The sequence below is a fragment of the Rissa tridactyla genome, chromosome Z, assembly GCF_028500815.1.
Source record: "Rissa tridactyla isolate bRisTri1 chromosome Z, bRisTri1.patW.cur.20221130, whole genome shotgun sequence".
Lineage (NCBI taxonomy): Eukaryota > Metazoa > Chordata > Aves > Charadriiformes > Laridae > Rissa > Rissa tridactyla.
In genome coordinates this window covers 66,961,260-67,025,689 of record NC_071497.1, presented here as the reverse complement: position 1 = coordinate 67,025,689, position 64,430 = coordinate 66,961,260, and the positions used below count along the sequence as shown (strand labels likewise).

The 64,430-nt window shown below is 41.9% G+C and overlaps 1 protein-coding gene across 11 annotated transcripts; it reads left to right on the top strand.

The window, feature by feature from the left end:
• Positions 1-3,684: 3,684 nt before the first annotated feature.
• GPBP1 (GC-rich promoter binding protein 1) lies at positions 3,685-40,262 on the top strand. 11 transcript variants are annotated; one of them, XM_054184821.1, is made up of 14 exons: positions 3,685-3,804; positions 4,596-5,719; positions 6,476-6,543; positions 21,072-21,191; positions 26,422-26,578; positions 27,066-27,289; positions 27,951-28,017; positions 31,561-31,745; positions 32,574-32,714; positions 33,186-33,350; positions 36,608-36,792; positions 38,642-38,744; positions 39,471-39,571; positions 39,784-40,262. In XM_054184821.1, the coding sequence occupies exons 4-14, from the start codon at positions 21,129-21,131 to the stop codon at positions 39,818-39,820; spliced, it is 1,428 nt and encodes a 475-aa protein (XP_054040796.1). In that variant the 5' UTR covers positions 3,685-3,804; positions 4,596-5,719; positions 6,476-6,543; positions 21,072-21,128; the 3' UTR covers positions 39,821-40,262. The 11 variants fall into 11 exon arrangements, with proteins under 11 accessions (XP_054040796.1, XP_054040795.1, XP_054040799.1 ...); XM_054184820.1 differs by lacking the exon at positions 39,471-39,571 and adding an exon at positions 12,327-12,490; XM_054184824.1 differs by having other exon boundaries at positions 39,466-39,571; positions 39,784-39,908.
• The last annotated feature ends 24,168 nt before the right edge of the window (positions 40,263-64,430 follow it).

The window sequence follows — 64,430 nt, the reverse complement described above, 5'->3', positions numbered from 1 at the left end:
CAGATCCTCGGTAAGTGGCTAATGGCATGCTAAACTTTGAAGTCTTAGCTAAGTGATATAAAGGATTCATTGCGCAGGTATAATCCTTTAGGCATAAACCGTTGACCAAGTCTATGACTAGGATTGGATCCAGCTGCACACAGACTCCTCTCTGAGAAGGAGTTTAGAAAGCAAGGGGGTCCTTTCTGAACCTCATGACTCAACGGGAGGGTCTCCCTGACAGCTCTGTCTGACCCTGTCCTCTGGGCAGTAAATAACCAAGTGTGCCTTGCCATCGAATCTCATAAAACGCTGTCACATTTACTGTCAAACTTTGTTAAATTGTGTTTTTATATCAATAAATATTTCACTGCTTCTCTCTCACGAGTGAAGTTAATCACTGCGTCTGCGACAAAGACTTACATTTAAGTATGGACTGTTTGTGTTTGGTGGGAGCTGAAATGTTTCTGGTTTCATTTCTCACATCTCAGCATTTTCCACACATTTTTGTTTCATTGTATTTATTAATTACTTCCATATACTGATGAAGACAGTCCCTGAATAGGGAATGAGCGCTCTCTCCAGTTACCTCAGTCTGCAGTCTGATCTACACCAAACAGTACCTTAAATTGGATAGAGTATTCTGAATACTAAATCTGTATGAAAGTGCTAAGTGTGTTTTTTTTCTCTATTCATCAGACTACTCTGAGGTGCCTAGGTCATGCAAAACCAGTAATTCTTAGCTTGTTACTGAATTTCAACTGTTGTCTAAATTCCACATGAGTTACCCTTTTCTCGTATCATGGTTTGTTGAAAGGACTTTAAAAAACGCATGAGCATCTGTGGCAAAAGTCTTGGCCTACTTTTCCAAGTTTGCTTAACAAGAGAACTGTTCATATGGACGTATCTTCCCCCCATATTAGTTTCCAGCATAAAGATCATAGCCTCCCATAGCAGTTTTCCAAAACAGACGTGTTCTGCTCAGCCTACCTAGTTTCAGAAGCTGTTCCTCTTAAATGTCAACCACTTAAGTGCTCCCACCCTCTTCTGTGCTCTGTATACTTCTGAAGATCCTGATACAGTCTGGGTTCAGAAGATCAAATAACATGCCTTACAGCCAACAAATGCTGTAAATATTGCTTTTGACATTCTTCTGTCTTTCCTCTTGTTCTTCATGACAGACAATGACTGCGTTTATGCTAGGATTTCTTCATCAGTAATGGAATATGTATGGTTTTATCAGTGTAGCTTAATTATTCCCCACACGAGCAAAACAACCTGCATTAGTAGAAGCATTGTTTTGGTGGTATAAACTCTGTGTGTAGCAGGAGAACCAGCTGGTATAGTTACGCTGTGCGTGGCAGGAACCTCTTCACAATCCAAATTCACATGCCAGCAGACTTGCAAATTAATTCCTTTAAACTAACCCTTGCATGCCAAGAATGTGCTGTTGACTTTGCTGGAACTGCTTGAATGCTCGTGACGTGTAAATGAAAGCGTGTAAGAAGCGGGGAGCTCTTGCTTTGGGCTCAGTGTGGGGTTTGCCAGTGGTCTTGGTAAGGTAAGGACATCACCTCAGCTGTTTGCTGGGTCAAAGCCTTGCTTTTCGTGAAGTGGCGACCGCATTATCTGTACAATTTTATGAAGCAATTAGAGATATAAATCAAAGCCATTCGCCATTACTACTTTTAAAGTAATTTCCCCAATGACTATAGCAGCCTTTCCTGTGGTTACTAGAACTGATGTGGTTATTGTCACTGGAAGGAAATGGAAGGATCATATATGAAGCAACACGAACAGAAACTTACTAGGAGGATTGATATGGATAAATTTACAATCTCCTGCTACTTAGTGTGTTTCCCTTTTGATACCCATGGTATATAACGTATTGCAAAACCGGAAGATGCTCAGAATAGCTGTAGCTTTAGCTGTAACTCAAATGAATTGAAAGGTCATTTTAGATCATTAATATAGCCGTTAAGTGTACGTTGTTAAGGTGGCCTGGAGATGTGTTATTGACTCTACACACTTTGCTTTCACTTTCCTTTGGGTTCACCTCTTCTCATGGTTTTCCTAGATACTGTTACCCGTCATATTTTAGGATTGTATATGTATCATATTTTAGGATTGTGTATGTGGCTTTGGGACTTCTATGTGATCCCTTTGGTCAGAGGTCTCATGATATTATGTGTGTTTGAATCATGCAGCATAGCGAGTCCTTGAGTCCTGAGATGGTTTTGGTGACTTTTCTGGGTTGAACAAACCCATTACCTTCTAGCTACCACTGCAGCATATGTCTGATACAGGCTAAACTGATCAATATGTAGGTTATAAGCTACTATTTTGAAAAAGATTTCAATAGTGAAACTTGAGAGCGTGGGCAGTTTTGGTGCCCTGGGCCTGGTGACCGCAGGTAGACATGTGAGACTTGGGCTGCTGGGCTGGGCTGTCCCCTGCTCCTCTTCCTGGCTCCGGGCTTGGTGGTGACAGGGCTGAGAAGACAATGGAGGTGCGCGGGGGGGGCCTCGCGTCTGCAGCGTGGGTCAGGGCGAGGAGAAGGACAAACCATTTCAAGGACGAGGCACAGCAAGGAGGTGGCAGCACGGCCACCGGGATTGTGATGGGAACCTGGAAAAACACCTTTGCTGCTCTTCAAAATTGGAACGACGCAGAGCTGGGCTGGAGGTAAACGCGACCACTGCCGTTCAAGAGCTTCTGTCAGGGTTTTTTTTTTTTTAAAGATGAAACTCATGTATTTTTCTGCTTGCTAATTTTCTCAGTTGTTCGTTTTCAGTAATTTTTCTAGTAATTGTTGCTCTCTAGTAATTTCTAGTAATTTTGTCCGATGATGAAAATGGGCTATTCTGATAGCGTATCTATGCCTGCAGAATGCATTAAAAAATCCTCCTGTTTGTCAGGACTTCGAGACATTTTTGTAAAAAATAGGTGCATAATTTCGGTTCCTACAATTAATTTAATTAAGTCTCACAGGGGAACCTGCCGTTGAAAGAAAATCCAAAATCGAACGCAAGCTCTAAAAACACTCGCCGGTGCCCTTTCTTAATGACGGGGAAACGTAATTTCGTATATTTAATTATTCACCTAATTACTTGCAAAATGATCCCATTTGCGTTGGAAACAAGATTTTGGGATGGCACGGCGTGAATTCGGACGTCTCCTCCCCAGGCTGCGCAAACCCCCGCCCCGCCCCGCCCCGGCCGCGGGAGGGGTGCCGGCCTGCGCCTCAGCTCCGTCGGCGCCCGCCAACGGAAGCGGATCCTGGCGATTCGATGAAGACGCGGACTTTTTTTTATTTTTTTTTTGCCGTTTGTTTCGATGGCGGTTATCGGCTCTTTTACCGGCCCCGGGCCCCACCGTGCGGTCGGGACCCCCCCCGCCCCGGGCCGGTTGTACCCACCGGCGGCCCCATCCCTCCCCTTCCCCGCCGTTTTGGGTGGCCGTTTCGGTACGGCGGCCGTTCCGTTCCGGTCGTGGTGGCGCCGCGCGAGCTGCGCCGCTGCACGGTTAATTACGGCGGCGCCGGGGACTCCCGCCGGCGGGGGGAGGGGGGGCGGGGCGCGCGCGCTGGGGATTCCCCCGCCGCCCCGCGGGCGCGGAACGTTCGGGATTGTTCCGTGACGTCACGTCAGGGGGCTCCCCGCCGGCGGGGGGCGGGGCCGGCGGGCGGGAAGCCCCGCCCCCGGGCTCCCGCTCGGGGGCGGCGGGGCGGGCGCGTTGTTGCGCGGCGGCTCTCGCGAGGCTCGTCGCGCGCAGGGCGCACACTGCGGCGGGGAGCGGCGCCATTTTGGGAGCGAGGCGAGCGGGGTGTGTGTGTGCGTGTGTGTGTGGGGTGTGTGTGCGCGCGCGCGGGGCGGGGGGGGCGGGTGTGCGCGTGCGGCGCTCTCGCGCCCGCTGCTCCCGCGCCTCACGGGGGCCCGGGGTGGGGTGGCCGCCGCCACCGGGCCCGGGACACACACACACACCCCCCCCGTCCCCGATGCGGTGTGTGGCGGCGGCCGGGGGAGGCGCGGAGAGGCCAGGGCGGGTTCTGCCGTACGGGGCGCCGGGCCGCCCCCTTCCGTCCCTCCCTCCCTCCCGGGCCCGCCCTCAGGGAGGGCAGGGGGAGCCGCCCCCGGGCCCGCGGCGGGGCCCCCGTGCGTGGCAAGCAGGGCGAACGCCCAGCGCCGGCCGGCGGAGACCTGGTCGCTGCCCGCCGCGACCCCGCGACAAAAGGCCGGTGGGGGCTGGGGGTCTGCCCGACCGCTGGGCGGCGGGCGGGAGGCCCCGGGGTGGCCGGGCTTTCCCCGTGCCGGCGGGGCTTCCCCCCGGCGGCTCCCGCCGCTCCTTCGGGCTCCGGCTGTGGTTCCGCGCCCTGGCCCAGGTCAGCGCCTCCCTCCCGGGTGCTGTCTGCGGCGTCTTTCCCAATAAAATAAGAAATGCCCTCTGCTTTCCTTTCTTTTTTCATTTTTTTTCTCTTTTTGTTTTCTGGGGAATGAGCGGCAGGAGGACGTCTCGCTGGTGGCTGCATTCTCCAGTAGGGCTGCCTGCTGCCCGCCCCGGGGTGTGCTGGGGTCCGGCTGCCTGTGATTGCCTGTGTCGTGTGTTTGCTCCCTCAGGTTCACGTCTGTGAGTCTGTCTGACGCCCGTCCAGGCTCCAAAAAGGGGAAACCGACTGTTCTGCTGCTTTTTACCGCCGGCGGTTGGGATTACAGAGAGCCCTGGATATTTGCAGCCTTTGGCTTCGGCTGCTAGGGAGGAAAAAACGTGGAAAGCGACCGGTGGCAGCTGCTTCTTGTGAAAGGGGAGAAATACCAGACACTGCTCTGGGATTATCTGGGTGCTTCGTCCTGAAAAGGCTTCTGAAACAGTGGGCATCCGGGAAGCGAGTTGGAAGTTGGCAGTTGTGAGCTTTTTCGTTCTAGCAGTGCCGAGCACCTCACCCTTGGACGTTTTTGTCAGCATGGCATGGATACATGGCTAAATTTATCAAGTTCTGAATACTTCATCTGCAAAAATAAAGTGCTTTCTTCCTTCTAAATACTTTTTTCTTCTAGGCAGCGTTCTGTCTGAGTCATAGGCATAACCAGTTTTGTTAACTGGCTCCAGGTTAAATGCAGCCTGACTCACTGTGTAGACATCGCTGAAAAGTTTCATGGCAGATATTTTTCCCTTTGTCTTATTTTTTAGATTTTCTGACATAACCTTCTGTCACTTTGCAATGAGACCTATTTTGTAAATGAAGAACCTAATAGATGTTTGTTTATCATTTTTTCTTTTATATTTTATTTAATATTTTTGTAGAAAAATGTTGGGGCCAATAAGCAATATGGAGGTATCCAGATAGCTGTTGTTTACAAATGCCTCTGTTACCTGAATCTAGGAAATGTTCCACAGTTCAGATGTGAAATCTGGATTTTCAGCTTCACAGTTGTTGGTGTAAAAAGTGTATTTATTTCACCTGGAGCTGATGTTTCATATAGTGATACGTACATGGAATAGACAAGAGAAGCCATCAGAGAAATAAAGCACTTCTTAAGCCAGAGAGTCGGCAAATTTTCGAGATAGCCCTGTGGAATCTGTAAGCAAGAAAGATGGGTAGCTGATTTTTGTGAGGTCAAATCTATGTCAAACAGCTACGAATGTAGTATCAACAAGAACTCGGGATATTATCTCAAGGAAAACAAACTGGAAAAATATAAATCACGCAGTACTAACACCTTGTGTGGTCCACTTGGATTTGGTAAGTGTTATAGCGGTCATAAATCAATTTACACTTGCATAAACATTTTATCAGTAGAATGGTTAAACCAGTAACATATACTGCCTAGAGGCTGTTGGGTTTTTTGAGACTGTTGAAATGAGCTTGCAGAATCTAATTTTTCTTTGCTGTTTTTATTAATGGAATAATTCTTTAAGAATTTGAAGAATACATGTACAAGGAGAAACGTGTAGGTAGGAGTGTGATTTTTCGAGGAGATAAAACATAGGTACACCTAGACTGAATCTGTAGGTAATTTAGCCTTTATGTTAATATTGTAATTTCAGCAATAAGCTTATTGAACAAGTCTGCTGGATGGCTTGCACATCTCAGTCTTTCCATTTGTATTAGGTGTTTTTGCAACATGAAGGTAGTGATAATTTTTTATTTCCTTCCACTGTTCTTTGTCACTTATAGAAGCCAGATACTTTTTAGCAAAAATCAGTTTGCTGTCTATGCAAACTAGCTTTTTAATGTGTTGATATTTTAAGGTTGGGTTCAGAGTAATTTCCTGTTCTGTGATGGGAATGAATGAGTCTGTCTGTTCTGCGAGTACAACATTAAAAAATCCCTCCACCTCTTTGGAAGGATTCAAAACAAAATGTAGTGGTGAACTAACTAGTTTTACATGTTATTTTTATGTGTATTGCTGCTCCCTTCCTCCCACAGTGGTTAAATGTTTCTGAAGATAGATATAGTTTAAATGTTGAAATTAACATGTTTACAATTTTTTTATAGGTTTGCATTCAGCTGAATTGCTACTGCATCAAAGAAAATTAAGATGGACTGAACAACTTAACTCAAAAGTCAGTGGTAATTTCACTAAAGTTCTCTCCCCCCGACTCCACCTTGATTATTCATAAAGCTTTAAATAATTAAAGCATTATTGGGTAGACTGTAAACTGAGTGTCTGGTAAAGGTGACACATTTGCCTTCACCACCACCTTTTAAAAAAGTTTTCAGAGCTTCTGCAATACTGAAATATTAGTAGCAGTGAGCTAATGAAAAAAAATAATGGTTTTCTCTAAGGGCAACACAAAGATGTTTGGGAACATCGCTTGTGTTAAAGTCTTGTAGAAAATGTAAAGTTAAGCATGTGAAACTGTATCTAAAGATTACTACAGTGTTTTTTCCTCTCGTAATGTTATTTTTACCATAAATGAAAGACTTGCATCTAAGTAAGTTTTTTAAACTCTCAGGCTCACTGAAGCAGTTCTGTTCTCCATGTTGTCTTGTCAGTACCTAAAAATTGATCTGGCTTCAGTATTTTGCATTCTTTGGATGGCCTTGCTGTTTTGTTATTTTAGCTTAAACTTAATTTCAGTTTTGTTGTTTTGAAAACGTGGAAACTGTGGAATGTGAATAGGAGGCTGTTTCTGTGATCTCTTGTGGTTGTGGCTTGTGGCTGTTCTGTGTCCAGTGTCAGTTTGTCTGGGGGTTGACTGAATGAACTGAACCACATGTGAAGGAACCAAACCAACAGAGAATAATGGTGTTCCTTACTCCTTTAGTTGGATTAATCTGTATTTCATTTGAAAGCATTTGGTAAATGGAAAGAGTTCAGGCGTGAGTGGCCATTTCATTTGATTTTCGTCTATTGTATGGTCATAAACAATAGTAATACAAGTACTTGCTTATTAATTTACAGAAAAAGTGATGTCTCTTTGTTTCAACTTTTAGTGCTGTGAGATACTCCTATCTCTTGAGAAGAGACTCTCACTGGAATCAGGGAGCTGCATCCCCCACTTACTATTTTGGGTGATGTCTTTATTTGGACTCTTTCCCTGCTGGGTGTTTTGAAGAATTTGCTTCTTAGCTTCATTAAAATAACTCTGTCTTTACATCTCTCTGTTTGCTTGTAGGATAATTGTTTTTTTCCTCTTCACCGAATTTGCACTTGGCAGGTGCAGTTGTTCTTATTATGTATATGGGTTCAGGCTGTGCCTCTGTACCCTGAGCAAAATTCATACTTGGGTGAGGCCCATTGAGGAGAAAATGCCTAGCATGCTGGTCCATTTTAATTTCGTCTTTAGGTTTTTATTTGTAGGGTGTTGACAGTCTGTTAAGTCGTTTGCAGACAACTACAAAGATAAGATCCTTGCCCCGAAGAGCTTATACTTTAAGCCTTGATGTAAACATAGCTTTTGTACTGGAATAACTGTCAACAGCTTGGCTCTTTTACTGATGCGTTTATTCTGGTAGAATCCTAAAATGGCTACTTCTGTATTGAAAAATTGTCTTGATTGGTGTAGGCTGCTCTGCTGAGTAAAAACACTGTTGGTGGAAGCTTTTAGGAGTAAGTGGAATTTAAACTTGCAGCAAAGCTTAAGTGGAATTACATCTCTAAACTGATATAGGGAAATTGTGTAGATATTTGGCTTTGTTAGGGCTTCACAAGTTAATGTATTTTACGCTTCTTTCTTTACCTCTATTCTAATGAGATTCTTCTGTTTAAAATGTGTGGATAAAACAGTGTGACAATGATAGTTCATCAATAACTTGTGGGGAAGTTGCTCTTGTTTATTTTTCAGTACTAGGAATAAGTTCTGTCCTGTGAGGAGAACTATTTGCAGACCTATTGTAAACAAACCTGCATGAGATTTGGCAGGCTTTTTTTTGTTTGTTTTTGTTTTGTTCTGTTTTTTTTTTGTTTGTTACAGTGTGTGTTTGAGCAGTAGTATTACACAGTAACTGGTGATAATGCCCTGTGTGGTGCTACAACTCTTCCACAATCTCTTCCTTTACCCAAAACACTCATATTTTGGGTAAACATAGTCAGGGAAGCGGTTGAAATAACTTACAATTGTTCTGCTTTATATGCTTAGGATATGTCAAAACTGCTACCTTTTTCAACTGCTTTTTCTTCAGATCCTTATGAAGACTCCAAAATGCAAAAGAATTCCTGGTGATTTTGTAACATAGTGGTGGTGTTAGTGCACTAACACTTCAGGTTTAGGACTTTGAACCTTGCAAAGGGCAAGAGATTAGCATTTATCTAGCTTTCTGCTAAATGGGACTGCAAGTGTGTAGGGTTTCAAGCAGAATGAAGCTGGTTGTAGTTTACCTTCAGATATGAAGTTATGCTGTATTATGAAATAGTTTGCTTTTTTTTTAATTTACATTCTAGTACAGTGCAAGAAGGAAAAACTCTTTGATTACAGTAGTGATTAAGTTATTCGAAGCACTCTCATTAACTTTGGCTGTTTCTAAAACATTTCGTAAAAGATGTTTTGATTGTTGTGATATTAATATTTGATTCACCAAAGTGATGTAAACCCTGTTGCTTGTGAACCATATCTATATGTAGAAAGGGGACCATACGATAAAGAACAGTGGTTGCGATTTTTAGAACACCAGTGTCCCTGCAAGTCGGCCAAAATTCTAGATTCTTATATAGAACAAAATGCACTTTAGTTGATTATCATAGTTCCTCACATAAGGAATTTGAACCCTAAGTAGAAATTAAGGTGGATTTTCTTTCTTTTTTTTTATTTGTTTGTTTTTTGCTAAGTCACTGTAAAACTAGGTATTAGGGCTGTGGCTGTACTAGAGAATGTGTTGGCTTTAAATGGTTAAAAAATTGAGTGTTACAGTTTGACTCAATGCACTTCTCATACCTAAGCATGTCATAAGACTTTTGGAGGTGTACAGATTTGACAGAGGACCTCGCTCCTTCCTCAGTGTTCTGCAGGAAGCCTTAGTTCTCATACTTCTTTTTAAAAGATGAGGCAAGAAGGTAAATTAAAAAAAAAAAAAGACATTTTCTTTTATTCTTTCTTACTGTCCACTGATAGAATACTCATCAGAACAGTTCTGTATTGGATGGTAGGGACAGAGAAACTGAAAACAGAGGTTTTTTACTTGCATTGCCAGTAGCACAGTTGAAAAGGAAGAGGCTTCAGCTGAATTGTTCAGAACATTTTAATGTCTGTTGAAACAGTGGGAGAAAAGACCTTAAAAGTTCAGCTCCCTTGCCTTTTATGGAGGTGTGAATCTTTGACAATAAATTGTGGAGAACCGAAGAACTTGAGAGAATTACCATAAACAACCTTATTTGTAGATTACATGTCTGTGAACTGTCTTCTATGTTAAAATTTAGGGGGGGGCGAGGGGGGGGGGGCGACATGCACACTTTCCCTTCAGAGTGTTAAGAGGTTGCTTGTAAAGATGTAAGCTTATTCTGTTGTTGTGGCTGTGCATTTACATGGAGAGAAAAGAAAGGAAATAAATAATCTTCAGTTCAGGTAGTTGTCATGCATTTGCAGCAATTTGTGATCAGTAGAAGTGCTTTCATTTTCCCAAACTCTGTAAAGCTTGTGTTAGTCTTGAATATTATTTTCTGTTTTACTAACATGCAAATTTTGTCTAGCAAAATAACTTGAAATTAGCAAAGTAAGATCTCTGATAAGTTGTGTCTTTAAAAAAGGAGTGAAAATTGAGATGTATAGGGTTTAAACAAAAGTATTGTTTAAAGCTTACATTTAACAACTTTCCTTCAAATTGATGTTACTCTTGACTAGAGATAAGAGGGAAGGATCTGTTATCACAAGAAATTTTTTGCTTGAAAGAAAATGTGCTTTGCGGCAGAAGGAAAAATTCTTGATAGAGTGGGTTATTTTAAAAGCCTGCTTAGTTTAAGAAAAATCCAGAACTTTTCTGTTTATGAAGAAGAGAGACAGTGTAGTCTGATGGCATATAGTTTCTTGGGCTAATTCAGAGCAAAACTTTGTAGGTTTTCTATGGCTGATGCTAAATAGGTGAAATAAACATTTGAAGCTGGCCCAAGATGGGGAAACTGAAGGGTCAGTTTATTCCGTAGCTTGGTTATTCCAGAGTTGTTCTGTTTTAGTGTTGCTGCTTCAGAAAAAAATATAAATAATTAATCTTGGCAAATAGCTTTTCTTTGTGTTGTCATGAAATGCAGTACAGTTGGTGTTTGGCATATCTCTAATGGTAAACATTTAGTTTTAATTCCCTCCTAGAAAATGCTGTGCCTTCTTTCCCTTCTTGTTAGTCACTCTTTTCTAGGATGACATACAGACTTGCTTATTGGACCCCTCTGAAATTCATATATACGCTTCATTTGTCTTCCTGACTTAATAAGAACTTGATATACTTGCTCATTAGCATGGAAGCAAAGCAGCAGGAGTAGCAACAAACTTGAGACGCTGAATAACATATTACCTTTTCTTTTTTTCTACTGTCATAACAACACTAGAGCATGTTTTAATTCTGAGGGCTTACAATCTTCTTTTACCCCATTTATAAATATTATACTAAAAATGATGGTGACAAGGTGGGAGTGGGTTGTCAAACAAGTGTGTAGTTGTGGGGTGGAGTTAAGGTTCCCACCTGTAGCTTGTGGTGTGCTGTACTTACGGTAATAATAATCTGTGAGGCATTAGGTAAAAGATCACAGGTACGAGCCGCTTTAAGTATGCATACATGTTAATTTTAGACTTTCCTAAAAGCTATGAATGTGCGTATAACCATGTGCTTTTAACATTTCTACTGTTCATGTGTTTCTCTATGCAAATCAATATACTGAATTTCTGAAATGGTCTTCAGGAGGGACTGTCAGGAAATTTGAATTTGTATCTCCCTTCTAACTTTGGGAATTCATGGCTTGAAGCTTCCTTATTTTTTTTTCTGTGTTAATAATTTTGCTACTCCATTTACAAGCTTCAAGTATTCCTAGTTATTGGAGTTTATATTGCCTTTTAATTTAATTGTCTCGTGACAATCTTTGAAGTACCCAGTGTCGCAGAAACTGCTTACTGTTAAATAATATGGCTATCCACAGAGCATGAGAAGTATAGAAGCTGAAAATGCAGAACTGTTTTTCCTTGTCTCTAGACTCTGGTGAGATGGGTTCAACTGTCAATATTTTTTTTTCCTAATTTTTAGCATTATTTTAAAATTGTTTTTTGCTCTAAAATTTTAATCATCTACATTTAAATTGCATGTATTTATTAATATGGTAAATCGATAAGATGGCCAAAAGCATACACTTCTAGTAAATTACATTTTTTAGATGGTAGATGTTGTGGCTATTTTACTATTATACTGATCAGCCTTTTCCTTACCATAGTGATGTCACCATTTTTATCTGTTTCTTCATGCTAAGACACTATGAAAAAGCAAAGCAGTCTTTATTTATTCTGGTAGTTCTGACAAATAGTGTTACCGAATATATCTTGCCAACAGTAATGAAACCTGTCTTAAATATTGAATATTTCTCTGGGCTGGAGAAATATTTTTATTTTATACGCTTGAAGAGACCTCCCTGAAGTCGGATCTTTTCAATACCAGTGAGTCTTTACTCTGCCAGCTAAATACTGGTTAGACAAGTTGAACAACATGCCCTTAAAATTGGGTGCGGACAGTCTTTGGTCTCATGTCGTTGTCATCTGCTGTGCTTTTTTCTCCACCCTCAGTGGGGAAAGCATCAGGTTAGGGAACACTTAAATGAGATATACGTAAATCCATGGGGCTTGACAGGATGCTCCCATGAGTGCAGAGGGAGCCAGATGATGTCATTGCAAGGCCATTCCTAATTATCTTTGAGAGGTCTCATGGTCATTGACAGAGGCTCTTGAGTACCAGAAGAGTGCAAATGTCAATCCTGTCATCAAGAAGGGTAAGAAGGAAGATCCACGAAACTACAGGCCAGTCAGACTCACTTCAGTACCTGGGAAGGTGGTACAGCAACTAATCCTGGAAATCATTTCCAAACACATGGAGGACAGAAAGGTGAGTGGGAGCAGTCAGAACGGCTTTATGAAGGGGAAGTCATGTTTAGCCAAGCTAATAGCCCCGCAGTAGCTTGGTAGATCAATGGAGAGCAATGGATGGTGTTTATCATGAGTTCAGTAAAGCTTTTGACATTGTCTTCCATGGCATGCTCATAGAGAAGCTGACGAAGTATGTGTAGAGAAGTGAAGGATAAGGTGTATCAAAAACTGGCTGAATGGCCGGGCCCAGCTCGTCAGATCAGTGGCACAAAGGCCATTTGGAGAAAGCTGTTATTATTGTTCCCCAGGGTTCAGTACTGGAGCCTGTACTATTTAACCTCTTCGTCAAAGTCCTAGACAATGGGACAGAGTTTACCCTCAGCAAGTTTGCAGATGATACAAAATGGGGAGGAGTGGCTGATACACTGTGTGTTTGTGCTGCCATTCAGAGGAATCTGGACAGGACAGTGAACTGGACAGAGGATTCTCATGAAGTTCAGCAAAGGGAAAATGCTAAATCCTGCCTCTGGGGAGTAGTAGCTGCATATGCCAGTACGTGCTGGGGGCTGACTATCTGGTAAGCAGCTCTTCAGAGTGGGACCTGGAGGTCCTGTTGGACAACAAGCCAACCATGAGCCAGCAATGCATCTTCAAAACAAATAAGGCCAACATTTCGCTGGGCTACCTTAGGAAGAGTGTTGCCAGCAGTTTGATGGGGAGTTCATCCGTCTCCTCTGCTCAGCCCTGGTGAGGCCACGTGTGGAGTGGTGTGTCCCGTTATAGGCTCCCTGGTACAAGACAGATAGGGAACTAATCTCTTTATCTCTCTCCTTCCTCTCCTGGAGTGAGAGGTGAGGGAGAGCATCTGCCATCTGTCATTGCCCAATCCGGCCCAAACTGTGACACAGACTTCATGGAGTGAGTTCAGCAAAGAACCACAAAGATGACTAAGGGACTGGAGAATCTTTCCTGCTGGGAAAGACTGATACTCATTTTTTTGTCTTCTGAGGAAGTACAGGTTGGTCCTCAGTCTTTCAGAACACTCTCTGGATGTTACAGTTTATTTTTTTGGAAGATACTTTCTAGATTTAAAATTAGTAAGCCATCAAACTCATTTTTCTCATGTAAAATTCTGTGAAGGTGAAAATGATGAGGGAGGCTTTATCTTTATTAATGCTGTTGATGGGCCAACAGGCTGTTGGGAGAAGAGTGGACAGTATGCCCTCAGGAGGATGTTACAAGGTAGCAATGTCTCATTACAAAGTGATGCTTAAAGTTCATAACCCTGTCTGTGATAAATTGAAGAGTAGTGCTGAGACATTCCTCCTATCATTTGCAATGGGTGTTAACCTGGGAAAATAAAAGGTAGGATTACATGTTTTTACACTTGATTCCTATGAGTTGCAAAATTGTTATTGTGTTTCTAGTTAAATATATTAAAAATGCCATACTAAATGCATTTCCTCTAGTTAGAGCTACTTAACCCAAATAATGAAAATAGTCTCAAAAAAATCACAGCAGTTAAATGTGAATGCATATTATCTTATATGCCATAGTCCTTTCAGGATTCTGTACTTTAATAGTCAGGCTCATTTTTTCTTATTTGACCTGTTTATAGAAAACAGAACATGGAACTAAAATTCAGAATGCTTTGATTACATCTGCTTGCTCTGCTGTCTGGCCTTGCAATATCCCAGATCATTTCCCGCCCTCCTCCCCCTTCACCTCCGTCTGTGGGCTCTCATGTCCACTTACACAGCCAGTGCAGAGATCCCCTGAGGTGAATTCTCATGGGAGTCACTTTTCCAACTCCTGAAGAGTATTACGCGCTTACAGAGGTGGTGTATGGCTGTTTTTAGTGTTGTGTGAGTAGACAGAGAGAGAGGGTTTTGAATGCTGGAAAGATTTGGTGAATGGTAGTGAAGCTGGAAGAAATTCTGGATAAAGGATCATCTTTATAAGGCAACAGGAGCGATCACTTAAATTATTTTTTGTGTAACCAGTTTATTCCAGACCTCAGTAACTTTTGCTTTTTTTTGATGGTATGTTTAAGGCCAAGTTGAAGACATTTCTAAAGGAAATTACTGTTGCTCCACTGTGTTAGCAGGAGCAGCATAGGAGACGTTATATGAAGGATGGTAGGTTAGATCATAAATGTTGCAATGTTTGAGCTAGAGACTGTTTTTTTTAGTTGTTACTATTTTAAAGCTTTGTTAGGTCTAATTGTTTCCAACATTTTATAGATGCCTGACATGAAAAAAAAAAAAAAGTCTAGGTCTATCGGTCTATCTTCTTCCCTTGCCCTTTTGCTCCATAACTTTTGGCTGCACAGCTGCTTCCTGGTTTAGCACTGCAGCTAAGTGAGTTAATAAATGCACCCCAAATCTGTCTGTAGTGACTCTATAGTTCCCCTGTCTGTAATGAGTCTGATATGTGCCTGCACTGTATTCACATTTTTGATGTGCTACGCAGAGGTACAAGATGGACTAACAGACGCTTGCTAGGATTTGGCACTGTGCCTAGCCTGTGATGCTCTTGGGCTTCACTAGTGGTTAGAAACTACTGCCACGTGCTGCCAGTCTGGAGAAATCTATTTGGGGAAATCATTCAGGAGTGAGGGAGGGTAAAATCTGTAACTGACATAGTTGTGATGGCAGGAGTCCCTAATTTTGGACAAATAGTATGAGAATGAGCAAGCATCCCTCCTTTTTTTTTACATTTTTTTTCCTCCTTCTTTCCCCTCTCCCTCCTGGTGAGCATGGGAGGAGGGAAAAGAAATTAAAAAAAAAAAACATTTTTACTGCGAAAAATTACATAAATTTCATTAAAATATGAGAAATCATGTTTGCTTAACCAAGGATATATTCCATAACACTGTTTTGGATAGTTTGTTCAACTTGATCTATGTATTTCATGCCCCTGTTTTATGTGCTAACTGCATGGAGGTTTTTAGCTTACAAACAAGGTTTGCAAACAAAACTTAAATGTTAATTATTTCGCCCGTTCCATATTTTGTCCCAATAATAGTGAATTTAAGGTTGCAGATAATGTGAAAATTGTATTATAAGATGAAGCTTGAAGAAACTTTCCTGCGGTAATCTGGAAGTATATTAATCCGAAAGTTCATGAATACAAGGTGTTTTCTGTTTTTGTACTGTATTAAATCCTGTCTGTGTTATCGCAGGAAAAAAAAATTGATTTATACTTTGGTTGTAGTGGGTGCTCTTCATGCTTAAAAAGCTTTGTTTATTAAACCCTATATTGATTTCAAGTAGCAGGGGAGAGAGGGGAAAAAACTTGTTAAGGATGTGGAAACAGTATTCTCATATGGTTACCACCTAAGATGGGAAAAAGTGGGTTGGTTATTACAGTGTCATCTTTGTGTACATGCATTATGCATGTAACTAATTCTCGCATGAAACTCTCCAGTTACAATTACTAGTTTCTGATTTAGGAATATAATAGGAATTGACAGCTTCAAATATTTGTCCTAAATTTTAAAGTTGTTTCAGAATCTTGTTCTTCTGATGTTCAGGACTGTGTCCAGCCTAAATCTACTGTGGTTGATATCTTGTGATTCTTAACCATATTTTGGATTAAGATCTTCCACCAAGATTTTTCTTGGTGGAATTTACCCCTTCAGATATTTATAACCACTGCTTAAATATATCTTAGGTCCTCATTTTGTGAGATGAAGCAAGCCAAGTAGTTTTCTTATACTTTTCTTGTCCCTGATCACTGAAATAGTTCGTTATTGCACCAAATAAAATTTTAAATTTTTGTGCTGTTATTCTAAATGTGATTTTACTTGTTTTTTTCTGTGATGATTTAAAAAAGAAAAATGTTGTAGTGCAGGGAAAATTGACTATACTGTTTAATATTTGATTTCTTCATTTAATTTGGTAAGCGTAAGCTAAACTAATGATAGTCTTTTAGTTCTATTTTTTTTGTTGGTTTTTTTGCAGAGTTTCTGGAGTTGACTCTAGGTGTTTTTTCTTAGCCTTTTCACATAAGTCTTGACTTCAGTGGCTTTCTGCTTCCCTTTTCTCAGCATATTACTTCTTTTTTCTAAACCAGAGGCAATATATTAGATTTTCCCAAACATTCTTCAAATGGCACAAACAGTTTGTATAAAAAGGAATGTTTCCAGCCACTTTAAAACTGATCAAAAATAGTTTCTGTCACAAAAGGACCTTACCAACTCAACCATAAAAAAAAACCCCAAACAAAACACTAGCCCAACGGTTTTTGGATGTTGGTTAAGCATACTGGGTTCACTGTCCTTATTTCAGCTGCTAATGTGGCTCAAAGTGGATAACTGAGTTATATTTATGACAAATCTATTTGCTGTACATCATTTGGAACCAGCTGTTCTTTGTTACTTGGCATTCACTGCCTTATTATTGAAGATCATGTTTCACAAAACTATATAATTAAATTTTCATAGAATTGACTATTGGAACAATTTTCACGTGTTACCTGAAACAAAAAACCCCAACTTTACAAACTTCTTTCAGATCCCCCGCAAGAATTGAAATTTAAGAACAGGATGCTTTTCTTTGGTGTAAACTATTCTACTATCCACAACACAGGAAAATGTAAATTTTATCTAAATTTATGGTCTGTGGAAGGCTTCCTTTTCTAAAGTCACTGTGCAGTACTTGAATCAGACACCAGAGGCTATTGTTGAGAAGAGACTGGATATTTTGACTAGGCTGGTTAAAGAAATTTAAATGCATTTGAGTGTTACTAGTGTGAGGGTAGCAGTATTTCAGAATCTTTTTCTTACCTTTCTAGAATCGTGCAGCTCTGCTTCAGTAATAAACAACCTGAGCCAAGTTAGCTTTTATGACACTTCGGTTAAAGAATGGGAGATATATTTTGAGTTTGCACTGCTAGGGAATGGTAGCTTAAACATTCAGTGCTAAATTTTGGGCCTACTCTTTTGTTACCGAGAGAGTTTCTGAAAGCAGTAGAATCATGTTCGGATCTGTGGTGTTTACCTCAATAAGCTTATTTCTGATAGCTGTATTAATGCTGGGAGTACAACAGCTGTTTTTTCAGTGTTAATGAACAGCAGTTGATCTGTTGTGTGGTGTGTACATAAGAGAAGGCTTGCTGGCAGACAAATGGGTTCTTCGTGTCTGTCACTAGAATTAAAGCAGTTTATTGTAAATGCTCATATGGGTGCATACTGCTGACTTTCATTTTATTCAAATACTTTACATTTTGGGGTTTTTTATTATGTATGTATGTATTTATTTTAAAAGTAGTCCTATGTTTCTCAAAGGCAGAAGTGCTATTCTAAAGTAAACTGCTGATCAGTGTTACCTATTTGCCTCAGTGGCTCCCCAGTCTTTGTAACAGTGGCTCTTGTTTGGTGTCAAGCTGTAAGGATGTATCAAGTAAATTTCTAAAGAAGTCTCCTCAGTATTTTTATTAATAATGTCAATCATGACATTAGAACGTAGGCTTATTAAATTTGTAGATAGTACGAATGTGAATGGAGGTTTTAAGTGCTTTGGGGGACACAAAATGCAGAAATGTCTCAGACTGCTGGGGCTAGCTTAGGTAATGGACGTAAATAGCAGGAAAAAAGACTTAGGTCAGAGCTGGTAGAAGGAGCCTTTCTAGTGATGGGACATGTTGCAGAATAATGTGGTAGTCTCAGTTGTTGGTGTAACTCAAGCTGGAAAGGAAGCAAGGAACAAACTGGTATTTGGCAACCAAGCTGATCAAGGATGGTTTAAGTATAGTAAATCCTGCCTGTGGCAGCAGAGTGGTCTTCCTGACATCCTCTTCTCACTTCTTGTGATCTGTTTTCAATTTGCCAAAAATACCTTCCTGAGAATAGTGAGTAAGCTAAAGCAGTTGAATATTTGCCAGATCATCAAAACAGAGCTCATGCTTGTAATGAAAATGTTTTTATATTAAAATACATTCTAGGACAAACTTGTTGGCAATATTGGAAAGTTAGTATCTGTAAGAGTATTTATGGAGCCTTGTAAAACATGGCATTGGCAACTTGAAGCTGGGTAGTCTATGTACTCTAAAAGTTTTATAAAAAGGTGTTAATATTTGTCCTTTCCTGATCTGCTGTTTGTTTTAACTATGGCTACGGTGTTTGTGCTATTAGAAGTTACTAAGGTTTAATAATGAAAATACTAGATTTTCCCATGACTAATTGTCAGACCATTAATATGTACAATCAGATAAGGGAAAGTGTTTTCTTGACTTTGATGGTGTGGGGGTTAGTGTCCTCAATAGCTGCTCATCTTGGTAGTCTTTAACTGTAAACCTGTGAAATTGGTCAGGTAGTGTTCTAAAAATACATCTGTGCTTTTGTTACTGGTGTTCTTTTATCAAAACTAGTGGAAGAATTAGGCCTAAAAGAGTTTTTCTTTTATGGACTTACTGAAATTTGCAGATAGTCTCCTGCTGACTTTGCACTGTTAAGTATTGTGTAGTTTTGGCCTAGGCCTCTGTCTTTACCACTTTGACTCATCTGACAGAGCAGCGCTATCAAAAACCTTCTTAGAGCTTTTAGTTGAAGAACTGAGAACATAAGGAAGACTTGAATCTGTTTCTAGAATAATTTTTGTGGGAAGAAATATATACCCAGTATCAGTGAGCTGTGGACAAAGCTCTGTTAAAAACACCTTTCCAGTCCTTGGTGCTTCGTGATCACCAAATCTCGCCAGAGCCCTTGATTTATGTGCAAAAGATACATTAGTGAGTTAAAAATAAACTCTTTTCATGGCAGTTGGATAAATAGTAGTATTAGGAAGCTTAACTAGTTTTCTAAAAACAGTAAGTTGAATTTATGAAGAAATCACATTGTTAGTGCCTTTGTTGTCTTGTACCTAATAGGTGATTCACCAATGACTTTGCAATACTTCTTGGATCCTTTGTTATGTTCTTATTTTGTATAAACCTGTCACCCAGTTTTTGAGACTGTAAGTGCCTTGGTCTGAAGACTTTGTTGTTGTGCTGATATTCCAGTGTTGATACCTGTCCTGATCCTTTCTAAAGATTTCATGATTCTCCTGTTGGAGATGAAAACTGTATCTGAAGGAAGGAGAAAAAAGAATTTTCTTGCTGCAGTCTGCTCACATTTAGTTTGCTGTTTCTTAATTTAGCATCTCTTATATTGGTTCATCTGTAAACATATATCCTTTTCTGTTTCTATACCATTGCTGAACGTGATTAATCAGTAAAAGTGAACTTGGTTCCTGTTAGAAAGAGAAGCCATTTTTGTGATGATTCTGTGACTCTAGAACTTCCTTCACTTGTTTTTTACTGGTCTGACACAACTGGATTCATTAGAAAATGTCACTGCAATTTTTGTTGAGATTAATTTAGGAGAGTGTGGATGACTTCAACAGAGTAATTTATAATAAGTTATTTGGGTGAGATGTACCTTTAAACTTATTTCTGTTCAATGATAGTAGATATCTTACAGTTTAACTCTGATTTTGGAGATACCTAAAACCCTAAATATGAGCTCATGACATCAAAAAGAATTTGCAGCTCAACTAAATGCAGTTTCTTACAAATCCTTTTAGAAGCTGGAAAATTCTTGTATGTCACTGTAAATCTGAAATAGCCTGGTTCAGGCCAGAATACAACAATAATTATCAGTTATCAGGTTCAGATTCCACAGCTCTTACTAATACTTACTGACATTACAGCAGTTTTAGATTAAGGTGAACTACGTGTTTGCTCGCTGACTAACAGATCTGCATGCACTCTGTGTGCAGAGGTGTGGAATACATGTTTATTTGGGTCTCCATATGAAATGCATGTGGATGTTTATTATGTTTTCACTAGCTGAATTTCTAATGGTGCGTATATCATACTTAAAATATTTTTTTAATCATTGACGATGATTATGACAATGTCTAGCTGCACAGCATGATGCAGATACCCCGGTACAGGTAGTGTTTCATGCACTTCTTTCATTTCTGTGCTCTAGTTCAGCTTCAGGTAATACAGTTCACATTATCTTTCATTCTCTTTCTTATTGAGTGATGTTTTTCTACCTGTGGGGAGAGCGTGGGGTAGAAAAAGTATTCTTGGGTTTTAATCTTAATCTGGATTTTGACACTGTTTCTGGACACGTAGACTCTGTTTCCCTTGAATCTAGAGATAATATGGGGTTTGTGGTGTCCCTGGGCATCTAATTCTTTCATGAGGAACTTTAGTATGGCCTCTGAGACTAACTGTTAGTTGCTAATTAAAAAAGTCAGCTTCTAGGAAGCTAATGAAATAGCTCCCAAACCCCATTCTAAATAGTACCAAAAAGTATTTAAAAAAGCTAATTTTGCAACATCTTTCTGGATTAGACTTTACACAAGATGCTTCATCCCACGTATAAGAGGAAATAAAGGAAGGAATGTTACAGTTGTATTTTCATGATACCTGCAATATCACAAATGTGATGCTATAAATGAGATGAGGGTAGTTAGATTCTAAACCAGTTCTGTGTGAGAGAATAATACTGGAAAACAGAAGGGAAATAATGACCAAAACACCACAAGTATAATCTCTTGTAACATAAGCATCTGAAAAGTACTAATTTCTTGTATTTCCAACTACAGGGACTTGCCATGAGGTGCTGAAGCCTTGTTTCATTGATTCGGAGAGACTGGACCTAAATGGCGCAGCATGACTTTGCTCCAGCCTGGCTTAATTTTCCTACTCCACCGTCATCAACAAAGGTATGTTCTTTCTTGTTCTTTTGAACAGGCACTCTCATTATTAGAGAAGTCTAAATATCATAATATCAGTCATAGTAAAAATGCAAATCCATTTATGAATAGGGTGATAAAAGATCATATCTAGCAAGTCTTATTGTCGTGATCTAAGTAGTTGTACTGTGGTTGTCAAACTCATACCTCCAGTAGAGTTTTTTGCTTGAGCAGCTGAGTTCATGGAAGGAAGCATGTGCCTGCCCACATTATCAGGGCTGTTGTTGGGTTCGTCAGGAGTTTAAAATGAGTTACTATATTCTGTGCTAGAAGTACCAAGCCAGAGGCATATACTTCATATTCTTGCTTCTGATTTTTGCTCAGTGTCCTATAAATTTTACAGAAGTTTTATTGTTCTCCAAGTGATGTAAAATAATGCTTTTGAAATAGACCTTCTGAAATGGGTCTTCAGTTGCTGGTGGGATGCTTGTTGCTGCTGGTGGAGTGTGGTGCTTTCAAGTAGCTGTGCATCTTCACCCTGGTTGTTTCATCTAGACTACTGTTGCATTATGCAATAGGACAGTTAGCTTGGAAACAGGAAATAGCAATCTCTGAATCGTTAAGATTTGTGAATATTCTAGGAAGTCATGAGTGTGTCTATCTCATAAATGTTTCTTTTTTTCTGGCCTGTCCTCCTAGTATTTTTTAATTTGTGCAAATGCAGAAGCAGAGACAGCACTGGATATTCAAACTCCTGTCATCTATTTCCCTATTTGTAGACCTGTGTTCTTCATTATAATCTTTTGAATGCAATATCCATATCTGCAGCTATGAGAATGGCATTGCCTTACTTTAATGTATTTATGTAAGTTTCTTGCTGTCTTTCATCTCCATGTTTAGCCTTTATAAACTTAATGGAAATAGGCTTGCGCTATTGTTAAATGCACAGTTAACCATCAGTATTAGTTGTGTTCCCATTGCTTTGTTTGTATATGTCTACACACACATGCATGCATTTTTTAGTCAGGTCGTTAAATGTCCGTATTCATATTGCTCTATTTATTATCTCTCTTCTCCACCAACCTAGCAAGTCTATTAGCAATTCTCAGTTGCTGTTCTGGGAACATCAGGCCTATCTGTTCCAGGATCGTTCCTGCAATCTATTAGTTTTCATTCTGCCTGATTTCTGATATATTCAACTCTTTTGATCTGCTTTTTCTAATTCAATACATTTTTCAATTGAAAAAGTAATCAGAGCTTAGTTTAGTATGGTGTCACAAATTATAAAACAATCTTCAGCACATATTTCAAGAATCTGCTGGAAGAACTTTACCTGCATGCTCAGAGTGTCAATATAGCAGGATAAAAATAAGTTCCAGAACTACTGTAGTACCACTCAAAGATATCTGAGGTATTGATTGTAGTAGTCACCTCATTCCTGAGTTGTGGGAGACTTCACTGCAAGCATATATTGTGGATCACAGAATCACAGAAGGATAGGGGTTGGAAGGGACTTCTGGAGATCATCTAGTCCAACCCCCCATGGAAGAGGATCCTGTCTTCTTCCATGATTCTTTGTCTTAAGGAGTTTAGATAGACTTTTTTTCATCTCTTCCAAAAACTCAGTAGGTGTATGCTTTCTGCATGATAGCCTTTGTGCTTCATTGTTTGAAATGCAGTTTATTTCTTTGTGTTATCTCCTCCGTTAATGATCAGCATTCTGTGATATACAAGACAGGTCTCAAATATTGTGGCCCCCTCTCCCCTCTATTTCCTAGAACAGATTTTTATTTCTGCTTCCCATATATCAACAAAGCAGCTGAAAAGAAGAGCAGGTAAGAGAGATGGAGATGAAGAGGAAGGTTGGGATGAGGAAGGCAGGGTGTTTCCTGTTTCATGCAGAGTGGAGCTGGGTTGAGGCTATGGTATCAACAGCATTTAGACTTGAAAAGGAGAAACTTAACTCCACCTGGTCAATCTTTATTTCCCTGAAGAGGCACTTTTAGGAATTGCATCTTTAGGAGCTTGGTTTCCTTCCTCAATCGTGGGTAGCTGAGGCTTTCCCTTACGTAGGTAAAGGAGAAAAACCTGATGCCAGGAAGCTGGAATTGTGAACGATCTTTCTTAATGTGACTGATACAGATTACAGCTTGACTGAAATCAGTCAAACCTGTTGCTGATGATTTCCTCTTGAGGATAAGATTTTATATCATCTCCCTATCATTTATATAGCAAAGTTCACTTAAATAGCTGGGTATCCATTTTTTGGTAGCTTTTGTTCAGGTCTGGAATTACTATATTTGCATCACTGCAGTATTGCAGTTGGGCAGATGGAAATGGGCAAGTGTCGTGAATAGTGAAACCATCTTCAGGTATGTGTTGAGAGATATTAGTTGTTTAACTTAAATAAGTAAGTTTTAATTTGAATAAATTGCTTAGGGTTATAATACAGTGTGATTTATGCTGTTTGCGTAGCTTTACTTAGCGTGAATAGCTAGACTTGCTGAAGACTTAGGCTGCAATAGAGTTAATTTTCTTACTAATTTTCCTGTCACCTGATACAGTGCTGTGTTTAGTCTTCTAGTATGACAAAAAAATTGATGACACTTCGATGACTTTGGAGGTTGGACTAGATGATCTCTGAAGGTCCCTTCCAACCCCTACAATTCTGTGATGTTTTGGTAGCATTTTTCCATAAGTTTGGTTTCCTATGTTCTGCCAGCAAGCACTGGCGCACAAGAAGTGTAAACCAGAAGATAAGGATGTTCCAACCATCAGCAGAGACTGCAAATCGACAAGATAACAGCAGTCAACAGCCTTCCTGCCTGGAGACAGAGGAAGAATACAATAAGGTGTTAGAAGACCTCAGTCCAGAAATCACCATTGGACTAAAAGACACATAAACAGCACATGAAGAGACGGTGTTAAGCAATAAGATGTCGTCTTATACTTCAAAAATCTGTGTTACTTTCTTTCTTGGCTTGCTGAACCTAGTCAGATAATTTCTCAACTTCCAGAAATTGCCAATAGATGTCCTGTTGATTGCGAAGTTTACTGTCATCTCTGCCATAAGAGGCTTGATAGGCTGATACCTCCATCATGTGGGTAAAATGCAAACTGCATGATCTTTCCACGCAATTTAGAGACTAGATTCATTTAATCATGTACAACTCAAACACTACATACTGCATACTTTGTGAAAATGTGATTGTTCTTCAGAGTTCATAGAAAATGAAAGTCAAACTGTAAAGGCAATATTAGAAGGTTGTTGCATGTAAAAGGAACACCTGAACCTATCTTCTAAAATTTCATCTATGATCAACATATCTGGAGCTTTCCGAAATTTTTGGCAGCTTATTAAAAATTTGTTTGTAAGGATTTATATTTTACTTAAATGTTGAGATTCATTATGATAGTTTTTGAACTACTAGATCTTCTGATGGTTTCTTGTGGGTTTCTCCTTTTTTTTCCTCTCTCCAAGTTTCTCAAGGAAGTAATTCACTTCCTGGGTCTCAATCCCAGAAGGCAGTCACTTTTCATTTGACTTCTGTATGGTTTGGAATCACACGCTTTGTATTTTAAACACATCTGTTGCTTACCTGAGTTTGGATTTTAAGCCGTGAATTTTGAATTTTTGGCAACAACCAAAACAGAGTGCTATCAACATTTTTCTCATACTAAAAGACTAAATGCAGCACTGTACCAGCTATTAGGAAAATTGCTAGGAAAATTACTAAGGAAATTAACTGTATTGCAGCCTAAGGCTTCAGCAAATCTAGCTACTCATGCTAAATAAGTAAAGCTAGGCAAACAGCATAAATCACACCATGTTATAACCCAAAGTAATGTATTCTACTTAAAACTTAACTTATTTAAGCTAAACAATTAATGTCTCTCAACAACGGTGATTTCCTCTTTTTTTTTTGTTTTTTTCCTGCTTGCTTTGATCAGTAGACTATTTTAAATCATATAGCTTGATTAGACATTAGTGGATAATAACGGTTGAAACAAACTTGGGGCTTTCATTTTCAAACACACACAATTACTGCTCTACTTTTTTTTTTCCTGAATGTTACTGAGTCTGGAGAGGGACTGAGCTTCAGGCAGTGAAGCTGATACTTTGGGTGCAATGAAGTTGGTACTCCCTGCAATCGTTAAGCCTAGTTTGCTGACACAGTACACTTCCATATGGCTATGCATTTATGCATTTGTAGCTCTTAGGGCCCTGGAACGTGTTGGATCTCTTGTACGCATGCAAAGCAATGGGCATCGGTGAGCACAGCGAGTCTGCTGGGAGGGAAGGGGGCATTGCTTCATCATCATCAAAGGCTGGCAGGGAGGTGCTGGGTAACGCAGCCCTCTGTTGTCACTCACTGGGAAATGTGTGCTGTGAATAAGAGTAAGGCTAAGCACTACTTGTGCAGAACGAAAATTTACTCTTGAATTTTTAAGATGTAACAGTGAACAAAATGTTCCAGTGTTAAAATAGTAAAGCCAGATAGAAGTAATAGGGTAGGCAATTGACTGTAAGACACAGTCTTTTTTGGTTTAATCCCTTTAGGTATGAGTTCCACTCAGGATGTATTTTTGAGTGTTCTTCTCAATATAAGGTCTTAGTTTATAAAGTACTTCCTACTGATATATTAAAGATTCCTGTTTTTAAAATTTCTACAATGCTTGCTTATGAGCTGATAGTTTGAAATATACTTTGAATTTGTACACTTTTGACTCTAGGTTTTATTTGTATTTCATAACTGGTTGCATTTGCCTTACTAAGTTATAATGATGAGACTAATAAATAGGGCCTTTTTTGGGTACAGCTGCCTCTGGTGGAAGCAACTCCTTGCTTTCTATGGAATGCACGTGTGTAGTCTCTGACCACCTAAATTAAGATCCCAGACTACTACTTTTCTGCTTTCCAAACTGTGTTCTTCTGTCCTTTCTCACCTTTTTTTTTTGTAATTTTTCCTCTGGTGCAACACCTGTCACTTACGCTCTATTCTGCTGCCAAAACAAATTAGACACTTGGGTTTTTTACCTTGTGTCACAAGCACGGTCCTCACTGCTGTTGCACTGTGATGGAGCAGAAGATCCAGATTGCACTTTGCTAGCATGGGAGATGGCGACACAGCTCTGAACGTAGGCATACTTGAGGACTACTGCATTGTCTTTCATTCAAAGTCCGTTTAAATATGACTTGTATATACCATGAGTAATGTGCATGTTACAGTTCTGATAATTCAGTTTTGTTGTTAATCAGATATCTGAGGCCTACTGCTGTGCTCCTTTACAGTCATCACTGAATTTTGAGAAACATTCTGAAAATTTTTCGTGGACAGAGAATCGTTATGAATCAAATCGCAGAAGACATAATTCTTCAGATGGGTTTGATTCTAACATTGGACGGCCTAATGGAGGTATAATTTAGCTTTCATGGAACATTCTGAATATGGTTACATCATTGCTTTGTTCACTCTAGCTGGGAAAAAAGTCTGATGATAGTAGCTCTCCTATGCTAAATTCTTATTCTGTAGTAAAATAGACGTAATGGAAAGACTGATCATCTGGAAGAGGATGTGATGGGTTGGTTAAAGTAGTGTTAATTCCAGGTGTATTTCTCTCAAGAAGAATAAGAGTGTCAAGTTAATATTCTAGCCAACAACATAAAAAAGCAGCAAGAAAAGGAGGTTGACCTGTCTTAATGTTGGACTACTGACCTCTTTCCCTGGCACTGTTTTGTAAGATTCTTCCCTGATGCTTATATGAATGAAAACTTAGGTTTACAATGCTACCACATTGCAGAGTGTAGAGCTGCTGATGTAACTTCTCTAACAATTTTGCAAAAGTAGAATATTCTTTTAAATTTGTTTGTAATTACGTGTCTCTAAAATTTAAAAACCTAAGGGCATTTTGGGAGAAAAGAGAAGAATGGTTGGCGTTCACAAGGCAGAAATGGTACAGAAAATATAAACCATCGTGGGGGATACCATGGTGGAGGTTCCCGTGTCCGTACCAGCACTTTCCACAGTGGAAAAGGCCAAGGACTGCATGAAAGCAATGTACCTGATAATGAAGCTGGGAAAAAGGAAGACAAAGAAGTACCCAAACAGTTTGAGGCTGAGGATTTTGTAAGTCAATTGTAATTATAATAAACAAGGTTTCATTGTTTCTGCAAGTGCCATTTTGTCCATTACAAGCTACTTCATGAGATTTCACCAGTTTCAGATCATCATATGAGGGATCACCCTTACCATAGGTAAGAGGGTGTTAGTCATTTCTCCACTAACTTTTTTCTCCTTTTATATCCGGTTTTTGTCATTATATGTTTATTATTGTCACTTAAGTGTTTAAGTGAAACCACAATTGGGTTCCAGTCTACTATGATATGTGTATGTATTAAATTCTACAAAGTTACCTTACCTGGTAACCTGAAGTACTAACAAAGTGATCTTTCTGCCAGTGGCCCTTTGAGATCCCATGCTTCAACCTAGAATTGTAGGATGTAAGAGGAAGAGTGAGCTTCCTCTTCGAAGAACCATACATCACTGTTTTTTTGCTTTCTCTGGACAGTTCATGTAATGGTATTGACTGCTGCCTGAGATGTTTTATTGGAGAAGAGAAACAAGTGAGCATTGACCCATTTGGGTCACAGGGGGAAGTGTCTAGTCTGTCTCCATTTAAAAGTCTTTGACAGCAGAGGTCATACTGCCAATATTATTATGTTTCTTTATTTCATTGATGCCAGAATTCAAGACATATTTTTTTAATAATGATAAAACTTTCTTTCAGCCATCTTTGAACCCTGAATATGAGAGGGAAGTAAACCAGAATAAATCTTTAGCTGCAGGTGTGTGGGGTGAGTATTTTTGATGTTTTTAAATGTAAAATGAAGTTGTTTTATTTGAAACATAGGAATCTTTTTTTTAGAATTATAAAGGTATAGATTTAAATTGTAAAGCTATAGATTGAAATTGAGGAAACTTCAATGTTATTACAATATAAGTATCTTCTTGTTAAAGAGGCAACGCTACTATTGGAATATCCATCTGTTGGTCTGTAGATGCAGCCACAACTAGGATTCTTTCCCAGAAAAAGTATAGTCTTTTTTGTAAAGATATCAAGGATCTATCTTCACCTTTATTTTCAAGAGGTAATGCAATAAACGTGGGTCACCTAAACTAGTGCTGTGATTGCTAGCTGAAGGCTTCATAAAAGAATGCTCCTGACTGATTAGAGCAGTTGGAAGAGTTTGGAGAGAAATCTAGGAGGGCTGGGAAGAACAGGTTAGCTTGCAGGGGTTTAAGGTCTCTTCCTGCAAGCAAATGTCTTAAGCTGTTGGTTGTGTTTGTGAATTAATTGTAACAAATGCAGTCCTGAGGGTGAGCCTTGAACTGAACTTGAATCTGTGAGTCTGGGATTGTTTTCTCATCTCTCCATGATTAAATTTGGCTACCACGTTACAATTCTGTGGGCTTTATGTAGTCAATTGTTCACCCTTAAGAAGGTGGCAGCTTAGACTGCACAAGTGTTAAAGTAATAAACTTAGTCAAAATAAGAACTTTTCCCTTTCTGAAGAAGGAATTTTAGTTAAACAGAAAAGCTACTACTTAAACTGTTGCTAATACTGAGATCTGAAGCTTGTTGCTCATTTTAAATGGTACTTTTACTTTGCTGATTTTTCTTCTCATACTTCCCCAGTATGTTTTGCACTCTTATGTAACACTAGGCCAACCCCTGTGGAGTAATTACTAAATTGGCTAAAAATACAAAAGTACAGCATTGTTCACACATTAAGGAAAAGTATAAAATCAAGAGGCTTCGGAGGTAGAAAACAGCTGCAGCTGGCATGAAGAATACAACATCTGTGGTTCCCTGATAAGGATGCTCGTGAAGCTACATGAGGTGCGGGGCTGGATGCAATTATTCCACGGCTTTACCTCATGATGTATAGCAGATATGGGAATGGGATGATACCATGAAACAGATGAGCTGCCAATTAGCTGCCTGCTCGGTACTCAGAGCCAACACTTTGTCAAATTTTGATGAAATGCTGTCCTTTGTGTGAACTTTGCTCATTATAATGTCATTATAATACCAAAACACACCTCCATCCTGAAGGCTACCCGCCTTCAAGGTGCGACCACTCCTTCTTGAGTCTGTGCCCTGAATTTCTCGTAAACTATACCTTAATTGTGAAGCGAGAGAATTTTACACCAATCGTAATAAAAGTACGTATGACTAAAGTCACTCAAACTCCACCTTGAAGATAACAAATAGTATAAAAATAGCCCAAGAGAGGGGGGATGCCCAGGGAAGACACCATCTCAAAGAACTACATCACTGACTTCCGGGACCAGTCAATGGGCTGAGCCTTTCTTCCCCCCCATAGGGACGTCTTTGGGTAAGACTTAGATATACTGAGTGCTTTCTTGGGAAACGTAGAAATTTCTTTAGAGAATCTCTTTCCTACATTTATAGCCAGGCTGTATCGTTTATAACTTTGTTGCGTGTTTTGTATATGTAACAATACTTTCACTTGCACGTGCTTTGCAGGCAGTGTATTTATCACCAGCAATCCTAAGAACCTGTATACCTGTTGTTTAAATAAACCGCACTGTTTAAGTAGCTAGTTGTTCTGGTTACTCACTGAACATGACCAAAGACTCGAGAATGGCCGTGCTGGTTCATGAGCACGACTAGACTGAAGGCGCAGTCCACTATTAGTGTATCCAAATCGTAACAGTTTAATACATATTAAACACGATTGGACTGATAGTGCTGAATTGGGCATCACTCAGAATTTAAACCTAGCCGCACCTAGCCTCCCACCTCGGTGAGGAGTGTTAGAACGCAAGGGGGTTTATCTTCTGCCAAAAACGCTTTGCCCCTTTCACGCAACAACCCCTCAATATAAATATCTAATTACTAAGAACTTGTGCAGGAGCCTAAACAATTGGACTGCTTTCCTGTATTGTGTGTTTAGTAGCTTTCATGTGAAAGTCAAGAAATAAAGTTATCTTTCAATAAAAAAGCAACAATAACTTCTTTATTTCCTAAACAAGTTGGGAAAAATACATAGCAATTTGAGTATTTTACAACCTCTGCAGTACTCTGGCTGTGGCTGCTGAGTTTGTTCTGAAGGATGGGAAGCTTTTCAGGCTTTTAGGATATCACTTTTCACAGAGGAAGGAACAGTTCTGTTAGCTGCATGAAATCATAGAATGGTTTGGTTTGAAAGGGTCCTTTAAAGATCATCAAGTCCAACCTGTAGGCTACAGTGCAGTGGCTTGTTACAGCTTGGTATCTTACTTTAGTACAGCTCTGCTATTGAAAACCTTGTTTTGTAATTGAAAAACTGAAATTAAGGCTATTACTATTCCCTTTTAAAGTAAACAATATTCAGGACAGGAGGACTGTTACCATCCTCTTCTAATGCCTGTTAAAAATGTATGCTTCTGTTCAGGTTCTGTTTTACCTTGTGTATATGTGATGGGAGCATGCAAGTATTATAAAAAGTTTTTTCATAAAGTTTAATGAGAGCTGAGTATACAGTTACCATGAACGTTTTGTAACATTGTAGCTTTGTAAACAGAGCTAAAGTCACTTATCCTTTTAAGAAAGGGGTGTTTTTAAATATAGGATATGATGACTCTGCCCATGAAGTAGAAATGCTTGCAGGGAGAGGAGATAATCTTGGAAAAGGCTGTTAATTCAGTATTGGAATGCATGTGCAAAAAAATAATGAAAGTATTTTTTTTACTTTTTGACAATTTTAGAACTGCTTTCAATAGGTGTTCTTTAAAACTGTTCAATGTCATTTACTTAGTATATCAGCTGACTGTATGTCTCTAAATTAGTGCTCTCTTGAACATGGAAATGTTGTAAGCTTCAAATCTGTTATGCCCATCTGAAGCATGGAGATAGTGAAACTGATCATTGCTGCGGTCTACAGTAGTGCACATCTCTTGGCTTATGTTTTTAGAGCCTCAATGTGGAGCATTTGGCTCTAAACTGAGCTGTTAATAAGTACATAAGTAATTATTCTTTTAGTAACCTTAAAGGGAAATATGAAAACCATAATCTTTTTTGAAGATTAGGTAACTATCAACAACTAATAGTATTTGGATTTTTGATTTGCAAACAAGCACTGTGTAGCTAGCTTCTGTAAAATTGCCAAGTGAAATATTTTACAAATGGTGGTTGTAGAAAATGGAACAGAACCTGTGTTTATCCAGGTTTGTACAATGTGTTATTTGTGGAACTTAAACTGGCATAAATCAGGAACTTAGTCTAGTATGCTTTGGACCACGTGGCTGTCCAGTACCTTCTGAGCTAGAAATTTAAGATTGTATGCACATGAGCACATATATATATAAACACTTTTTTTTTTTTTCCCCAGAGTACCCTTTGAATCCTAAATCTAGATCTCCGAGGATGTTGGTCATTAAAAAGGGCAGTACAAAAGAACTGCAGATATCTGGATTCCCAGTAGTAGGAAGTCTTCATTCACAGCCAGTAAGGAATGGAACTGGCACAAGCGTTTATAAAGGATTAGTCCCTAAACCTGTCACTCCACCTGCAAAGGTGAGTCTTGGATACCAGCAGTATGAACAACATGCTGAGAAAAATCATGCTTTAATTCTGTATGTGCTTATTTCACCCTTGAGAGTACTGTTCCTAGAGTATTATGCTTTCAGCTCTTTGAGTACAGCATACCCCAAAAGTGAATGGAAACAGCTTTTTCTCATTTTTCTTTTTAAACTATACTGTAATTGGATCTCTCTTTGTTTCTTATTTACCTTTTCTGAGAAGTGCAACAGCTGTTCAAGTAAGGGTGAAAAGAATGTTTTTAACTTACAGAATAGCAATGCCTTTTGTATATATGATTTTAACAGAAAAATATATACTCAGTGGAGAGATATAGTTGGCATAAAAATACCTTCGCATTTTATCTCGGTTATTGATAGAGATGATGTTGCAACCTATTAGTGTCATTCTGGTACCTTTCCAAATGCAATTTTCCATGTTCATGTCTTGATTTTTGTTTCAGGATTTTTTTCTGCGCTCTTGAGAGCATGTGGTGGAGCAATTCGTAACTCTCTAACATTCTACGTTAAAAACAATACTTTCAGCTGTTGAAGACTCATATTTTTATTCTTAATACCACAAACATGAGGTTCTTCATTGCTTTGAAATTTTAATATTTATATAAAAAGTGTAAACTGTATTTGTGAGCAGATGAATTGCTCGTATGCTCATAAACAGTCTCTTTTCCACAAGAAAAGAGGTGTTTCCATTAAATGGTGGTCATAGTTATGATTTGCTTTTGCTTAATCATTTTTCTGAAGACTCCTGAAAATAATGCTATTGTAGTTAATGACTCTTTAAATTTTTGTTAAAATTCTTGTTTAGCCTACACAGTGGAAAAGCCAAGCAAAAGAAAATAAACTTGGGAATCCATTTTCTCATGAATCTGCATATGGTGTTGGCAATTTCAGTCCTTTCAAATCAACTGCCAAGGCGTTTACTGTATCACAAAATTCAGTGAAAGAGGTAAAGCAAAGTCTGTAGTTCTTATCAAATCTATAAAATGTTTAATTTGGTTAGATGATACTTTTATGCAGAATTCTATTACATAAGTTTTTTTGGAAGTCAGTGTGTGAGAAATATGGAGGCACATCACTGGCCTTTAAGTAGTGCACAGTTTGCTTTGTAGGTTTGCTCTGGAGTAAAAATGTTGCATTAGGAAGTAGAGCCTGATAGGTTCAAACTTCAAAACTGCTAATGTTATGGTATACTTCAGAAGGTCCACTGTTCATTAGCAGTGCTCTGTAAACCAGCATCTCTGGGTTTACATGTAAGAACTACATATACTGAAATACAACTGTCTTCCCTCTGCTTTTGACTGTGGATAAATGCGAAACCTGAAACTATGGGTGCCAGGGAGTCCTTTTGTCTTTCATTCAAAGTTTTCTACATGAATAAACTTCTAACATTCTATCTTTTTCTGACTCCCTACATTAGTGTAACAGGTCAAATTCTTCGTCCCCTGTTGACAAAGTTGGTCAGCCTCGTTTAACAAAATTGACAAGAATGCGGACTGATAAGAAGAGTGAATTTTTGAAAGCATTAAAACAAGATAGAGTGGAAGAGGAACATGAAGATGAGAATCATGCTGGGCAAGAGAAGGTAGTTTTGTTCATACCTACTGTGATCCAGCTGTAGTAGTTTTCAGACGCACCATAAACTGCTTCTTATTTTGTTGTAAACAGCTGCTAAGTTATGGTCTTGGATCTCTAAATGAAGGAAAGGAATTACATTTTGATGAATTTAAAAAAGCTGTTCCAAGCACTACTGTTCCTCCAGTGCTTCTTAGCAGTAGTAGTTTCTTTTTTCCTTTCTGCATTATCTCTTCACACATGTTGATAACTGAGGTACATCTGTGTCTTTGGCAACAATAACAAGAATAAATGAAACTTAGTACACTAAACTAATCATAGAATCATAGAATTGCTTAGGTTGGACAAGACCTTTAAGATCATCGAGTCCAACTACTAACCTAACACTGCCCAGTCTACCACTAAACCATGTCCTTAAGTGCCGCATCTATGTGTCCTTTAAATACCTTCAGGGATGGTGACTCAACCACTTCTCTGGGCAGCCTGTTGACAGGCTTGACAACCCTTTCAGTGAAGACATTTTTCCTAATATCTAGTCTAAACCTCTGCTGCCACAACTTGACGCCATTTCCTCTTGTCCTATTGCCTGTTACCTGGGAGAAAAGATTGATCTATGTCTCTACAACCTCCTTTCAGGTAGTTGTAGAGAGCGATAGTCTCCTCTCAGCCTCCTTTTCTCCAAACTAAACAACCCCAGTTCCCTCAGCTGCTCCTCATAAGACTTGTGCTCTAGACCCTCACCAGCTTTGTTGCCCTTCTCTGGACATGCTCCAGCACCTCAGTGTCTTTCTTGTAGTGAGGGGCCCAAAACTGAACACAGTACTTGAGGTGCAGCCTCAGCAGTGCCAAGTAGAGAGGTATCAACCACTTCCCTAGTCCTGCTGGCCACATTATTTCTGATACAAGCCAGGATGCTGTTGGCCTTTTTGGCCACCTGGGCACACTGCTGGCTCATATTCAGCCGGCTATTGACCAACACCCCCACATCCTTTTCCACCGGACAGCTTTCTAGCCATCTTCCCCAGGCCTGTAGCGCTGCATGGGGTTGTTGTGACCCAAGTCCAGGACCCGGCACTTGGCCTTACTGAAGCTCACACCATTGGCCTTGGCCCATTGATCCAACCTGTCCAAATCCCTCTGTAGAGTCTTCCTACCCTCAAGCAGATCCTGCCCAAGTTGGTATCATCCGGAAACTTACTGAGGGTGCACTCGATCCCCTTGTCCAGGTCATTGATAAACATATTAAACACAACTGATCCCAGTAGTGAGCCCTGGGGAGCAACATTTTTGACCGGCTGCCAATTGGATTTAATTCTGTTCACCACAACTCTTTGTTACCTAGCGAAGAGTACACCTGTCCAAGCCATGAGCAGTCAGTTTCTCCAGGAGAATACTGTGGGAAATGGTGTCAAAGGCTTTACTAAATTCCAGGTAAACAACATGCACAGCTTTTCCCTCATAATTAAGTGGGTCATCATGTCATAAAAGGAGATCAGGTTTGTCAAGTAGGACCTGCCTTTCATAAACCCATGCTGACTGGGCCTGATCGTCTGGTTGTCCTGTGTGTGCTGTGTGATGGCACTCATGATGATCTGCTCCATAACCTTCCCTGGCACTGAGGTCAGACTGACAGGCCTGTAGTTCCTTGGATCCTCCTTGTGGCCCTTCATGTAGATAAGTATCACATTTGCTAACTTCCAGTCAACTGGGACCTCCCTGGTTAGCCAGGACTGCTGATGAATGATGGAAAGTGGCTTGGTGAGCACTTCCACCAGCTCCCTCAGTACCTTTGGCTGGATCCCATCTGGCCCCATGGACTAGTGTAAGGCTGAGTTTTATACTCTTGCTATTAGTTATCCTGCAAAACAATTAATCGAAAAACTTCATCCTGCTTCTCAAAGCATTTCCTTTCTAATTAGAGTGTTAGATAGCCAGGAGTTCTCTGTTCTTGGTCTAGTCATAGGAGCAATAGTTCAATTTATGCATATATAAAGAACCTGGTTTTACTTTATAATTGAGAACTTGGAGGCCTGTATTGTCTATTTATAATACGTGTCGGGTTTCTTTCAATGTGGGTTGGTTTACGCAGTGCTTGGGTGGTACCAGATAATATTTGTGTCAGTGCTACCAGCCACCAACAAGCCATAAGCATAGTTATTGTACATAGTTCTCAAATGAAAATAAGTATAGTATTATTCAGGATGAGGTGATTACAGGCCTATAATCAGCTGTAATCTCTTTAAATGAGTTGTTTAAAGTGTTTTAACAAAATGAAAAAACATCATAAATTACAAATCAGCCAGAAAAATGAGTGGTTTTGAGAAGGTTTACTTTCATTCAGAGAGGTAAAAAAGAAACAGTGCCGGTGTGCATTGCTCATAAAAGTAAGATTGATTTTGCTGACCCTGTTCTTATTTCAGGCAAAATAAAATTTGCTGTAATGGGACGTAGCTGTATGTGTGAGCTAAGAAAGTTCTGCATCTTTTCATTAGGCATCCTGTGGCTGAGCACCATGAGATGGGTATCGGGGGTAATGTTGTTCATTTGTGTTTAAGAAATACACGAAGATTTTGCTGTAAGATTAGAAAAATATTGTGAAATGCTGTCATGAGCTTCAGAATTCTGAAAATAGTACATGAACTTGGTGGGGGTTTCCATCCTGAAATTGTCTTGAGTTCATAATATCTTTGATACATATGTCAAATACATTTGGTTGTCCCATTGTACACAGCTGATTTTCAGAAGACAAGTGTATTTAAGAAAAATAAAACAAAGGCTTTTTAGTAGTGGATGTTGTAATGTCCTTGGCCAGATGTATGTAACATGTAGCCTGGAGTAGTTGTTGCCCCTTACACTAAATAAACTTGAGAACTTATGCTTTCAGACTTCTGACACACATGGGCCTGGTATTTAATTAGGGTCATTGTAAGTTCAACAGATAACCTGTTATTTCTGTTAAGTATAAAAGGCAGCTTAAATAAATTTGAATTTTAAGATATATTTGAAACTTTGTAGAAAAATGTTTGAGGCAGAGCGTGGGAGTTGCTTTCAGCATTACTTGATTAGTGGCATAACTTAAGACTTCTGTAGTATCCAGGTATTGCAATATCTTGAAGTATGAATAGAATTACCCCTAAATTAGTATAGAGGGTCTCCATGTGAACTTTATTTAAATTAAACTGAATCACAGAGTTGCAGTGCTTGCAGACATTTTCTTGTGAATGGAGTTTACTTTTAAACTTTTTGATGTGTGATTATTTTTAACAGGGTAATGAGTCCTTTAGCTTGCATAACAGCAACAGTCCTCATCATGAGAGAGATATAAACCGAAACTTTGAAAACGAAATTCCGCAGGAGAATGGCAATGCTTCAGTTACATCTCAACAGATCATTCGATCTTCAGCTTTCCCTCAGGCAGATGTTCTTTCAAGCTCACTTGAGGCAGAGCATAGGTATGTACTTTATATACTTTATATAATATAAAGAGTGTTCCTTCATGGTAAGTGAGCGTGTCACAAATTCTTACTAGTTCAGAAGTCAGAATCTTTAAACTGAGAACATATAAAATGTTTAATGACTACTGTCAAAGTTTAACTTTTAGACATTTACTAATTTAACATGAAACATACTTTGTTTCTACTAGACGTGTACTGACTTAAACTTGCTTTACTAAAGATTTGATGTATTTCCTTATAAAGAAATACAGCAAACTGTCTAGTGACTTTATCCCTCTGATTTTGATCTGCATGTCTGGGAGGAAAAATGTGTGTAATTGCTATTTGTATTAATAATACTTTAAATGATGCATCTTATGTAAAACTCCAGTGAGTTTTTCCTCATTGTTAAAGTAATTAATTATTTCTCTAACCAACTAGTTGACACAGTCGGTGATACCATGAGACAATGCACTGGAAAGGGAGACCGTAACTAGAAATAAAGGTTGAAACAGTTCTAGTATCTCATAAAAGTAACTGCAGGAGCACCTGGTAGATGAGAATGATGCTGCTGGGAAATCACAACTCGGTCTGGATATGAGCTCTGTCAGATTCTTACTGTTTATGGCAACTACAGAATTACAGTGATAGATTAGATAGATTATTTTTTTTTTTTAAGTGATAGATTGTATGTATACATTGGTCCAGAGAACTTTCCTGTGCAGGTACTACAAAAAGGAAACTTTCATGACCTCTTAACCCTCACAAGTATAAAAAACAAAATGCACCCTGCTGTGTTCCTCTTGTTTCCACCATTAGCTATGGAGACAGAAATCTTTGGCCGCTAGAGGCTGCTGGTGACGATTTTTTGACTAGAAGATGGGACTCAAATCTAAATTACCGTTTCTCAATTCAAATGATTTTGAATGGCCTTCATAGTGTTTCTGGGCAAGTGTGTGTACTATCCCAGAGAGGCTCTGTCTCCATACTGTCCCAGCCCTTTGGCTATGACCTCTGCATACATGTAGACAGATGTTATGGTAAGTCTTTTTGTGATAAATTGGACTTTGAAGTAACTAGCTTAACTCACAGGATATTTGTGTGTACCTAGTAACAGTATTGGGACATCTTGTACAAAATATATCTTGGGCTTTCCTTCTGCTGGGGAAGTTTCCAACATGCAGCCATCCTGTTGGTGTCATGTTTGCTAATCTGAAGTTTAATTATTTTACATAGTTCACGTTTTTTTAACCATTCAAGAAGTGTAGTGATGCTTTAAAGGGACAGCAGTCCTGCTAACTTTAGACAATGTTGCTTAAGAGTTAATTAGCCATTGCCCTGAATTTTATTTACATTAATAGGAGCTGTGTAACTGCTCACTTCATTGTACATAATACTGTTAACATCTTAGCTTGCTTGCATAAAACTTTCTAACACGAATTATTGTTGCCAAAAATATAACTATCCTTGTACTGCATTTGGCATTGCGTGTCTCTTTCTGTATGTCTATACAAATACACCTGTTCTCTTATAAGAGTTTTGGATTGCTTGCACTTTTTTTCTGCTGCTTCCTGAGGATTTAATTGTTCCTGGCTGTCACAGTGTCCAATTTGGTCCAAATATGACAGAGGATGTAATTTCCATTTCTGTTATTGTCCTGTTAACATTTTTTTTTTAAACAGAGTAGTGTTGTTCTCCCCTTCTATAATTCCAGACTTTTATATGGTTTCAACAACGATTGGTCACCTACAAGTTTGGCCAATGCACATCCATCATGCACACATATTTACACATATATGTAGGCAGAGCTTGAAAACATCTGTGTGTGTGTAGCAAGTTCGTTAATGTTGTCCTTTTTAATTTAAAGGTTGTTAAAGGAGATGGGCTGGCAGGAAGACAGTGAAAATGATGAAACATGCGCTCCACTAACAGAGGATGAGATGAGGGAGTTCCGAGTAATTAGTGAACAGGTAACACAAAGTTAATGTTCCATTATGAACTTGTAGTTGGCTACCCTAAATGGCTGCCTTTGAGGAGGAGCTGCAGTAATTTGGATGGTTAGGGATGTTGCCGTTTCAGTACCATTTCAGTATTGTGCTTTTGGAAGAATAGTTCCTTCAAAAAGACAGGGGATCAGTGCTTATTGTAGGTAAGACCTGTTCTCAAAATATCAAGGGAATGGTAAGGCAGTGCTTCTGAGTAACTTCAGCATTGCTGATAGTAGAATTGCACACAGAATTTCCAGTTCCAGTTTCCTTTCTCTGTTGGAAATTGAGACATGTAATTCACTAGTAACAAGGTCTGAAAAGGCAATCTAGACTTGATTTTTTTTTTCTTTTTTTTTAATTTGAGTATTGTATATACCCAGTGGGGTTAGTGAGGAGGAGCTGGAATGGAGAATCTTGTGCAATGTTAAGTCTGAAAATTTGATTTTTCCTTAAGTCTAGCCACACACATATTAATTAGAGCATTTGGAATATTAAGCTCTTAAGTGCTTGGCTTATTGACCAGCTTCTGCACTATGTGTGGAAATGCAGTAATTCCTTTCTTAATGTAGAATCAGTTGTTTCCTTTCTCTCCGGTGTCTTCAACTTCCCAGTTGCATCAGGTAGACAGATTGGGATACCCATTCTTCACCACTGCTTCTCCTCTTCTGGGCCACTCCCTTATTGCAGACCCTGTCCCTCTTAGCACAGATGTTTGCAGCACAGTGGAAAAGGGGACTGCATTACAGGAGAGACCATGTGGGAGGAGGGATCACTGGGGCAAGACATCTGAGGAAGTGTGCAAGAAGAGGGTAAGCTCTCATTGACTGCAGGAGCCTGGAAACAGGTGACTGGCCCAGAAGTGAAGGCTCTCAGGGGAGTTTTCCTTTGTGTGTATATATGAAAAGGTAGTTCTGTGGATCTGATACAGCCCAGAGATGAAGATGTAGAGAATGTTGAAATGCAACGGACTGTTGTGTTTAGCTTTTTCTTTCTCTAAATAAATTTTTTTTTCTCATTTCAGTTACAAAAAAATGGCCTTCGGAAAAATGGTATTTTGAAAAATGGCCTCATCTGTAATTTTAAATTTAGCCCCTGGAAAAACAGCACTTTTAAGTCTGCTCTGGAGAATGACGATTCTGAGACGAGTAGCAGTGATACATCAGATGATGATGATGTGTGAAGACTTCTGTAACACCTGTAGAAGCTTGTTTTGATCTGATGAAAATTTGAGGATGTGTTGTTCAAAAAAAATTTCTAATTTATGTAGTAACATACCCACTAGAGTAAGAATGATGGGACTTTCCTCTGAAGAAAGCAAGGAATGTTGTGTTGGGTGTGTTGAACATTACTGTAATTTCTTTGTTAACGAATGTTGTAGAATGAGGACTTCTGTTGACCCAGCATTGACTTTCTTCGTCAGTGAAGCATTTCTGACTAGCAATGTGACAATGTAACAAACCAGACTTTCTCATTTAATAATAAAAACAAAGAATTGTGTAATGTGTTGCAAAGCTTCTGTCGTAAAATGTCCCAAGTCTATAAGGAAAAAAAGGGCAGCTTGACACAGTGTTTTGCTTGCCAAGTCATTTCTTTCTTACAATGGAAGTCCTTGAGTCCACTTTGTACGCAAAAAGGGCAATGTAGCATGTTGGCTAAAATGAGCAAAGTGCACTAAAACTCTTTTCCTTAATTGAGCTGTTGTACTGTTCTACTTCTTTCACGCATAACTGCCCTTTAGCCATTTGTAGTGTAGTCGTCATTATTAATGGCAAAGGACCCTGCTATTTCAGTTCCAAACTTCTAGAACTAAACTTTAAATTGAAAGCTTCATGGGGTATTGCAAGAACCCAGTATTCTCACAGCGAACGCATTTCTTGTGGGTAAATAAGCACTTTGATTTTACTATTCACATGCAGAAAAATAATTACTCTGACTGTATTTGTCCACTACATGGAAACTAAACTGATTTACAGAGTATTGTCTCAGTGCATAGCATCAAGGGTATTGTTTTTAAATCTAGTAAGTTTTGTTTACATTTATATTAAATGTACTCTGGCAGCGGTGACTGTATTTCAGAATGAGGTAAAAATATTTTCATCACCAGATCTTGCTTTTATAGCAGCAGAAGTGTCTGTGCAATAAGCACCTCTTTTGCTTACTTTGTGTCAGACTTATTCTTTATGATCACATATTTAAAAACCAATATTGTATTATTTATAGTTTTATTTGCTTCATTTTAGATCTTTAAATATTTTCCACAGGGTTGCACAAACTGTGTAGCATTAATTCTTAAGCACAACTGCTCTTGGTGATGTCACATATATTTATAACGTAGCTTGTAATAATATATATATACACACACACATACATATTTATACACACATTCCCCTTCAAGATATTTTTGAATGGTACTATTTCTTAGGGTAAGTAAGTAAAAACTCTAAAGCAAAAATATTTATAAAGCTGAGATTTTGTCCATGTTTAACTTCTTTAGGAAAATACATTTTTAATAAGATAGCATCTATCAATTTTGGGCCAAAGGTGGTATGTTTGTTTCTTTTTTATTAGTTTAGAGATTTCTGTTCAAGAGGTCATTTTTTGTCATGGAACAGGCATGCAAATGTTGATGTAGTTAATGGCACAATGTATTGAAATATGCCATTTTTCTTCTCTAAGAGGATAAAAATGTCTCTCTTTTAAAGAGAAAGCTGTCATATCAATAATGAAGTCTTTGTTAGATGTATGCCTTACACACCTTTCTCCTTCCCCTCTCCTGCATTCTTTTTTTTTTTTTTTAATAACTTTTACACCCTGGTGTAGTTTATTCCCTTTTTGGTTTTCACATCATATCAAAAGGATCTTCTGTCTGTCCTAATTACTTAGTGGTATGTGAATACTCTATTTTTATTACTTAGTGAAAACTTCTTTGCCTTGGTATTTCTCAAAGTGGGATATAAACTTGTTTCCCTCTTTATTCAGTTTAGTAAAAAATGTCGCCCTGTAATTAACCCTTTGGGAAGATACTGTAATTACAGAAGAATTGTATACTAAGGGTATAGACTTGGCAAATTTACAGGTTATAATTCGTAAAATTCACTTTACAGAAAGTAGAGATAATAGTTATACTTGGTACTTCTGTTTCGCTAGTTTATAACCTGAAACTGATAATGGAAGCACTGGTTATAATGAACTGTAAGCAAAGGAGGGATTGAGCAGTTCTCTGCTTTGTAGAGTCAAACACCTTACGGCCTTTGTAACCGCTTTTCTAAGCGTGTGGCTTCTTCTCTTGCATCTGCTGCGTTGTCCATCCTGGCTCTGTACACACGGCATAATTACTCTCTACTCCTACTACAATGTGTTTGCGTTTCTGAAGTGTGGCGTGTTTGATACTGGGATTTGATGTTAGGCAGATGCATAGCCTTAACCATCTGATCCTTGTGTATTCGGTTCTTGTCCTATACAGCGATCTGTTCTGCTAGTCCAGAGACGTGCCAGAGGCCTGCACAGCCCCTAGCTTAAATCGTTATCTGCCTCCTCTCTTACTTCAGTTTGTCCTTCACTGCAGTAAGGAAGTGGGGAAGCTTTGATGTTCCCACTGAGGAACTGGATTGTTTTATGTTGTAATTACTTATGGCAAAGCTGAGTAGTGTGTTGGTCCTCTTGCCAAATTAAGAAACGCTTTCTTTAGTCTCTCACTAAGGAACTTTGTTTTCAGTTGAGTTTTTGATTGTTATTTTCCTGGGAAATGTCACTTGAAACAAAGTCTGGGTTTTGTATTTTACTTTCGTAAAATGTACAAAAGCATTCTTTTGTGCTGTTCCCCTCCCTTTTGTTCAGTGCTTGAGGATGTAAAGCAGAATGAAATCTGATTCTCGAGTATGTAACGATGCAGCTTTTTCCCTGTTTGCCTTCGTTCCTTTCCCAGGGCAATTTTAGTAGTTCATCAGCCTTTCTCTTCTGTCGTACATAAACCACAGTCCATTCCCAGGATACATCCTCTCTTGTTTTTCTGCTTGAGCAGATTAAACACCAGCAAGGAAGTCTGCCTTAAAGGCTCAAGAAGTTGGTGGACTAAGTTTGCCCGTTCTCTTAGTAGGTTCTAGCAAGCTTTGGATGTTAATGAATGTCTGATGGAGATAGTGTGTCACTGTTGGACTGGAAGAGCTTGACTTCAGTAACAGTAATCGCTGATTGCTGGGTGCAGATGTGGCACTGCTGCGTGATTTGCAGTCACTGCCATTTCTCCTCTTCGTGCTGTCTTTATTGGCAGAGACCTGTGTCTTCCTGGTTTCACTTCCCATCCTTCAAAAGGGAAGGTGAGTGATGAGTCACCCACTGATTTTCCGATCTGTTGGTGATGGGGGATGTGCCCTCTGTGTCTGCTGCTGGTATGGAGGGTACCTGTGTTCGTGGTAAGGAGCTGTGGCTCCTGTACTTCATTCAAGAATGACCAGAGGCCTTCCTCACTGACTTGTACAGGGCATTTTTCTCTCTTAACTGGTAAGAGAAGCTAGTTATCTTCCCTGAAAAGAGTGTTAATTCCAGTAAAGTTGTCCATTGATGCATATTGGAGCCAGTCAAGATTCTGAGGTAGATTTTGCTGCTTGTCATCCCAGACTTTGAGAAATGTTACCAAGTGTGAAGGAAATGGATTTTTGTTCTCCTGTGCAATTGCCTGTAGGGGAAAATAATCTGCTTTATTTATGATGGGGATGTCAACTTTTGTGTTTCTTCTTTAAAGGAATACCTGTTCTTCAGTAAATACATTAAAGCTGCTGGCTGCTAGAAACTGGAAGGAGAGTTTAGTCAAGGATGTCTTTGTTTTTCCCTGTTTTCTGTTTGCTGCTATGCAGTGGCTGAGGCAGTTTACTCAGCTGCAGGGAATTTTTAGTCTGATTAAGGATTATTGCTGTTGTGCACCAAGAATTATTGGGTCATTAGGATGATAAATGCACTGACTAGCTGGTCAGCTTTTCTCGTGCTCTTATTCATAGTCATCAGTGAGCTTTACTGCAAAGTGAATGAGGTTGGTTTCATTCACTGGTTCTCTCTTCAGCCTTTCCTAGAGGTAGCTGGCAATGCATTTGGTAAGCCGGCACTGGCAGCGATTTGCGAGGCAGTCTGGCTCTGCGTGAGGCATCGGTTGTGTAGGGAGAACTTGCTTCTGCTTCTGGGGGTTTGTGCTTCCTCAGAGATTTTTAAGCAGCTTCTGGGGTCTGTCTCTTAGTGTGTTGATATCTAGGAAAGACCTTTAGACAGACTATAGAAAAATACATAGTCAGTAGAGTGTACGGCTCTGTTACAGAATTCAGTGCCTACCAAAGCCTACGTCCATTGCATTCTCTTGTGCAGATCTGATCACTTGATGGAGATGAGAGGTCTTTCAGGGTCTATACTGGCATGCATTTCTTAAATCCCTATAAAGATATCTGAGAGTATGCTTGCTATTTAAGGCTTCATTCTCTATACATCTTCCTTGGACATCCTCTTAATATGCAGCTGTTTATTCCCCTGGCAATAGCCTGATAGTTACAGAGAAATCATGTTGCATTCTTGCAGGGCAAGGGCTCATTCACTTTCCTATCCTGTCCGGGTCAAAAATACAGCTTTGAAGTGGAAGGGATTACCTTTGGCAACTGGTATCATTGCTGACTTCAGGGAAGCATCTGCACATCAAGCTGATGGAGCTGGGGTCAATATGGAGCATCTTATCAGAGCTCAAGTGACTGTGTCATGGACAGATGAAAAATGATTGAGCTTTGAGTCATCTGGCATACAAGTGCACACACACAATTTGAATGTAATACAAGGGCACACCATAGAATTGTCAGCAATAACTTATCTTCTCTGATTTCTCTGATTGCCATTTGTACCTGTTGGTGTTACTGGTGGCTCTTGTCAGGAGTATCACGTTTCCTGCCCAGGATATACAGAACTTAAATTGGAGCCAGGCTGAAGGGCCTCGTCATCAGTTACCAAGTTCACTTCCCCCACCCACCCCTGCTCCCCCTAACGTTGCTTTAAGTAACAAGGTATACCATTTGAAAGGAATCACGGAATCACGGAATCTTAGAGTTGGAAGGGACCTCTAGAGATCATCTAGTCCAACTCCCCTGCTAGAGCAGGATTGCCTAAAGCACATCCCTCAGGGCTGCATCCAGGCGGGTCTTGAAAATCACCAGAGAAGGGGACTCCACAACCTGCCTGGGCAGCCTGTTCCAGTGCTCTGTCACCCTCACTGTAAAGAAGTTTTTCCGTGTATTTGAACGGAACTTCCTATGTTCTAGCTGGTGCCCATTGCCCCTTGTCCTGTCGCTGGGAACCATTGAAAAGAGCCTGGCTCCGTCCTCCTTAAACCCACCCTTTAGATACTTGTAGAAACTTGTCTAGATACTTTAGAAACTTGTAAACATAGTGTTTGAAATGAGCTGGTCAGTAAGGAATTGACATGTACTGTACGCAGCCTACTGAATCAAGCCACTGTTTATGCTATTCATTACCAAAAGCTGAGAAATACTTCTGTCTGCATTGGAAAGCTGTTTCAAAAAGAAGCTCCAGCATGAGTATAAAATCCTCCCATGAGCATTTTTCTCTGCTCTGATTTTTATTTTTTTCATTGTCCAACTCCAAAGTGGGCATGCACAAATACTCTTTGTACATAATAAAAACATTTTCTTAGTTGAGGTTAATGAATTAGCTATTCTGAAATTCAATGTGGAAATATCTTAATATTCTAGTTAAATTATAAATTAGCATAATTTAATTTTTACTTTTCTGTTTGATGAAACTACTGAAAAATTAAGACATTGTTGCAGGTGGAACTGGTGATACTGACTGTGGTTATGGCTACCTTATGCTTCTGCTGCGTCTGTTCTTAGTCACTTAACTGCCAAATACTTAACCTTTGTGGGACCAGTTTTCCCTGGCTGACCAGGTGCCGTGGTTTAGCCTCAGATGGCAACAAAGAACCACGTGTCGCTCGCTCGTGCCTTCCAAACACAGGAAGAATCGTAAGAAAAGGCAAGACTCTTGGGTTGAGACAAAGGCAGTTTAATAGAACAGCAAAGGGAACAGGCAAACAACAACAACACGGATAGGGGAATATACAAACGCGATTACGGAACCGCCGCTCCCCCCGCCGCTCGCAGCTCGCAGGCCGGACCCGGGCCGCCCCAGCCCGCTTTTAAGCAGCAACTTCCTGCCCCCTCCCCCGGCAGCTCAGGGTGGGCGTGGCTCACATGGCATGGAATACCAGGAAAAGTTAACCCTATCCCCACCGGAACCAGGACATTATCCACCCCTTATTCCATACCATCTATGCCATGCCCAGCAGGTTCCAATGAATTGCCACCACTTTCCCCTGTTATATATATATATATACACACATATAATACCCTTAGTTTATGGGTCATCCCTCCAAAGTGTCCGTTGAGTTCTTTTAATCCACAGCTTTGGGCTCCATCTGTTAGAACAGTCTCTCAGGGCAGGTGAGATGCTGGGTGGTGCTGGTCTGTTGCATGCTGTATTTTTCGGAGCTTGTGACTGGTGCACCTGGTGTGGCTCATGCACGCAGTCTGTAGGCTGAAGATGTAGATCTTGAGGAAACTGCTATAACAGCACACAATCTGATTCATTGGCTATTCTCGCCCAAAATCAGATCTCCATGAGGTACACATCGGACTTCCCCATCCTTCCGCATCACCCACCAAGTGCACCCAGGTCCTTGGGCAAAAGCAATCCCACGGATGGGTTTGCCTTTGCCTGAGGCAGGACTAACCCAGACTGTCTTCCCTAGCATATTCTTCATGTGCACTACGGGGACTTTATCCCCTTCTACAGTACGTGGAAGTTTTGATTGGGCAGGGCCAGCCCGATTGTTAGATCCCCGGGTGTTAACTAGCCAGGTAGCTTTTGCTAAATGCGTATCCCAGTGTTTGAAAGTCCCACCACCCATTGCTCTCAGTGTAGTTTTTAACAGTCCATTGTATCGTTCTATCTTCCCAGAGGCTGGGGCGTGATAGGGGATGTGATACACCCACTCGATACCATGCTCTTTGGCCCAGGTGTCTATGAGGCTGTTTCGGAAATGAGTCCCATTGTCCGACTCAATTCTCTCTGGGGTACCATGTCGCCACAGGACTTGCTTTTCAAGGCCCAGGATAGTGTTCCGGGCAGTGGCATGGGGCACAGGGTATGTTTCCAGCCATCCAGTGGTTGCTTCCACCATTGTGAGCACATAGCGCTTGCCTTGACGGGTTTGTGGCAGCGTGATATAATCAATCTGCCAGGCCTCCCCATATTTGTATTTCAGCCATCGCCCTCCATACCAAAGAGGCTTCAAACGCTTGGCTTGTTTGATCGCAGCGCATGTCTCACATTCATGGATGACCTGTGCAATAGTGTCCATGGTCAAGTCCACCCCTCGGTCACGAGCCCATCTATATGTCGCATCTCTCCCTTGATGGCCTGAGGAGTCATGGGCCCACCGAGCTATGAATAGTTCACCCTTATGTTGCCAGTCCAGATCCACCTGAGCCACTTCAATCCTAGCGGCCCGATCCACCTGCTGGTTGTTCTGATGTTCCTCCGTGGCCCGATTCTTTGGTACGTGGGCATCTACATGGCGTACTTTCACAACCAGATTCTCTATCCGCGCAGCAATATCTTGCCATAGGTCAGCAGCCCAGATGGGTTTGCCTCTGCGCTGCCAGTTGCCCTGCTTCCACTGCTGTAACCATCCCCACAGAGCATTTGCCACCATCCATGAGTCAGCGTAGAGATAAAGTACTGGCCATTTTTCTCGCTCAGCAATGTCCAAAGCCAGCTGAATAGCCTTCACCTCTGCAAACTGGCTCGATTCACCCTGTCCCTCACTGGCTTCTGCAACCCGTCGTGTAGGACTCCACACAGCAGCCTTCCACTTTCGATGCTTTCCCACAATACGGCAGGACCCATCAGTGAACAGGGCATATTTCTTCTCATTTTCTGGCAGTTTATTATATGGTGGGGCCTCTTCTGCACGCGTCATCTCCTCCTCTGGTGACATTCCGAAATCCTTGCCTTCTGGCCAGTCCATGATCACTTCCAGAATTCCCGGGCGACTGGGGTTTCCCATTCGAGTTCGCTGCGTGATCAGTGCAATCCACTTACTCCATGTAGCATCGGTTGCATGATGTGTGGTGGGGACCCTTTCTTTGAACATCCAACCCAGCACCGGCAGTCGAGGTGCTAAGAGGAGCTGTGCTTCTGTACCAACCACTTCCGAAGCAGCTCGAACCCCTTCATATGCTGCCAATATCTCTTTTTCTGTTGGAGTGTAGCGGGCTTCGGATCCTCTGTATCCACGACTCCAAAACCCTAGGGGTCGACCTCGAGTCTCCCCTGGTGCTTTCTGCCAGAGGCTCCAGGTAGGGCCGTTCTCCCCGGCTGCGGTGTAGAGCACATTTTTAACATCTTGTCCTGCCCGGACTGGCCCCAGGGCCACTGCATGGACTATTTCCTGTTTGATTTGTTCAAAAGCTTGTCGTTGCTCAGGACCCCATTTAAAATCATTCTTCTTCCGGGTTACTTGATACAGAGGGCTTACAATTTGACTGTAATCTGGGATATGCATTCTCCAAAAACCCACAATACCTAAGAAAGCCTGTGTTTCCTTTTTACTAGTTGGTGGAGACATAGCTGCTATTTTGTTGATCACATCCATTGGAATCTGACGGCGTCCATCTTGCCATTTTATTCCTAAAAACTGGATCTCCTGCGCAGGTCCCTTGACCTTACTTCGCTTTATAGCAAAACCAGCGTTCAGAAGGATTTGGACTATTTTACTCCCTTTCTCAAAAACTTCTTCTGCTGTGTTTCCCCATACAATGATGTCATCAATGTACTGCAGATGTTCTGGAGCTTCACCCTGTTCCAGTGCAGTCTGGATCAGTCCATGGCAAATGGTGGGGCTGTGTTTCCACCCCTGGGGCAGTCGATTCCAGGTGTATTGGATGCCCCTCCAAGTGAAAGCAAACTGTGGCCTGCACTCTGCTGCCAAAGGGATTGAGAAAAATGCATTCGCTATATCAATCGTGGCATACCACTTGGCTGCCTTGGACTCCAGTTCGTACTGGAGTTCTAGCATGTCCGGCACAGCAGCACTCAGCGGTGGCGTGACTTCATTCAGACCACGATAGTCTACAGTTAGCCTCCACTCTCCATTAGATTTTCGCACCGGCCATATGGGACTGTTAAAGGGTGAGCGAGTCTTGCTGATCACTCCTTGAACCTCTAGTTGACGAATCAGCTCATGGATGGGAATCAGAGAGTCTCGGTTAGTGCGATACTGCCGCCGATGCACCGTTGTGGTAGCAATCGGCACCTGTTGTTCTTTGACCCTCAACAACCCCACAACAGAAGAATCCTCTGAGAGACCAGGCAAGGCAGACAACTGTTTAACTTCCTCTGTCTCCAAAGCAGCTATGCCAAAGGCCCAGCGGTACCCTTTTGGGTCCTTAAAATACCCTCTCCTGAGGTAATCTATACCAAGGATGCATGGAGCCTCTGGGCCAGTCACAATGGGATGCTTTTGCCACTCATTCCCAGTTAGGCTCACTTCTGCCTCCAGTACAGTCAACTCTTGGGATCCCCCTGTCACCCCAGAAATACAAATGGGTTCTGCCCCTCTATAGCTTGATGGTATTAAAGTACACTGCGCACCCGTGTCCACTAGAGCCTTATACTCCTGTGGGTCTGATGTGCCAGGCCATCGAATCCACACCGTCCAATAAACCCGGTTATCCCTTTCCTCCACCTGGCCGGAGGCAGGGCCCCCCTAATACTGGTCATAGTATCCATTACTCACTTCTTGCATAAATGACTTGGAAGTTCCTTCAAGAGGATCAGAAGCAAGATCAAGCCTTCTGCTTTGTCTGGGGAACGGCCCACTGGAAACTGGGGCGGCACTTTTCCTGGAGGGATCCCCTTTTGTGGTTGTCCTTCCTTGCAACTCCTGTACCCGTGTCCGCAGGATCGAAGTAGGTTGTCCGTCCCACTTCCTCATGTCCTCTCCTCTCCGTGGTCCCGCAGGTAGAACCACAGGGTGCCTCGTGGTGTGTACCCTCTGTACTCTCTCTCTTGAGTGGGGAAATGCCTGCTTCTAATAGCTGAGATGCTGGCCCGTGCAGGTGGGGAGTAGGACATATTCTCTTCAAGTTGCTGGACCTTCCGCGACAGTTTCTCCACAGCTGAGACAAGGGGGGAAGAGAGACTTTCTTCATATCGCCGGAGCCGGCCAGCTACCTCATCCACCGTTGGTCCCTCTTCACCTTTCCATTCCATTACTGCCAGGGAGTTGGCATATGACGATGGTGCGCTCCGTACAAACTTCCGCCACATGGGCCTTGTGCATCGCACCTCATCAGGGTCTGTGGGTAAGTCTGCATTGTCCAAGTCATAATAAATCATCTCCCGCACGGCTAATTCTCTCAGGTACTGGATACCTCTTTCCATGGTAGTCCACTTGCTTGGCTGACATACAACATCCTCGCTGAAGGGGTACCTCTCCCTCACGCCTAACAGGAGTCGTTTCCAGAGGCTGAGGGCTTGGGTCTTTTTCCCGATCGCCTTGTCAATGCCGCCTTCCCTAGACAGGGATCCCAGCTGCCTGGCCTCCCTACCCTCTAATTCCAGGCTACTGGCCCCATTATCCCAGCACCGGAGCAGCCAGGTGACAATGTGCTCGCCTGAAAGTCGGCTAAAATCTTTTCGCATATCCCGCAGCTCACTCAAGGATAGGGATCGAGTAATTATCTCTGGTTCTGCCTCTTCCTCCTGCTCTCGTGATGGCCCTGGTTCATCATCATCTCTTACTAAGCGAACTGATTTCTTTGTGTACTTCTTCTTCTGTATGGGGGCAACTGATACTGGCATGGGTTGGTTCCCTGGTTCAGTGGCAGTGGCTACCACGGGGGTTGCAGTAGCCGCAGTGTCTGTCGCAAGGATTGCAGTAGCCGCAGTGTCTGTCGCAAGGATTGCAGTAGCCGCAGGGGCCGCCGCAGGGGCCGCCGCAGGGGCTGCAGCAGCCGCAGGGGCCGCCGCAGGTCTGGTTTCCATCTCTTCCCCTTGAGGGTGCTGCATAATTCTGAGCAGTGCCTGGTAGATACTGGCCAGGGCCCAGCACAGCGCGGTGAGTTGTGCCTCTCTAGAATAGCCACAGCATTTTCCCTTCAAATATTCTACCACTTTATCAGGGTCCTGTAATTGTTCAGGGGTGAAGTCCCAGACCATTGGAGGTGAGTAGTTCTCTAGGTACCTGCCCATGCTCTCCCACATGCCATGCCACCCCTGACTATCCAGCCTCGGAGCAGATCTCCAGGTGGTAGTCTTAAATAGTCGCTTAACCCAAAACAAGACCTGGAACGTATTCAGGAGACATAGCACTACGAACACGCTAGTTTGAGTATCCCAAGGATATTCAAAATTCTCAAAAGCTGTCATACCTGACCCGAAGGAGAAAAGGGAGGCAAAAGGGCTGGGGAAATTATTAACAAATTCTGAGAGACGGTGTCCAATGTACGGACAGGACAGCAAAACCGCATAAACACCCCAAAATAGCCGTCTGAACAGTGATGTTATCATATCATAAACAGATATCGCACAGGACAGCAGAATGATAATCCTCATCCCTGTTCCAGACATGGTAAACAGCATCGCAGGGAGTACATAAGCCATATAGGAATTTATGTAACACAGCCATGAGAACAAACCAAGCAACATGATGACCAGTGACTACTTACCTAATAAAATAAATGCATACAAAAAAAAACCAAAACCGTTTTTTCCACGTTCTAGTTGGATTCTGTCGTTATCTCAACCCTTCGAGCCCCACGTTGGGCGCCAAAAGGACTGCCGTGGTTTAGCCTCAGATGGCAACAAAGAACCACGTGTCGCTCGCTCGTGCCTTCCAAACACAGGAAGAATCGTAAGAAAAGGCAAGACTCTTGGGTTGAGACAAAGGCAGTTTAATAGAACAGCAAAGGGAACAGGCAAACAACAACAACAACAACAACAACAACACGGATAGGGGAATATACAAACGCGATTACGGAACCGCCGCTCCCCCCGCCGCTCCCCCCGCCGCTCGCCGCTCGCCGGCCGGACCCGGGCCGCCCCAGCCCGCTTTTAAGCAGCAACTTCCTGCCCCCTCCCCCGGCAGCTCAGGGTGGGCGTGGCTCACATGGCATGGAATACCAGGAAAAGTTAACCCTATCCCCACCGGAACCAGGACACCAGGTCACTGGGGATGCAGCTGTAGGGTGGCAGTGACCAGCAGGTGGGCTGAAGGCAGCTAAAACTGGGGAAAACTCAATGGCAAAAGAGGGAAAAGAAATTTTAGTGGCAAGAATAAATGGGAGCAAACAGGAGAAGGCACAAGCTCATAATTTTGAAAAGAAAGGTCTGCAATATGTTTCCATCCAGATGATGTAGCTGAAAGTGAGAGTCTTGTCTTCTGATGCTGGTGAAATGTTCCTGTCTCTTAGTGGCTAGTCTTGTGTTAGAAGATAAGATTACAGCCAACATTTGCTGCACATGGTGAAGCACGTGAAATTACGCAGTTACACTGTAAGAAAGTCAAAATCTTAAATGGTTCATGTAGAGGCTTGACATAGTTCTCTTATTTCTTGTGTCTATGTTTTACATTTTTTTGCTTTATGTTGAGAGAACATAAAGCTGGCCAGGACGTGCCAGGTTTAACAATAAGCAAGCCAGATGTTGATTTTTAGTGGATGTTTCTGAAAATTTGTATCTTAATCTTGGCAATTTCTGTACTTGGGGAAAATTGACCATACTCTGGGCTGACCACAAGGATAAAAAGGTAAGTTACTGTTGGTGAAAGACTCGGTACAAGAATACCAGAGGCACACTTGGGAGGAGGGGAGTAGTTCTGTATTTTGTGCACAGTGTGGATGATATGTTAAGTAGGTAAAAACAAAATACTGAGTAAGGCAGGTGTCCTGCCAGGGGAATGGTATGTGCTCATGCAATCAAAAGCTAACAAGTAACGCATGCCTGCAAGGGCTTGAAGGTCGCACAGGCTTGTGCTTAGAATCATAGAACCGTAGGGTTGGAAGGGACCTCTGGAGATCACGTAGTCCAACCCCCCTGCCACAGCAGGGTCACCCAGAGCAGGTTGCACAGGAACGCATCCAGGCGGGTTTTGAATGTCTCCAGAGACGGAGACTTCACCGCCTCTCTGGGCAGCCTGTTCCAGTGCTCTGCCACCCTCAAAGTAAAGAAGTTCCTCCTCATGTTTAGATGGAACTTCCTATGTTCAAGTTTGTGCCCATTACCCCTTGTCCTGTCCCTGGGCACCACTGAAAGAGCCTGGCCCCATCCTCCGGACACCCACCCTTTAAGTATTTATAAGTGTTGATAAGGTCCCCCCTCAGTTGTCTTTTTTCCAGACTGAAGAGACCCAAATCCCTCAGCCTTTCTTCATAAGAGAGGTGTTCCAGTCCCCTAATCATCTTGGTAGCCCTTTGCCGCACCCTCTCCAGCAGTTCCCTGTCCTGCTTGAACCAGGGAGCCCAGACCTGGACACAGTACTCCAGGTGCGGCCTCACCAGGGCAGAGCAGAGGGGGAGGATGACCTCCCTCGACCTGCTGGCCACACTCTTCTTGATGCACCCCAGGATGCCATTGGCCTTCTTGGCCACAAGGGCACATTGCTGGCTCATGGTCATCCTGTTGTCCACCAGGACTCCCAGGTCTCTTTCCACAGAGCTGCTCTCCAGCAGGTCAGCCCCCAACCTGTACTGGTGCATGGGGTTATTCCTCCATGGGGTTATTCCTCCCCAGGTGCATCACCCTACGCTTGCCCCTGTTGAATTTCATAAGGTTCCTCTCCGCCCAACTCTCCAGCGTGTCCAGGTCTCTCTGTATGGCGGCACAGCCTTCCAGTGTGTCAGCCATCCCCCCAGCTTCCTGGCCTTCAGTCAGGTTTTGGATTTCTCATCTTGCAAGTGCTTGACCTTAATTTTCTTTGAATTAAGAATTTTCTCTCGCTGTTTAACAATTCTGGTGTAAGAATAGTTTCCTGTTGTATGAATGGGAAAATTAAGATTGGAAGAGGGAGCTTTGGTAAAATCCTTATGGAATTTTAGGAGGAGGCACAGTCCTGTGGATAAGGATGAGGGCATCCTCCAAATGACCCGGGGTGTAGAAGTGCCCTTACCTAAAGGGTGCATCACTGCTAGAGTAGAGCAGGAGCAGGGAAACAGGGAAAGGCCAGAGCTCTCCAAGGAGCTGAGGCTGATACGTGACTGAAGTGAAATCAAAAGAATTATGTGCAGCCTGGCTTAACTCATGTATTGATCAAAACTGAGCAGCTACAGTGTGTGTTAAATCTGCATTTTTCTTCAGCTTTCAGCTTGTTTGTTTGTATGTTTGTGGGTTTTTTTGTTGTTGTTGTTGTCTGTCTGCTATTAAGACTTCTGAAAAGCAGATGGCCTCACATTTGAATTTTTGGCAGATTTTGTGGTGCAGAAACAGCAAGTCAGTAGGAAAAGGGCTGGCCCCGCTTGGGCTGAGGGAGCAGTATGCAGACCAAGACACCTTCACCTGGTAGGACTCACCCACTGGCTGCTTCCCTTAGATGCCCAGTTGGCGCTGCTGAGGGCACTGGCACCCCGGTACCTGGCATCTAGCTGTGTCTTAACTGAGTCTATCAATGTCACTTGAGCAGAAGGGAGGTTTCCAGCTGTAGTCGTGCCTGTAGGCTCCAGGAACCAGAAGAGGGTGCTGGAGATCTTCAGCTGGCTCCAGTCTCTGCTCCTGCTAGCAGGCAGCTAAAAATTACAGCTAGAGCTGGATTCACGGTCCGAGGGTGGAGAGATAAAGCTGGACCAGAAGCTGGTCTAATAAAGAGTGGAAAACAATTTCTAAAGAGATATTTAAGAGCAAAGGGCGAAGAGGACTATACAGAGGCATGGCTTGTTGGACTTGGTGGTGGAAGAGCTGAGTGTTTATCAGAAACAGCTGAGCAAAATGAAGGATGGGCAGCTTGGCTCTGCTGAACACAGAGGCTTCAGCAGTGCTGCTGCTGTGGATCAGGAGCTGCTTGTTACCTCCCAGGTGGTCCTGAGCTGCCTAGGGGGACTGGGGGGACAAACTGGCCTCTGGGGGAGAGTCGTGAGGGTGGCCAGCGAGGTCTTGATGCTGCACTGGGTGACCTGTGGGTGGAGGGGCTCAGCATGGTTTGGGGGCTTAGAAACATGCCTGGGGGAGGAGGACTGATGGAAAGTGGTGGCTTATAGCTCCAGGCTGAGCTGGAGGGCTTTGTAGCACGGCCAGTGCCTGGTGCGGGCAGCAGAGACCTGCAAGCTGGTAAGTTGGTGTCTGAGTGACTTAACGGTGTTTAAGCCCTGTCAAAGCGTAAATGTGGAAGCAAGCGGAGGGAATGTGGGTGAAATAGTTCTGGCTGAGCAGTGAGTTGCTGGGCAGTGTCTGAAGGAGGTGTGTGGATGGGGGATGCATGGGAGCTGTGCAGAGGGCCCAATTCTGCAACTGTTTACTGTTAATTGTAAACTGTTAATTGTTTAAGAAAAAAATATAAACACTCACCTCTGCTATGTGAGGTAACTGTGTTAGGATTTGCCAAATGTCATACACTTGTCACATGTTAATGTATGTGGAGCTAATGGTTATGCCTATAGCTGGTTTTCCTGGTCGTTAATGGTATGGGGAATAGCAGCTTGGCTGGGAGCACAGAGAGGGGTCTCTGGACCTTGCTGCCTGGGCATCCAGCTGTCCTCTCTGCTCTTGAGGAAGTTCTAGTTCCTGGGAAATTCTTCAGCATGAGCCTGGTCCTCCTGCAAAGCTCTTCTGTGACTGGTGCCTGGGTGGTATTATCCCCTGCAGGGACAGACAAGTAATTTTATCTCTGGTTTAGTTTAGTGGGGTCCTAGGGTAATGTCAGTCCTTGCCCAGGCCAGGTGACCTTCCCCTCCAGCTGCTTGGCCAGGGCCTCTTCACGGTTATCCCTCAAGGGTGCTTTCTGTGCCTTAGCTCTGTGCAAAGAGATGAAAATCTGGGTGTTGGGGGAGCTCTAGTGTGGCCAAAGAGAACAGAGGTGAGCTGCTGATGATTGTTTTTGAAGTATTTGATCCCCGAGACGAAGAAGCTGCTCAATGTTTTGTGGCCCAGACCTCAGAGCTATTGACACCAATGACCGAAAGTATCAGAGTGACAGGAAGAAAAATGAATGGCTCCACACAGTGCGGAAGCAGTATTGCTTAGCCAAGACAACACACATCCCAATCAATGGTCTGGTTTCTATTTTTGTACTTTTAAAAAGTATCTTCTGACCATTTCGCTCTTAACTTCCATTCCTAATTCTTAACTTGCTGTCTTCTGTGTCTCTCCATCTTCCACAATCTGTGGATTCTCATAACCACCTCTAGCTGTTGCAGATCTTCACTGTACAACGTCTCTAAGGTATAACCTATTCTGCTTGTGTATCTCAAGATTCTTCACTGGGGCTCTTCTCATCTGCCCAGCTCTTGAGTCAGCAGTGTCATCTCTGGCCTCAGACTGGTGGCCTCTGCCCCACCAGTCTCAGGGTGATGCTGCACAGGTTCTTCTCCCGTCTTTGATAGTCTCTGGTTCCTTCCATGTATCTCCTGCCCCTGGTTACATTAAACATGCCTTTGGGCCTGCTATGCTGTAGGTACTCCCACTCAATGTGTCACTTTTCTCTTGACTTCAAGAGGATGGCATCTGCCTTTGGCCAGTGGTGCTAGCTTGTGTCATCCATGCGGTCAGGTTTGAAAAGGGCATCCTTACACTTTCTTCCGTGCAGTCTCTGGAGGCCAGTGAAATTTAATTTTTATCTTACTTCCTAGAGATGGTGTCTGACACCCCTTCTCCCCCTCCCCTCAAGCCTTCCAAAGTGAAACGAAGCAAAAATGAAGCAACTCAGGCTAATCTGATCTCAGTCTGGCTCTTGGGCCATATTGCATGTGAGTTATCTCTGCTTTCCCATTGATCTTTTGTAAGCAGTTTTTCCCAGTGTCTGGGCATTGTCCAGTAAGGTTCTGGCCCTGGATCTACAGCTTTTAACAAGTGCAGTAACACAAGTAATAAATGCTGGAACTCACAGGAACAAAATCACAACCGTTGAAATTTCTTCCTGAAATTTTATAGGTTGTCCTATATTGTTCATTCTCATGCTGCTGAGGGCACTGGCACCCCGGTACCTGGCATCTAGCTGTGTCTTAACTGGGTCTATCAATGTCACTTGAGCAGAAGGGAGATTTCCAGCTGTAGTCGTGCCTGTAGGCTCCAGGAACCAGAAGAGGGTGCTGGAGATCTTCGGCTGGCTCTGGTCTCTGCTCCTGCTCTACTCACAGATCTTCTTATTATTAGTTAATCTGGTTTTGTTTTTCTAAACTAGCGTAACTAAGTATTCTAGGGTTTTTTTTGCACTTTACTATACCAGCCCCTAAATGAAGACACAATTTTACTGTTCTTAGAACTGCTCTACTTTGGTATAATTTATGACTACACTCATGAAATGACTGAAATAACTGCCTGTTGTAGCCTGGAGTTTGGCTAGACATGTTCTTAAGCACAACAGCCTGCACGTGTAGGTATATTGTAAATCAAGGAGGGAAAGACAGTTCTGTTACATTCTTAGCTACACAAACTCTGTGTATACATGAACAATTGTTTAAAGAAAAGCTGGGAGCAAAATCAGTTGTGTCCTCTGTTCTGCTGCAGTTCTCCCCTGAAGTAAGTCTGAAGATTGCTGGTTGTGTTCGTGTGCTGCAGTGATGCTGTCTGAAACTTTGCAGTTGGGTTTGGGGAAGGCTGTTGTTTTTCAGCCAAAACTTGTCCTCTTTTCAGAGGTGTCTCTGTCCAGGTTCAGTGCTCACAATAGTATACGTATTTTTTTGCCTAAAAGTAGTTAAAATGGACAACAAAAATTCTGTTCATCACAAAAAGCTGACACTAGAGGACAGAAAAGATATAGCTGAGACATGCTCTCGTTTATGTATTTGCAGCTAGGCTGTTCCTTGTCAGGGTTGGGATGAGATCTCTTTTTACAGTCTGCAACTTGCTGCTCACTTGTTGTTTTTTGTTTTTTTCCCCACTGGATTTTATAAGAAGTTTTTATCTCTTTCCTGCACTGCAGTTCTGATGCTGATGCATGCTTGTTGAAAATGAGCTATGAGCACTTATAGCAAGTTTTAGCAGTTTTTGGACAAAATCTTCAAATCCGGCTGGCTAGCACGAAGCACCTTTATTTTGATGTGCAATTGCCTCATTTTTCAAAGATGGAGAGCAACCCCCTCCCTGCTCAACAGTGGGAGTAACATATACTCACTGTTGTTGAAAGCAAGACTTCACAATTTTGTTTTAGAATTTTAATTAAAAGCAATTGTGTTTTCACTATCCAGACCTAAGGTAATTAGGGAATAAGAAGTATTACTGTGCCAGCCTGTCTCTGGGATATGAGGTGATACTCCTCTTCTCTTGCTTAGGGAGGAAAACATCACCTCTCACTCGTTTCTTCTGTTGTCACACTAATTGGTTAAGAGATGCTGCAGGTATTTGTGTCCTGGGTTGAATGCCCTCTAGTTCCTCGGTCACGTACATTTGCTTTTGTGGGCACATCCTCCTGCTGTAGGGAACAGAGATGTGTGGGGATAGAAAGCCGCTAAGGATTTTTATAAATAAAAATCAAAGGCTACACGTGTGATGGAGGTCAGGCACTTACACAGTACAAAGCTCTTTTATGGTAAGACTTTGGGGATTCATGGAGTCTGCGACTGAAGGAGGAGAGGCTGGCTTTTATCTTGGGATCAGTCCAAGTGAAATAAAGCTGCCTGCTGCTGCCTCCACCTCCTTGGAAAACAGCAGGAGTTGTCCATCAGAGAGGGGAGAAATAAATCCACAGGTGTTGTTCTTTTTACTTCTGTAGTGGAGGAATTATTCCCCCATCTGCCCACACCTCGAGTTAAGGTGATACTCAAGAGTTTTTGCTATAACTTTCATGCAGACCTTCACGTCGTTCACCATTTAAATCAGCGCCTAGATTTTCACTCGTTAAAAAACCGCACAAACCACAGCTGCAAAGAGCCATTTAAAAGAAGCCCTCTGCCCTCACCTTTCACCACCTCTTCCATTGATTTTCTTTTTTTTTTTTTTTTTTTTTTTCCCTGTGAGAAAAGCTTGGGCATTTCTGTTCTCCCTCCACTCAGCAGCGATATCACGCGGTGTTTCAAATCTAAGGATTTCTCCTGATCATGCCAGAGGCAGAGAAGATTACGTCCTCCACACACTGATGATTGTGGCGGTGCTGCACAAGCTGGGACATACGTGGTGCACGGCGCTGCCGTAAGCAGGTGGCATCGCTGTGCAGCAGAACGGCACAGTGGAAGGAAGGCTAAGAGCTCCCGTCCCATAAAATTATTTTCATTGCCTGTATGACTGGCCCAGATCATTCCTTTCTCTAGGAAATGAACATTTTTGTAGCCTGCAGGTAAAAGTGGAACACATAAAGCAGACCAAAATGTGGGGGGTCAGGCTGCCAGGGCAGTAGGAGCTTGAGTGAAGGCACTAGGTGTACTCACCACTTGCTTTGCTAGAGGAACCGGACAATAGAGCAAGGTGGATGGAATGTAGGAGAACTGAGCAACCATCTCATAAATGTCACCGTACGATGCGATGTAGGATGCAGTATGTTCCGGAAATAAGAGTTTTAAGTAGGGAATTTACTTTTCTTCTGATGAAGACTTGAGTTTTTTTCTTGCTAAGCCTATTGTGACTTTCTGTTGGAGATGGAAATCTATTAAAAAATCAGAAATACCCATTGCGGGTCTGCTCATTTTTAATTCTTACCCCACGGAAAACTCTACAATGCCAATGTGTATGTGTGCCTGTATATGCATTTACATAAATTTTTTTAAAGCTGTACGAGGGCTCCAAGAACAGACCCTGTTTCAGTCCTCTGTTTCTTTTTGAACCGTTTCATTTTCTATGGGATGTTTCATTGTTCCTGTCTTCCCTGTTGAAGAGCACACCCTCAGGAGTTTAAATCTGTTGTTGTTGGCACTGAGGCCCAGGTACCCAAAGATACGGAGGTCACTGCAGCAGGCAGGGATGCAGCTTTCACTGGAGGCGCGCAGTTTGAAGAGACGTGGGGAGGTTCAGAGGAGCACCTGACTGCAGCATGTGCTGTGTTGTGTAAGCAGAATATGACCTTTTCCTCCCTCCAGGCTGGGTCTATCTCCCACGAGTCATAACAAGTTAGTGTCTACGTTAGTCACGGATTAAAACCCTGCCTTGGTGAAGCAAAATACAAACTCCCTGCTGAGGTTTGGGTGCTCACAGGTTATTTTTGAGTGTGGCAGGTATGGACTGATTAAGTCTGAGTGAGGACCTGCAAGAGCAGATGAGGAGTAATCGTGCCGTCTCCTACCTGCGTGGACTGTTTAATACCCTGCAGGTGGCCCCTGTGCCAGAATAATACCTACAGATCTTCCTTAAAACGTCTCTTCGGTGGATACTTCTCATGCTGGCCACTATCACTTTTCAGGACATCCTAAACCACATGGTAACTTCTGAAGAGGTCAAGCAGTTCTCTGCAGAGCGAGGAGGCTCTGGTTCTCCTCCCAGGCGTGAAGAGCATTGCAGGGCATGAGGCTGTCGCTGGGAGTGACGTCTGGGTTCACCGCTGCCATGCGCGTCCACCGAGCACGGGACAAGTGGTTCCACATTTCAGGACTTTTCAAGAAAGCCAATTCTTTTCTCCCTGAAGTCTGTGATTTATATTCATGTTTGAGCAGTGAATTGGCTGACTATGCAGGGAGATCGGAGGCAGTCTTTCCAAAGGTGATTTACCATATGTCTAAAAACCACAGTGTGTAATTGAGAAACAGAGAGCTCTTCTCACACAGTGTTTGTACATACAGATTAATATATTCTGGGGTTAAAGCGAACACTTAGTCCAATGAACTCATCATGTTTGTTTGTTGGTTTTATAGACCTTACAATGTGCACGGGTTTACATTTGGGAAACAAAAGCAGCAATCAGCAGCTCTCGGCTTTCGCACATCAGATCTTTCCTAAATGGAATGCAAATACACTTTTTGTAATATTTAGCTCTGTGTTGACATTATTTATTATATTCTGTCCCAACCACCAGTGCTGGTCACATCAATAAAGGTAGGGGCGAAGTCAATTTTTCTTTTTTAACCTGTATTGCTGTAACTCATTACCTGCAGGTGTTAAACCTTCATTTCCTTCCCTGTTTATTGAGCAATGAAAGTAACTCACTTCACGTCTTATTGATTTTGAGCATTTTTATGTTCATATTGATTTGGGCAATTTTCACTTTTCTTTCTGTATCTCTCTAGTATTCCTGAAGGCAGGTTATATAAACTGCAAAGTTCCCATGCACCAGAATAATATTTGATTTCCAGCCATGCAGAAACAGATTTATTAAACTATTTTTCTTTTCTACTCCTCAAGGAAATATTTCCATTCCTACTGAGGTCTTACTAAAACCATGTTTATACAGAAAGTCAAGATTTTCTTGGACCTAACACCAGCTGGCAGTGTTCATCTAAGTATGCTGATTTGAATTTTACAAGTTTTTAAATCTCTTACTGTATTCTGGTTCTACAATCCTCAACAAAAGCGCTGTGTGGAGTTGGTCACAATATAATTTTATGAATTTTATATATAGCTGTATTGGAGTTACACAACTGTCTGCAGTAGGAACTGACAGGTCTTAAGACTTCACAGAATGGTAGAGGCTGGCAGGGACCTCTGGAGGTCATCTTACCCACCCTCCCTGCTCAAGCAGGGCTGCCTGGAGCTGGTTGCTCAGGACCATGTCCAGAGGGCTTTTGAACACCTCCAAGGATGGGCAGTGGGTTCATATTCATCAACATCACCCTTTCCTGCTGCCATAACATGACCCTGGGCTGCCTACAGCTCCCACTTTCTGCTGGTGGGCCACCTCCAGGGCTGTGCCACCTGGTCTCCTCTCTGTGGTGGTGCCAGCCCCCTGGGGCTGTGTGCCATTGCCATGCGGGTGCAGACAATTTAAGGGTCTGCAACATGGCTGTGCATGGCCCCATGGGCTCTGCAGCACCGTGCCATGCTATTGTAGAGCCAGTGTCACCAGTGCTTCAGGGTGCCGAAACGCCTTGTGCGCTGGCATTGAGCTCTGCTCCACAGAGTGGTGTACCTGCCGAAGGGAGGTGATGTTCAGAGCTGCCAGCCCATCCTGCCACCCGCACATTGTCCCTCTTCTTCCTGCAGTAGTGAAAGTACCTGCATGCTCCAATTATTGTCGTGCGCAGGAGCATGCAAAACCACCCCGGACATCGCGGCGTGTCGGTTCCGGCTGCTGCTCTGGCAGAACCACAGTGGTGCTGGGAAAGGGTTCATCCCTAAAACCAGGTTGTATGAAGATGGCCAAGCCTTGGTGCTTGCTAAAGGTGCTTGGCCACCTGCCAAGCCTTTGGTGCTTGCTAAATAGGTGCTCAATAAGCTCTGACAGCAGAGAGCTGCCCATGTTCACTGCTGGGAGCCCTCTGTGTTTATCACCACTGTAAAAGCACACAGAGCAAAGCGAGGGAAACAGACTAGAAGCTAAACGGATAGGAAGACAGAGGAACAAGCTTTTCTTTGTGTCTGTGCAACGTTTGTAGGAAAGGTTTTAAAAGGCCTGAATACCTGGCATTTGTCCACCTCTGAGGTGGTCTTTTTGCAGATGAAACTGCTCTCCAGGGTCTAGATATTGGGTAGTACTCTGTTGTCAGGAGTGCGAGAATTAATCTTTACGGGAGAGGAGAAGGGGTGAAATGGTCCTTGGAAAGAGCTGCATAATCCCTGTCCAGAAGAGCGGTATCAGCTGCCGACATGATCACTTTGAGATTATGGAGGAAGGTTTAACTGTGAACACAGGAATGTTTTTGCCAAGACAAACAAGCAAGTGGATATTTAGGAAAGCCAAACAAAAGAAAAACCTTCTGGAGTTTGGGAAAAAGCTTATGAATGGTTGGAATTGTCAGCAGGTGAAAAGTTTGTGTGTTAGTTGACCTGGTAATATCAAACACTTTTCAAGAAGGGGAGAGCTATTGCCCCCAAACACCTTGCAACCATTTATTCAGGGCATAACTCCCTGTAATTAAGAACTTGAAGGATTTTGTGTGCAAGATGTGCCACTTGCTTGAAAGCAGCACCAGTGTCTGACCTGAAATATTGAACATCATACAAATGGAAGAAGTGCAAAAGTAACTGGGAGGACAAACACATTAGCTCTGCATTTCTGCTGTGCCAGGGCATGAAGAAAATGAGCCTTCCTGACATCCCCGCACAACAACTTCTCTTTTTTCTTAGAATGCTCCATCAAAACAGAGTCAGTTCTCCAAAGTGAGGTTGTAGGTACTTCCCACCAGCTATACCCAAGCATGGGAAACTGGAGCCGAAGTGCCCACTCACGCGTGTGCTGGAAGTCAGTGGTGGATCAACGGAGATGGAGAATTTTCTGTGGGTACCCAGGCCTCTCTGCAGGCAGGGCTCCATCCTTGCCACGGGTTTGTGGTATACCGTTAGCTGATGCTGGGGAACGTTGCCAGGTAAATTGGCCTGTGTACTCCTGTGTATTTATTATTCCCATTGTTCCTGTTCCAATGGCCTTTGTCTTGCCTAAGTAATGCAGTAGTTTTATCTACCTTCCTTCTGCTTTCCAGCGTAACTCTGGCCAACTGTCCTGTGATAAAGCAGTTGCATACCCCTGGCTTATAAAGCTTATAAACCTCCTTTTTCATAGTACATGTAAAATTGTGATTAAATCTTTCTTGCTTATTGAAACGTACTCATAAAGTTGAGCTATTTCACATTTTTCTGAGCAGTCCTTAATATACTGTTAACAGTTGTACAGTGTTACTTTTCATATCGCTATAAGATGGCTCTATTTCATCTCTATTTCATATAGAAGTGGAATGGAGTGGAAAACAGGCAGCAAATTATTTCCCCAGCCATGCTGGCCTCCTCCTCTCCTGTTGTGCACTCCTGGGAAACAGGTCAGACTTTCCTGAATTGCTTGATTTTTTGTGAATGTCTTTACAGTCTGGATAGACTTGCACAGAACAGTTAGCATTAATTAGGCCAGCAAGAAAAAGAGAGATTTGAGTTTTTAGGGGTTAAGGTATAGAAGAGATGCAAAACAAACAGGTGGTAATTCTTCTAATAGACATATATTTGCTGCTCTGAGCACTGTGCAGAGGAACCAGTGCCCTGTGTAACTCTGTACCAGCTCCCTTCCATCACAGTCAATCAGATGTGCATGCAAATTAATGAGCCCTTTTTCATACAAGTCCTTAATCAAGAGCTGGTGCTGTAATAATTATATCCTAGTTCCTCGAGGGCTTGTTGAAGTAGTTACTGATTTAAGGACATCTTTGGCTTGAAAGTGCGTATGTGAGGGAGTATTTGGAAAGCAGTAAGTAGCTTTAACCTTCTCAGGGGCCATGTTTATTTGATTGTAATATAAATCATGCAGCACTGTGAGGTTGGACTCTTCCAACAGCTGGGAAAGGTTGTTCCTTGTGCGTATTTTAGTATAAGCGAGCTAAGTTTAGTGTTTGAAGAGGATACACCTTGGGA

Bases quoted from the DNA above. Each gene is read 5' to 3' on its own strand.
- GPBP1 (XM_054184818.1), top strand. From the start codon at position 21,129: ATGGCGCAGCATGACTTTGCTCCAGCCTGGCTTAATTTTCCTACTCCA. The intron at 26,579-27,065 runs GTATAATTTAGC...TAAAAACCTAAG, and splicing joins CATTGGACGGCCTAATGGAG to GGCATTTTGGGAGAAAAGAG. The intron at 27,290-27,950 runs GTAAGTCAATTG...ACTTTCTTTCAG, and splicing joins AGTTTGAGGCTGAGGATTTT to CCATCTTTGAACCCTGAATA.